Genomic DNA, 68,455 nt, shown 5'->3' with positions numbered 1-68,455 from the left:
GGTAGAGTCTGAAAGGATTACTGCTTTTTGGAATGGATACAGGTGTGAAGTAAGTTGTTGTAATGCCACATGAATGGCTTTGAGTTCTCCATCGAAATGGGTTGTGAAAAATCCAACATGTTGATAAAAAGAAAAATAGTCACAAAATATTCCAGCTCCGGGAAAAATCCAACAGGGACCCATCGGTATAGATGTGAAGCCATTCGTCAGGAGGGAAATGAGTGTTAATTGTTTCCAAGGCAATAGCGCAAAGTTCAGTAGGATTTAGGTCGCGTTTTTTTTTTTGCGTCCAGAACCAAGTCTAGTCTGACATCGAGTTCCAAATGGTTCAGTGGGTTCGCGAAAGACAAGTTCGATGGGAGCATCATTAATGTCATTGTATTGGGAGTTCTCACAAACACATTGAATGAAACCTCTCTGAGTCTTTAGATTACGAATTCCACAATGACTGTAATCAATCCAAAAATTGTTTGGGAGTCTAGTTAATCTATTATATAGGATGGCTGTATTCCTCTGTATTAAATTTTAGTCATTGGTTGTTGGTTACAAAGTAATTGCATGGAAAGCATAGGAGTAGTTTTAATTCCTCCCGTAATCATGCGGAGCACTTGATTTTGGAAGATGTCAAGGGGTTTCATGACTTTGTCCGAGGCTGTGATCAAAACTTCATTGCACTAATTCAGAACCAGCTGAATATAGGTCGTGTAAATTGTATTCAAAGTTCCTCTACTACATCCCCAATCCCCATTTAACTCCCGCTAGTCTTTTGAGAATGGTGAGTCTCTTCCTTACTTTTGAAATGAAATTGCTCAACATGTTTAGCCTAATTCAGTTTACTGTCAAGGATTCATCCAAGATAAGTTGAAGCATCCTTATTTTGTAGGACAATACCATTAGAGACAAGACAGGGGGTAAAGGGTTGCCTATTTAAAGGAAAGAATTTCAAGTAGTCTTCAATAAGTTTATAGTCATGTCATTTTCCTCACACCACGAATCCAGTCTCTCGAGTGTCAAATAGGGAAGTTGCAACCTATTAAATGTTCATATTTTGGCTATTGGATATTGTTAATTGACCCTCAAAACTAAAAAAATTCACCATCGCCAAATTTTAAAACACCGTGGTTGATTTTTAATGAATTTTTAAAAATCCACGCGCAAAAGTGCGCGCTTCTGAAACGTCACGAGCCTACGTCACAGGGCGCGAGTGTGCAGCCTTCCGCCAAAGATCCCTTGTTTTCGCTAGGAACTTTTTGAGCGCGCTAATATTTTTATTTTTTAGAAATTCAATAATCCTTTTGAACACACTATGGAGGCCGGATTCGTTGAAGCACAATCTAAATAATCTTCCTCAAGTAACAACACCAATGAGATATTCGAATATTTTCGAGAGGATGAGAGGTTTAATGTTCCAGAAACGCGAGGCGTTAAATGCAAGGAGAAAGCTTTTTATGTTTCGTCTTCGAAGTCGAGTGCGTGACCTTCGCTTCTCCCCTATCGAAAGAGGGGATGACGTCACTTCCTATGCCATTTGACGTCACAAGAGCTTGAACTTTAAAAATTGATTTAAAAAAAAACTACTTATCGTATCGCAAAATTTTTTTCACCTATGATGTTCATACATGTTACTCTATCATATAAAAATAAAATTGAAAATTCGAAAACTTCCCTATTCAAGATATTTAAATTGGGCTGATCCTTTTTTGATGCACTGCACCAAATAGAAAGGTCATCAGCAACGAGAGCTGTTTTAGTCAACCCATCAGAAGTCAAGATGTCGGGAAGGTCATTAATAAAGATGTTGATTAATGTAGGGCTAATCACTGTACCTTGTGGAAGACCAGTTTCAGTTTGTTTATAAATAACAAGAAGTGGCTTCACCGAAATGAGTGGCACAGAAACGCTAAGAAAGAAAGTTCTTGATCCATGAAAGCATATTGCTGCAAACTCCCAGGGATTGTAATTTGCTAAAAGAACCCAAATATTTGGTACAGACATATTTTTGACATTTTCGTGGGGTGGCCATACCCTCCCTCCGGCAGTATTGTATCCATTCATGTTAGACTTCACACGAATTACAATGAAGTTTTTTTTCAATTTAAGCTACATATGAAGCCATAGGAGCAACGTTTAAACAACATGAAAATTCGAATTTCCAAAAAAAAAATTTCTCGATTCAGCCTAGTACATTATTGCTGGTTCACAATTTCAGACGCAAGTCGGCACTGGTTGGCATTGTTAAAATGTGAAAATTTTTACAGTTTTGACATAAAAGGGTGTGCAACTTGAAAAAATTATTATTTTTTTTATTTTTTTTTTTTGGTTACACCCTAATGTACTAATGTACATCAATGACGAAGATATTCCTAAGAATGTAGCAGATAACCCCATCAATAAGTATTGGAACTTCATCTTTAACTTGAAGGATGAAAAGCTGCACTACCCTAATTTAACGAAACTTGTTAAGGCTGTCCTCACTTTTTCTCATGGCCAAATTTCCGAGGAGAGGCTTAACAAAAGAATTGTGACTAGTGACAAACCAAACACAAGTTTAGACACAATTGGGGGTTTGCCAACTTCCTTCAGAGTTTGGAAGATGTTCGTTCGCAAGGGGGAAAAGTTTGGGAACCGCTGGTATAAATGACAGACCTACTGCTAACAGAAATTATCCCCTGGCTCTCATGGGTAACAATTTCCCCTGTAACTTATGACCTTATGATCCACATTTTGTGCAGCTTAACGCTTGGACTATATAAGGATTTTCATTTAAAAATGAAGACCAGTATTTTTATTCTCATATTTTTTTGAGGTGTGAAACTGAAAATTGATGCATAAAATATGCAAGATATGCTTACTGGCAATCTCAGAGTATTCAATCGTTCCCTCAGAGGCTTTTTATGATCACGACACACTATTGATGTGAAAGAATAAAATGAAACGTCTTCAACTTTGACATTTTTAAAGCGCCTTCTTTGTTTAAAGAGTTTTTTAAACCTGATTTGGTTTGGGTTTGTAAAATACAACTCCCGGAATTTTCTTATTTGGAGCTTCATCCATGTTAATTGTAAAATATTCAAATGTTTACTATGTCATATTAAAATGAGTAGCACAAAGGAGTGACTTGTTTTATTTATTTCAGGTTATCTCAATCTTCAAAAATGCCATTAGCGAAAGATTTACTACATCCCAGCCCTGAAGAGGAAAGGAGGAAATGCAAGCTAAAGCGTTTAGTTCAACATCCTAATTCATTTTTTATGGATGTCAAATGTCCAGGATGTTACAAGATCACAACAGTTTTCAGTCACGCTCAGACCGTAGTCTTATGTGTAGGCTGCTCTACGGTATTATGTCAACCAACAGGCGGAAGGGCCAGATTAACAGAAGGATGTTCGTTTCGGAAAAAGCAACAATAAATGTATAAAAATTCACGAGAAAAATCGTGATCTTATGTTATTTTTTTTTCTATAAATGCCTGCAAATAAAGCAAGTGTAAAGTATTTTGTTATTTCTTACTAATTTCATTTTGTCCAGTTTTTTTTTTTTTTTTTTTTTTTTTTTCAGTTGAATTTCTCATTTTTGCTAAAAATGTATTAGATTTATTATTTACATAGCTGCCAACTTGTACGATTTAGCTGTACATTGTAAGATTTTCAGAAGTTTTGTACGATTGTACCGTCTTATGGCAAATTTGTATGATGTTATGCTTTTGGTATTTCTTCTTTTTTTTTGCATACCAAAGCGCAGATCAAGTAAAGGTAAAGATTTGAAAGTATTATAATACTTTAAATTTTAATACTTTGCTTTATATTGGTCAAAAAAGTGTAGAAATACAGTCATTGCGTCCATTGTAAGATTTTTTAAGTTGGCATGTTAGCAGCTATGTATTTAAAAAAATGCTTCTATGCAATGCTGGTATTGTTTTCATGAAAAGTATGTTTCTGGTTTTATGGATAAAGTTCGAAATTAATATTGTGTATGATTTGCATTTCTGCAAGGCTCTGGTTTAAAGTTTGGGGGGATGGGAGGGGTAATCATAATGAACATTGCAGGTTTCTGCTATGTTTCAGAAAGTATCCACTTTAAAAAAATACTTGCTAAAATAAAATTTATTTAAATGCAGATTTTTACTGTGCTTGTTCAGTAGGACCTTGTTTATCCATCCTCCTTCATTCAAAATTTTACTTTGGTGAAAAATATCCGATCAGATTGGTTCAAGTTTTAACTAATACAATAGAGCCTCTCGGTAAGAGACACTGAAGGGACCGTATAGTTTGTCCCTTCTTCAGAGGTATATGAATTGATGCATGCAATGGTACATCACTCAGTGTAGTTTCAAATCAATGTGCGCTACTCACATTAAAAATAAATAATGAAGGTTTCATTGATACTAAATAACATTAAGAATTGTTCAAACTAAAAAATATCTATATACAGTGAAACACCGTTTATACTTTTATATCAATCGCGCATGTTTTAAAGTGATACCTAAAGAGTCTAATACATATTAATGCATACCTATTCATTTTTCATTTTTTCATAGTCTCTTCAAAAAAGCATAATCTGTGCTTCACTGTTTTAAAAATTTTTAATAAATATTTAGTAGGTGAATTTAAACGTTAAAGGGTTGGGGGGGGGGGGCATCCAACAAAAGTTTTTCTCCACTAAGTTCATAAGACTTTTAAAGCTAAGGAAAAAGACATTCTCATTTTAAGAGGAAATGCTTGATAAATTGACCTAAATTTGAAATTCTCATTTAATAGCTTAACATAATAAAATGTATGAACAGTGGAGCACCGTTGAAACTTTTCACTTTTATATGTTTTTTAAATTGGTCCCTGCAGAGTCAAATACACATTAACGTATATCTATTATATGTTTCTTGTTTATACGCTTTTTTCATACAGTCCCTTAAAAAACGTATCAACGGTGCTTCACTGTATTTAATTAAATATGTATCTTTTTTAGTTTGAAGCTCTTATAATGTGAATAAAGTAAATTTTAAGAAGGGATGAATTAATTTCTGAAACGTTTTTAAATTTTGAAAAATAAGAAAAATCTTTTGCGTGATCAATCTGGAGACATATACTAATGAATAGTGAAGACTCTTGGAAAATATCCGTATAGATTCTGCTATTTAAAAAAAAAGCAAGTCAGAAAACAAAATTGGAAATGTCTCTCATTCATCATAAATTTGAAACATAATCATTTCTCTCAAAATGAGCTATTCAATTCAGAAGCTTCAATAAATTTCCTTCCAAATTGTCATGCAGTATTGCTAGAAGTTAATAAAACCACATGGTAATTTCAGTTTGCGTGGAATGACATACTAGCATTCAAGTTTTCTTCTTTGTAGAAATTATTTTCAAATAATATGTACTAGTAATAGCCTAACATAGAATAAAAACTAATATATCATTTTAAGTCTTTTAATAAATTTAAAAGAATTTTGAGATTCTTTTTTTTTTTCTTTATATATACTGCATACATTACATGGTTCACTTTGAAAAAGTAAATATGCGTTCAAAAATTCTAATAGAACTGTTTATTAAAATAATTGAAAATTAATAATTTAAGGACAAGCAATTCTGTAGCAAGAACGGTAATGACTGGAAGGATGGTAATGATCATGGCAGGTATTTTTGATTCAATCCAAGGTAATAGTCTGAGAACCCACTTTGTGTCCAGATCAAAAGCAAAAAGTAATTTTGTTGGTCCACAGACGAGATTTTATACGTTATTAAAGATCCTCCTCATTACTCTTAGATGTTTTTGTTTAGCAAAAGAGGAACATATTTCAGTAGAGAAACTCGTAGCATCTGTATTAATGCAAAATAAATACATAAATAATGAAGTCATAATCTTCTGCTTTGAAAAAATTTAGCATTTCGACATTAATTTTATTGCATGTTTGCTTTAAGTTATTTTAAACATGTATTCGTCGTTTTCGATCCTGCACATTAAGGTCTGAATTATTTATTATCCTGCGGCACATAGCATTTAAAACCAATAAAATATAGTGTACTTTACAAAATGATGGTTAAACCATTGACCATTAAAAATGACAGCAGTTCACTTCCCAACAGGTACTTATTATATAAGATAATTTTTAAAAAGTAAGTTCAAAAAATTATGCATCTAAAATATTAAAAACAATTCAGTGTACTGAATTTGAAGGTAAAAATGTATATAATTAAAAAAACAAAGCAAATAACTTTATTCTATCCTCAGTCTGTCATTACCATCCAAATCTTTATTCTTTGTGCCGGATGGTAATGATATTTCACTTTATTTTACCTGGCACGAAGTAAACTGTAGCAACCATTCTAAAAAATTTGCACATTTTGATCAAAGGTTCATCTAATGTAAGCAAATAAAATACAAAAAATAGTAGTTTAAAAAACTAAAAACACACGCTTTAGTAGCAAAATGCAGGGCTGTGGAGTCGGAGTCGGACTGATTTTGCGGTAACGGAGTCGTTAGAAAACATTCCGACTCCGGGCTTCTTTTTTACTTTCATTTTCACTCTCCTTGCATTTTTTAAAAACTGATCACCAATTCGATTACACGTATAAAAAGCTACTAATCAGGGGTGATTGTGTTCCGGTATTTTACCGGATTTCCGGTATTTTCATCTTGAATTCCGGTATCTTCATCTTCGAAAATACCGGAACTTCTATATTTTCAGAAAAACCCACTTTTGTAAAATTTAGAGTGATTAATGTAATGCCAAAAGTTCAAATTGAAGACGTTTTGTTTGGTATAAAGCTTAAGCTACGGTCATGGTTTGTAAACTCTATGGTAATTATCGAAGAACAGCTGAGCTGGGGTGGGGGATTGAATAAAGGCTAGATAATAAGAATCCTTGAAAAATTTTAAGAAATGAGAAAAATTAAAAATTTAATTCCCACAATGCACATGGACGTATTAAGTCCAATTAAAACTTCGAGTTTTAGCCCCAACAAATAGTTATGTATATAAATTATTTATATACATAATATAATGTGTACATACACGTAATGTATATATATATATATATGCCCATCAAAACACTTTTTCTTCTTGGGGGAAAAAAAAAGTTCAGGTATTTTTTCATGGCGTCACAATCACCCCTGTACTAATGAGAAAATAACTTACCGAACTTTCTGTAGTCGTCCCTTAGTTTGCTTTCTTTTTAACTTAACAAATAGCAACTGTCAGTTAACGGTTTTGTTGCCTAACATTTTCAAGTAATCACTTTCAAATAAAAGTAGAAATATAGTGTTTTGTTCAATCTCAGTTATAAAATAGTTAAAGGAAAGTAACAATTTAGTAAGTCGAGGCCCGTAGCTCGGGTGGAAACTGTTGAGAGTGTTCGGCAAATTCAAATAAGTTCTGGCGTGAAAGCACAAATCTAAAAGATCCGATGAAATAATCTCCCCCCCCCCCAAGACCATTTCTTTATGCTTAATTCTCCGTAAAAAGTATGGAACAAAATAAGTGTAAGTGATTTCTTGGTTACAACACTGAATAATTGCAGTTAATCTTAAAATCTTCATATTTAGGTTAATTCTAAAGCAGACTATAAAATTTAAATTAAAAATTTAGCAAAGAAGAAATATAGGTATAGTAAAAGCTATTCGTACAAATTTGTATACCGCCGCATTTTGTGTAAAATTTGCTCCTGGCGTATGTGTCTTACTTTCGTTGAAATTTTATTCGTGAAATATAATTTAAAATATGTTCCAGAAAATTTTCAGAATTAAAATATTTATATTTTTTACAAACTCTGAAATTAACTTTGGGTGTCACCTAACAGGTGGGTGTCATCCGGGGCAAACTACCCCCTCTCAAGAACTTAGTTTTAGAAAAAAGCATATTTTCTTTCAAGTTGCAACTTTCAAAATTTGAAAGCACACGATTTTATCAATATGTATTTGTTAAACATCAAAAGGGGGCAAATTATAAGTAATACTTTTAAATTATTGAAAAAAATGGTATTTTTAAGCCGTCTCACTTTTAAACTCGTAACTATTGGAAAATTTGATTTTTAAATTGAATTTCTAACGTTGTATGCATCTTACGTTTACAATAAAATACAAGATGCGAAATTTTCATGAAAAGGAATTAATATTTCAATCTCTGTTCGTGGTTTTCCCCCCTTCCTGAAGAGGGAGAAGGAATTGAAAAAATACAATAAAATATAAATGAAAAAAATGTGGAATCGGAGTCGGCCATTTTCCTTCCGACTCCGAAGCCTCGGCAAAATGAACTAAAAAGTTAAAAATAATCTTTGGATATCAAGTATATAAAGTAATTGACCAAACACTTAATTTTACTGAAATAAAAAAAGCGTGGGAGGCTACCTATTTACATTTTTGCATGGGTAACAAGTGGAAGAGATTTAAGACAACTGATAAGCCCCTAACGCGGGAGAAATTTCAGTTCTTAGGCATTGGCTACTTTAAAGAATTTTAATTATTATGAAAATATTGCTATTTAAACTTAATAGGGAAGTTGCAACCTATTAAATGTTCATATTTTGGATATTGTTAATTGACCCTCAAAACTAAAAAATTCACCATCGCCGAATTTTAAAACACCGTGGTTGATTTTTAATGAATTTTTAAAAATCCACGCGCAAAAGTGCGCGCTTCTGAAACATCACGAGCCTACGTCACAGGGCGCGAATGGGCAGCCTTCCGCCGAAGATCCCTTGTTTTCGCTAGGAACATTTTGAGCGCGCTGATATTTTTATTTTTTAGAAATTCAATAATCCTTTTGAACACACTATGGAGACCGGATTCATTAAAGCACAATCTAAATAATCTTCCTCATGAAACATCAATGAGGATATTCGAATATTTCCGAGAGGATGAGAGGTTTAATGTTCCAGAAACGCCAGGAGTTAAATGCGAGGAGATAGCCTTTTACGTTTCGTCTTCGAAGTCGAATGAGTGACCTTCGCTTCTCCCCTATCGAAAGAGGGGATGACGTCACTTCCTATGCCATTTGACGTCACAAGAGCTTGAACTTTAAAAATTAATTTTAAAAAAACTACTTATCGTATTCGGAACTCCAGCGCTCGAATACGCTACCTTGCGGTGATTTATAAAACTGCGAATGCAACTAAAACTTTGCCACGTTGCGTTCCATGTGTGTCTGTTGACGTAAACACAGGCAGTTTGTTCTGAGTATTTATTAACGCAATCGATGTGTCTTAGTTTGCTTTCAGCTACAGAAATTAATTCGTCCCTTAGTAATATTCTCGAGCTCCTCAAAATAATGTTAGTTTTCATTATTTCCTTAATAATAGGTGAAAGCGAAAATTCTGGATTAACAAACTTGGATAACGTTCTACAAGGTAAAAAATTTTATTGTTTTGTATGAATTTGTAAGAATATGGGAGTTTTTTTAATCTTAAATTAATTAAACTTACCATATTTTACAGCAGCATTTAGTTGGAATGGACAGTATGCGAAATATTTTCTTGAATATATTATCGTAGAACAAAATGAAAAATGTTTAACCTAGAAAGAATTTACTTTATTCCTTTTATTCTCAGCTGAAAGGTTTCGCCAAATTTGTTTAGGGTTATAATTTTGGTATTGTGCGAGCAAAGTAGCCTTGGCGAGATTTCGCGTTTTTAGTTAAACCATTTTTAATTTTTATCATGAGTGGAATAAAATGGTAGTAAGATTACAGTATTCGATAAGTGAAAAGAAATAATGGTCAATCAACTGAAAAGAAAACTACCACCATATATCCGTGGAATTTTGTTGATGATTTGCATAACATGACACAATTAAATCGTAACTCAGAAATTAGAAAAATCGAAACAGAAAATTTTTAAATGAACCGATTCGGGAATTCGAGAGAAATAACTCAGCTACAAATGGAAAAAAAAATAAGCGCTAGCCAAGCAAGGCAAAGAAGTATCATCTTCTTTCGATAATAATTTGTAATGTCATATTGAATTTTCTAGCATTAATTGTTGTTCTTGTCAGGCCACAATTATTATTTAGTTTTATCAAGAATTGATAAATATCGAATTCAACATCATGGAAATAGCTGCTTAGAACTACGAACTACGTAGTTTGCATTAATCTTTGACGTTTAGTAATGCTTCTTGAATTCTCATTTCTTTCTACGTGGGCCAGAATATCCACAAGACTTTGAAAATTAATTTAAAAAGAATAAAGCGAAAAAATCATACGTACGAACAAAAATCACAACACTTTTAGCATTTTCTTCGTTACCATGTGCGTTTGTTTTAGTTTTTAAGTCCGCCATTAGACAGTGACTTCACCCCCTATAGTTCGTTGGAGTAGCGAATTACCTTTCAATATGTTTTTATGTTATTTTGAAATTTTACAAATCAAAACGTATAAATTCGGAACGATGTTTAAGGAGAAATAGATATTGTTTTTTTTTTTCCCAGACGATAACTAAACGGAGGAAAAATGTTAAATTGAGTACTCATTTTCAGTTAACTTGCATTTTCTATAAAATCTTGAGGGCAAAAGCAACAGTAACAAAAGGGATGTAACAACATGATAAAAACACTTTATAAAGAAGTTCAGCTAATGATGTGTTGTTAACTCCAACGAACTATAGGGGGCACTGAAGTCACTGTCTAATGGCGGAATTGAAAACTAAAACAAACGCACATGGTAACGAAGAAAATGCTAAAAGTGTTGTGATTTTTGTTCGTACGTATGATTGTTTCGCTTTATTCTTTTTAAATTAATTTTCAAAGTCTTGTTGATATTCTGACCCACGTAGAAAGAAATGAGAATTCAAGAAGCATTACTAAACGTCAAACATTAATGCAAAGTACGTAGTTCGTAGTTCTAAGCAGCCATTTTCACGATGTTGAATTCGATATTTATCAATTCTTGATAAAACTAAATAATAATTGTGGCCTGACAAGAATAACAATTAATGCTAGAAAATTTAATATGACATTACAAATTATTACCAAAAGAAGATGATACTTCTTTGCTTTGCTTTGGCTAGCGCTTGTTTTCCATTTGTAGCTGAGTTATTTCTCTTGAATTCCCGAATCGGTTAATTTAAAAATTTTCTGTTTCGATTTTTCTAATTTCTGAGTTACGATTTAATTGTGTCATGTTATGCAAATCATCAACAAAATTCTCACGGATATATGGTGGTAGTTTTCTTTTCAGTTGATTGACAATTATTTCTTTTTACTTATCGAATTCTGTAATCTTACTACCATTTTATTCCACTCATGATAAAAATTGAAAATGGTTTAACTAAAAACGCGAAATCTCGCCAAGGCTACTTTGCTCGCACAATGCCAAAATTATAACCCTAAACAAATTTGGCGATACCTTTCAGCTGAGAATAAAAGGAATAAAGTAAATTCTTTCTCGGTTATTCATTTTGTTCTACGATAATATATTCAAGAAAATATTTTGCATACTGTCCATTCCAACTAAATGCTGCTGTAAAATATGGTAAGTTTAATTAATTTAAGATTAAAAAAACTCCCATATTCTTACAAATTCATACAAAACAATAAAATTTTTTACCTTGTAGAACGTTATCCAAGTTTGTTAATCCAGAATTTTCGCTTTCACCTATTATTAAGGAAATAATGAAAACTAACATTATTTTGAGGAGCTCGAGAATACTACTAAGGGACGAATTAATTTCTGTAGCTGAAAGCAAACTAAGACACATCGATTGCGTTAATAAATACTCAGAACAAACTGCCTGTGTTTACGTCAACAGACACACATGGAACGCAACGTGGCAAAGTTTTAGTTGCATTCGCAGTTTTATAAATCACCGCAAGGTAGCGTATTCGAGCGCTGGAGTTCCGAATATGAAGTCCAATATTTTTTCACATCATGCCTATGTCATTCTAAATACAACCCAGTAGTTTTTTCAAAATATTGACGGATCTTCTTTTTGAAATGGGTCAAAAAACGAAGAGACAGAGAAATAACGCGCCACAAAAGTCATCGTACACTCAAATATTTTCGAATAAATTCATAATTAAAGTTATCATATGTTGTTTTTTTATTATTTTTGCATTGTGGTCACCCTTAAAAGACATTTGGCTTTAATTTTTTGTTTATTTATTCCTTAACATTGTGCTTATTTCTTTAAAATGGCTGGTATTCGTAAAAAACAGCTAACAGCATTCGAAATTTGAATTTTCTCCTTACAGTAGCGGTAAAACGGCTTAAAATGACTCTAAATTCGTTAATTTATTCCATTCTATTGTAAAGTGCTTGATAAAATGCTTTAAAGAAAGGAATCGGACCGGAAATGAGGCAAGAAAAGGTCAAATGGCAAAATTGACAAAGCGTGATCGGAGATTTAAAGTTAAAAAATGTATGAAAAATACGCATTTGAGTACTGTAAAAATTTCTACAGAGTTAAACGAAACATTTTACATTTAATTTTCACCTAAAATTGTTCGCCAAGTTCTCTGATTCGCTGGATTAAATGGGACCTCCCTCCCGCAGAAATTTTCTTGATCGTGCGAAAAACAAGAAAGCTTACGCTTTTCGTTGCGAAATCAATGATAAATAAGCGGAAAACGTTTTGGAATGTCTTACTTACACACGAAAATAAATTCAACATTTTTGGTTGAATTGTATAATTGTAAATAAAAGAAAAAATGAGGAATTTAATCTTGAAAACTTAGTTGGATCAGTTAATCAGAACGGTGAAGGTGTTTTTGTTTGAGGGTGCATATCAGCATCAGGACTTGGTAGTTTGGAATTTTTTGATGAAATAATGAATCATGCTGTTCATTTAAATATTTTAAAAAACAAATTTTAAACTCTTAGCCAGAAATTTGGTTATCGGCAGCAACTTTCTTTTTATTAAAATAACTATAAGAAGCACACATGATTTTCAACGTTTGTGTCCAGTGCCTCGAAAATTGTCCTAAAGTTTAGAAAATACCCCCTCAATCTCCAGATTTAAACTTAATCTAACATATTTAGAGATATCTGGTAGGCTAGATTACGAAAAAAATTTTTAAAAGGTGTTGTTGATAATGCATGATATTCTACTAATTAATTACTTAATAAAAAGTTAGATTGTTCAATAATATATATACATTTTTTAAAGTGTACAAAGACTTTTATGATATAAAATTTCCGGCACTTTTTGGTTTTTGATTTTTAAAAAATTGAGTTTTAATATTTTAAAAAATAATTTTATGTAGTTTTGTTGAAAATTGATCGTAGACCTTATAATTAAATACCTGTTCCGAAATATTAATTCTAACCAATGGATGAAAGCCTATTTCATTGAAAGTCGTAAGTGTACGAACACTTTTGGGAGCCACTATACATGTTCTTCATTATAAGAATTGAAAGCTATAGGTTAATTATGAGATGAATTTCTCTTACTTGCTATTGACAAAAGTTAATGTGTAAGAAAATACCGATAAAATATGTTATAAGCCAACATTTGTTTCGAACATAGCACCTGTATACGATTTATTTACATTCCAGTGAGTTTGCGAAACGAGTTTTAATCACAAAATTGTAAATCATCAATGTGAATTTTCAGTGATACTCCGGTTTTACGTTTCTCAAGGAACTGGGTTAAAAAAAGACGTTAAATACGGGAACTACACATACAGCCAAAATCAAAGAGAAAAAAACTGAAGGTAGTAAAGATTCCTCTTTCAAAACGTACAACCTTGTGCAAATTAATTGAAACAAACTCTAAAAATTGAGAAAACTAAGAAGAAATGGTATTTTATTTAAATTTATATAAAATCAAAAGTTTTTAGTGAATAGTATGATGTCCAGAACTTTTTTATTAACATTTGGACACGATTCGGCGTGGAATCCACCTTTTTTTTTTTTTTTTTACAATCATTTATAATGTTTGGGTCCTTGTCTCAAACATGAATTAGAACAGTTATTGGCTTCTCCGTAGTTGAACAGTTTATATTGACGTATCCCCATCGCATGTAATAGCCGATTCTTGCATATATCGCAAGATTTTCGATTGGCTTGATATCAGGAAAGTTTCCAGAACCACTCCAATGTCTCAATTTGTTTCTCAGACAATTTCTTGACCATTTTGGAAGAATGGAAACAGTCTAAATCCTGCTGGAAAAACCCCGTTCCACTTATGTATCGTTTTTCCAACTCAGGTAAGACATTTTTTTCCCAGAATGGTAATATATTGCTTAGAACGCATCCTACCCTAAACAGGCTGCGAAGAACCAACCCCATCGTAAACGAAACAACCCCAAAGCATATTCTTTTGAGAGTTTTAAAAATTGGTTCATGTTCTTTCGCCTGCAAGTGCTGAGTTCTTTGGCCTATGACAGTGAAATTACTTTCGTCGCAAAACAGTATTTTCCTCCAACATTCAGCAGTCCAATTCTTATATTTTAACTCCCACAAGTAACGTTTTTTCTTCATTCGCTGGGTCAGAAGCTGTTTCTTCATCGACCGATAGGAAGGCCGACAGGCTGCAAAAAGGCGCCTCCGAACAGAAGATGAGCTAATATTTATTCCATTATCTTTTGAATCTCTATTAAATGCTGCGCTAGATAAGAGTCTTTCGAGGGTCATTTTTACTCTGCATAAGTTGAATAGAGTCATCTCTTGGTATCAGTTTCGATTTTCTGCAAAAATTCTCTCTCCGCTTTCGAAGTATGAATCCTGTTTTTCTATTTCATTTTATAGTACGGCTCACAGTTGCAATACTAACGTCAACTACGTTTGAAATCTCTCTATAGGTGTCTGGAAAGAGTAACAATCTTTGTACGCTTTCGCGGTGTCACATCCATCACTTACGAGAGTGAAATCTTCAGAAATTCGTGCATATGTGCTGTCAGACCCTCTCTGATTGGTGTAAATTAATGTTAAGAAAAGACATGTTTATTCATCCCACAAATATTTTTACAAATTTTAGTTTGGTGAATAATATTTGGAATGATTTTAAAATTAACGGAATGTGGTTTTGTTTCAATTAATTTACACAAGGGTGTACGATGAGATTCATATTGCTAATACTTACATCTAGAAATAACTCTCTCATTAATCAGAAGATGAAACTCCCCCCCCCCCCTCTCTGCGTTTGACATGAGTCTGAAAAAGTGAAAGAGCCCCCAATTTCCTAACAGCCTGGTTTTTCACTCATGATGGCCCTCGGCAAATTAATTTGGCATTCACTTAATTTGCACAAGGGTGTATAATATCTATATTTTGAACATTATTATCATAATAATGTTCAAAATACAGATATTATGATCAAAAATGGAATGCATAATAATATTACGCATTCCATTTTTGATCATTTAACACATTTAATTGCGAGTCCGGGCGTTTAGGTTAAAAACAATTCGTAAGAGTGGATTGCTATTTAGTCTTTGAGCTCTAAGTAAATGCAACATCTTCCAGAATTGAAATACTTTGCAAGTTTTTTCCTGGTCTTTATGAGCAAGAACATAGTCTCACTACTTACAAGCTCTTCAATGCAACATTGAAAGGAAGATCCGATTGTGCTTCCGGTTCTTTTTCATCTTTATTGGTGAACAAAAAGTCCATAATATTGCCTACGGATGGAGCAGTAGCAGTTCTGTTTTATAGATTTAACTTTCAGCAACGTGGACTATCGTTAAAATAGTGCAAATGAGACCAGTGGTTGGAAGTAGCGCGCTACAAGTAGCGACGCTACTGTAGTAGCTACATTTTTCAGTAGTTTGTAGTGTAGCGCACTACTTTTAAAAAAGAGTAGTGTAGTGAGTAGTTCGCTACAAAAAAATAGTAGTTTGTAGCGATTTCTGAAAACTACTTTTTAATAAAGATTTTTTTTTTCTTTTTTTTTAAGAAACAATTCGGTTTAAACGAATTTGACTCGCGCAAATCTTACGCTAGTACATCAACGGATGCAATGAGAAATAAGACTTATAAAAATACGAGATGCCCTCTGGCATATCATTTTGACGCCATACGTTCTATCTGTTTGACGCCATTAGTTCGTTTGCAATTGTAATTTTCATATTTCGCCATAATTTGTATTGAATAGAGCTTGACTTAAAAAGAAAAGTATGTATGAATTAGCAATAAACGCCAATTTAGTAACTCCTTTGTTTTTTCTGACTGTCGGGAATGTCCCGTGGATGAACGTTTTAAACTTCAAAGAGATCCAACACTGTAAAAATATTTATTTTCGCGAAAATGAAGATATCGATGATTTTGCAAATTGAAAATTTCGTTAATTTTATATGAACAAACCTAAAGTTGAAAAGAAAAATATATATAATATATACATTTCGTGAAGCTTAAATTATCAAGCTACTGTAAATGTTATAGATGAGAATGATATTGAATCGCCCTTGCCAGCTTACAATGAATACGAGAATTACAGTGTTATATAAGAGAAGAATAACGGACATTTGGGGGGGGGGGGAAATAAATAATAAATAATTCTTAGTAATATTCCATGTTCAAATGAGCTAATTTGTCAATCTAAACCTTTTTTCGTTCAATCCTCTTACCGTGTGTGTTTGCATTAGGGTGTCCGCCAAGAATCGAAAATTGATTTTTCAAGTCGCACACCCTTTTATATTTTCCCGCTTACATCAAAACAATTTTAAAAAAATTTCATATAATTTAAACAACTGCAACCAGTGCCAAATTAAAAAAAAAAAAATATTTAGAGACTCGAAATTTCTGTTGATAAAACGTTTCCCCCTATACCCCGCATGCACCACAAAAACATTTATTCAAATTAGAAAACATTAAGGTATCCCCTACACTTGGCCTAAAATTATAACTTTCTTCAAAAAATTGTTTTTTTATCGATACATATTTTTTTAAAATTTATGGTAAATTTTACGAAATTACCAAGCTGAAAAATATCAACAGTAAAGTAGGTAATTAGAGTTAAATAGAAATTTTTGCTCTCCTGCAATATTGAAGTCTTCCACACAGTACTCAAAGATATGGATTTTTTCAAGGTTAAGTTGAATTTTTCATTTTAAATGTATTATTTTTTTATTACTCATTTGAAAATGTTGATCTTAAAATGAGCTCGCTAATAATTTTTGAACTTGATTTTTTATTTAAATTCATGTGTAAATTTTTAAAAGATATATATATATATATATATATATATATATATATATATATATATATATATATATATATATATATATATATATATATAGGGAAAAAATCAATTATTTGAAGAAAATTATAATTTTTAGGCCAAGTGAGGGGTATCCAAATGATTTTTAATTTGAATAAATATTTTTTGTGGTACATGTGGGGAGTAGGGTTTAGGGGCAACGTTTAATCAACAGGAATTTCGAATTTTTAAAAAGTTTTTTTTTTTTTTTTGAGGGGGGGGGAGCTAGCTTACAAGTGCTGGTTTACACTTTCAGACGCAAGTCGGCACGAGTTGCCGTTATTCAACAAATTATATGAAACATTTTTTCAAATTGTTTTGACATAACTGGAAAAATATAAGAGGGCATGACTTGAAAAATCGACTCATTTTTTGTGGGACACACTAAACCCACTTATTTTATTTTATTTCATTTTTTTTAATTTTTGTTTATTTACTTATTGTTTTGAAAAGTAGCGAAGTAGCGACTACATTTCAAAAGTAGTTTGTAGTTGCTACTTTTTTAAAAAAGTAGTTGTAGCTGTAGTTGTAGTTCGCTGCCAAAAAAATGTAGTTTTTCCAACCACTGAATGAGACTTGCTTCTTGCAGAACATTTCTTTCTTTTCCTTCCCAGGGAAAACGTAAGATGAGAGAAATCCATATTAACAAACAAACAATTCAGGTCATATTAACATTATTAGTACTAGGGAAAACTGGGATTTGGTGGAGGAAAAAAAAAAAAAAAAACGTGAAATGCAGGGGAAACTTGGATACGGAGACGGGACTTATCGGTATTTTAAACCGTAATCCAATACAAAAGTTTTTCGCCAATTCGTAAAAGCAAATCAGAACTGTTTTCCATAAATCATTTTCACCTTTGCCTCAGTGACGAAACTAATTTTCCAACATCTCTTTTACTTCATGATTATGTATGAAGTAGTGTTTTTTTCCACTCGTAGCGTGTACAAGTGAAATACCAAAAATATTGTTCATTATCAATTAAACTGAAGATAAAAATCATTTTTGCTGTAAATTCGTGCTTTCATAAATCAATTTCCTTTAACGACATTGAAAAAACCCTTTCCACCCACAGAACTACAACCATGATAAAGAATCATATGCTAACTTCAAAAGTGATCATCTCACATTTCATATGTTGCAATACGTTTCGTTTCCGATTATTGCCACATGAAAGGAAGAATTAATTCATGACTTGAATGGTTAAACTACTTCATTTGAACCATTCTCTATAAATCTCGATATGAGCGTTAGAACAAAAGTGGATCGGGGGTATGTAACCTGGCTATTAGTATTTGTATTTTAGCTAGATATTTTATTATTTTTTAGTTAATCATTTCATTTTCTGTTTGATATACAGTAACTGCCACTTATAAAATCACTGGATTATCAAGATTTTTGAAAAACAGCCGATAATATGTTAAAAACCACAGTAGACATAAATTCAGGGCTCATTTTCGTCCTACTTTAGTGGGAAATGTCCTATTTTTTAGCGAAAAATTCTTACTTTTCCTAATTTTTAGTTTGATTTTGCTTTAGAATTTAGCTTGAAATTGTTTCAGAAGACTTCGAAATTGATGTGATTTCAAGAAATTTGCATTCAGAAAAGGAAAAGTAGTTTATTGTAAATGCTTCATATTTAACATTGAATTTATTTCACGAAGTTATCCATGCTTGCAATTTTTCTGAATCAGCTTTGGTTTTTAAAAAGTGTAGTAAAAAATCCATCAATATAAATACAAACTTTTGAAAAAAAAAAAAAAAACTTGATTATATATTAGGGTGAATCGAATAAAACGAAATTTTGAATCTTAACTTGGAAAACCTGCCAAAAGCAGCGCACGTGTAAGTAAAACACACCTGTAAAATACACTACTGGCCATTAAAATTGTTATACCAGGAAGAAATGCAGATAACCAAATGATACTTACTGGACACGTATATTATATTAGAAACAACAAATGATTAAATTTTCAAGCAATTTGGGTGAATAGATCCCGAGAAATTAGTACCGAGAACTACCACCTCTGGCAGCAATAACAGCGCTTATACGCCTGGGCATCGAGTCATACATAGATTGGATGGCATGTACTGGTACAGACACCCATGCAGCTTCAACACGATGCCACGGTTCATCGACCGTAGTGGCTGGCGTTAGCTGACGAATCAGTTGTTCAGCAACGATGGACCAGACGTTTTCTATTGGTGAGAGATCTGGAGAACGTGCTGGCCAGGGCATCAGTCGAACATTTTCCGTAACAAGGAAAGTCTGCATAATACCGGCCACATGCGGTCGTGCATTATCCTGCTGAAACATGAAGTTTCGCAGGGCTCGAATAAAGGGTAGTGCCACTATTCGTAGCACATCAGAAATGTAACAACGACTGTTCATAGTGCCGTCAATGTGAACAGGAGGTGACCGAGATGTGTATCCAATGGCACCCCATACCATCACGCCAGAGGATGGGCCAGTATGACGATGGCGAATGCACGCTGCCAGTGTGCGTTCACCACGATGTCGCCAAACACGGATGCGACCATCATGGTGTTGTAAGCAGAACCTAGATTCATCAGAAAAAATTACGTCTCGCCATTGGTACATCCAAGTTCGTCGCTAATCACACCATCGAAGGCGCTCCTGTCTGTGATGCAGCGTCAATGGTAGCCGCAGCCATTCTCTCCAGGCTGACAGTCCATGCTGCTGTAAACGTCGTTGAACTGTTTGTGCAGATACTTGTTGTCTTGAAAATGACCCCATTTCTCGACTCAGGGCTCGATACGTGGCTGTACGATCCATTAAGGTCATGCGGATAACATGCCTGTCCTCTCGGCTGCAAGTGATTACTGGCAGTTGAGAACCAGCCCGGCGATTTGTATTACCATCCTGAACCCATCGAATCCATATTCTGCTGACTTTCATTGGATCTCAACCGACGGCGAGCAGCAATACTGCGATAGAATACACCGCAATCCCTGTAGGCTACAATTCGACCTCTATCAAAGGCAGAAACGTGATGGTACGCATTTTTTCTTCTTGCACGACGCATCACAGCAATTTTCCACCACGCAACAACGTTCAAGTTGAATTTGCACGTGGAAAATTGGCTGCACAAATGCCTTATTTCAACACATTGTAGGTGTCGCTGCGAGTGCCTGCGCTGTCTGAATGCGCTGAAAAGCTAATCGTTTGCATATCACATCATCTACTCCCTGTCGTTTAAATTTCCTGTCTGCACTATATCACCTTCTTGGTGTAGCAATTTTAATGGCCAGTAGTGTATTATCAATTTTGAACAACTCTTTGAGGGTCCTACCAAGGCTTGAATTTCTCCAAAAATAGAAAAAGAGGCCAATTTTCCAAAATTTTTATGAAAATACTAGTGTTTAAAATTTTTGTTATAATACGGATAAAATGCTTCCTTTGAACACTCTTTTCATGTATCTTCACAATTATTTACAGTCTTTGCACCATTAAGTTCGCACATAAGCCGTTAAGTTTCGCGAAATTAACCAAAAACTGACTTTTTTAAGCTTTTTTGCACATTGCAATATTTCTTCTTTTAAAGTCCAGTTTTCTTTTTTTACAACGCCTATAGAGAATGCAGTTTTAAACGGAAATGAAGTTAAACTTTATTACATTAACAGCCCAGCATCCACTAAAAACAGGTGACTGCATTTCGAGTTCCATTCTACCTTTTCCATCTGCCGAGTCACATGTATTAAGTATAAATTTATTATTCATTTTACATAAGAAGTAAACTATCAAAATGATTTAGTTGTACTAACTAAAAAAACAATAACGAACGCAAACTTGGCGTTGGTGTTTTCAATGTATTGTTGAAGACTTTCGTTAGATATGCCAGCTAAAATAGGAGAAGGGGTGGCAGTTATTGCACATTCTTGCCGGTTGATAACATCAGAGTAGTCTGATGCATCAAAGTTAATCCTTGAATTATAGAATTCTCTTATTTCTTCATGAACAGAAGCCACTTGTCTGGCCTTCAAAATCTTCGCAAAGTCAATTCTCTGATGTACTTCGTTCATCAGTGATCACTGCTAAGGAAATATTTTCCGGGTGGCAAAAATAGGCATTTCGTTGAATGACAGGATCAATATTTTTTTCAGATTTTCACTTACGTAACGAGATGCTGTAATCACACTGATGAGGAACAGAAATGTTTTGTTTCAATTCCAGACGAAGAAAAATTTGCAACGGCTATACTCCTGCCAACATAGCCATCAACATTTTTTGGTTTTGATGTCACTTCAAAAGTGGAACAAATGAGGTTTTCTCTGCCAACGCTATCAAGAGTGTGCTACCAGTACGGCATTTCTGACAGATGTGCGATGTTGCTTCAGAAACATTACAGGATTTTGGTACTGTGTCAAATAATGATCGCTCTAAAGTCGTTGATAGGAATGAAATTCGAAGACAGCGAGAAAAGTGTCACAGGTGTCACAGACGAAGTACGTGCTTCTGTTCAAAACCTGCAAACTAGAAATAAAATACGTGAAATACACCGCCAACTCAGTCATTTCCAGCCGAGAACTGCAGTTTCGTGCTTATTAGCACTCATCAGTCCGGCATAGGAAAGTGACTGAGCTGGAGATGGAAAACTACTTAAGGAAGCCAAGAGTGCGAAACAAACTGGTAGCTAATATAGAAATAGCAGACCAGACGAGTGACCGAAGCAATGGTTCAGTTCAACAAGAAGATTGAACGCGAGGCAAGGTCATAGGCGGATTTAGGACTGAGTTCCTGGGGGGGGGGGGGCAGGATTTTTTTTGGAGCAACTTTTTTGATTGCCCCTCTCCCACGTTTTTATCTGTTTTCAGTGATGCATAAGGCCATTCTTTACTTCTTTATATGTTGTTTTCATTACTGTGTGTAATCATGCTGTCCTTTTTGAATTGACCTTAAAAGAGAGGGGGCTGGTATTAAGAGAGTGATGCAGGGCTCCCTTTTAAGGAAGATATAGAATATCTCCAATTTTAGGGGGCCCAGGGGTTACTCCCGCGGAGGAAATTATATAAAATGGATATAAAATTCTGCATTTTGAAGTCTTATAAGGGTTAATAGGAAATAATAGGCAAATAATTTTTTTTTTTAAGTTTTACGCTTTAAAAGTGCTTTGTGACGCAAGTTAATACTTTAAAAGAAATCGTGCACAGATTTAAAGAATAGGTATCAAGAGAGTAACTTACTACCCATTTGAACAATTCTTAATTTATACACTAGATAGGAAATAAAATTGAAGCACACTTTGCTTAGGAGTTTCAAAGACTTGTCTAATTATTTTCAAGGTTTGGTTGGTTAGATTGGGTTTTTGGCTCAAGAGCCCTGGTAGGCTATAATGCGCCAATTCTTTTCAGAGATTTTAGAACCTATTAATAATTTGCACTTTCAGGTCTTTGAAATTGAGTAGTAGATTATACAGTTGTACAGTATTGTTCAAACTTTGTAAGAAATGGCTATTTTAAGTTTAAAAGAAAAAACGAACTTTAATTTCTCATTACAACTTTTTTTAAATTATAAGTAGTGCAGAAAACAAAAAGGAATAGGGGTAGTGTATCATTTTCTTCCCGGGCTAAACAGATTAACAATATGCAGTAAAAGTAAGATAAAAGCAATCAATGCAAAAGAATTTCCAAAATTCTGCATTCGGGATTAAATAAATAGCAAGATATGAAGCATGTGAGTCACAAAAATCTATTTCAAATAATATGTTACAAACGCAAGAACCATGATTTTTACTATTTTGATGCAGGATGTAGCAAGGAGCTGAATTTGACACATTTTGGCATTCCTCCCCCTACAATTTGGAAGAAATTTTAAAACTTAAGGTTTGTAGCCACACGTTTCCAAATATTCAAGGTTTTCAAGTACTTGAAAATGAAATTAGTTTTTCAAGCACTTTCCATTTTTTCAAGGAATGAATCACAATTTTTTGGGAGTTAGGGGCTCACTTCAAAGCAGGGGCCCTAAGCTATAGATTGTTTATCTTATAGGCAAATCGGACCCTGCATATAGTTCACTCTTACCTGCAGATTTTTGTTTGATTTTTTTCTATTTTAACGAAAATTCGTCAGTTTTTACAGTTAAAGGATTTTTATGATTTTATCAATCTGTGTAAGGTTCTTATCGGTTTTTATCAAATTTCAGCAAATTTTTCCAAAGCTTTTGATGACTGAATTACTCAGATTTCAATAATGACAATAACTGTTTCATTTAGACTTAGATGATTATGACTTACCTTAATTTTTAAACAGCATTTAGAAAGTAAGGAAAATAGTACTTTCCCTCTAAGTTAAAAGATTCAATTAATCAGAACGTTCAGATAACTGAAATTTATTCAGTTTGCGATAGTATTTACTTTTTTTTCTAAAAAAAAAACAAGAAGTTCTGTCTAGAACTATACGAGCCTACTTTCCCGTATACCCATACTACTTTCTAGTACCTGATCAATATTCTCAAAAATAGCTAAAGTCGCAAATTGTTTCAAACATATTTTTTTAATATTTTAATCTAATTTCTAGGCATAAAATATTCCTCACTCATCTAAAAAATTAGATGCATAAAAAATAAAAAATAAATAAAATTAAATTTAAAAAAAAGAACAAATAAAATAGCAGCACCTTTCAAACAAAGCAGCTAATACACTTTTTTCCATTAAAAAAATCTTTAACAGCTTTCAAAACGATAAAATAATAATTAAAATTAATAAGCTCATTAAAATAAATACATCATATCAAAAAAAAAAAAAAAAAAAAAAAATCGTTTCTTTTTCCCCTGTTGCCAAAAATATTTTTTTAAATGAATTAATGCACTTACCAAAATAAATAAAAACAATAAAATGTCAACTTAAAGAAATACTTTTCATTGTCAAAAAAAAAAAAAAAAAAATAATAATCGTCTGCGCATATCTTTATGTAGAAACATAAATGACTTTGAGTTTATTCCCCGAAAACTAAATACCTAAATTAAAACTTTAGCGTGAAAATAAATAAAAAAAACTCATATTAACAATAATTATTTCGCAGTTAAAACCATAGCTGCAGAGTCGGATTCAATCTCATTTTGATATAAAGGAGTCGGAGTCGAATATCCGAGAATCGGACTCAGTCATTTGTCCTGCATGTATAAATTTTTGCCAAAGCTACGAAGTCAGGGTCGAAGTCGGGGAGTCAGAGTCCGATTAATTGTCGGGCACGGGAGTCAGAGTCAGGTGCCCCTAAATTCTTGGAGTCAGAGTCTGGAGTTTGGCATCAAGAGCTATTTCCAACAAAATTTGTTTGAAGTAAATCCGCCTTCAAGTACGGAATCTACATTGACTTTCAGTTTCCCCGTAGGCGCTAATGTTAAGGGATTTGAACTGTTCAAAATTGAACAGAAAATTGTTCAAATCAAAAATATATTTTATATACAAGTTTTTTATCAAAAGCTTTTTCCTACAAAGTTTGTTTGAAGCAAATTCGCCTCATAGTTCAGAATTGCTCTCAATTTCCCCGTAGGCGCTAATGTTAAGTTTTTTTAAACTGTTCAAAATTGAACAAAAAATATTTCAAATCAAAAAGTGAAATATGGGAATGAGGTGTCCTCGCCGAGATTTAATTTCATGAAAAAAAGGTTTGTTTGAATCGGACTATTCATTCAAAACAAAAGTTATCAGGGGGGGACAGACAGACAGACAGACGGACCGACAGACATTTTTCCCCATCTCAATACCCTACTTTCCAATTTTTAATTTTTCGATATTTATTTAATTATTTTATTTATTTTTGACTTTTTTTTGTTTTTCGCGATATTTTTAAGATGCATTAAGCCTTCCTTTTTTCATGCTTTTTTCTTCTTTTTCTGACTTTTACTGGGAAAATAGGCTAAGAAAAGACAAGCCGAAAATTTTCCAAGTGCATGAAATACAGTTCTAACTATTAGTTCCATATATACAAATTGTTTTCTTTAAAAAATAAAGAAAACACAGTTATAATAACATTTCATCAGGTAATAATGCGATCTTACAAAAATCGTGCAAAACTTACAAGCCAGAAATATATCTCCCTCACTTTTTCCTTTATTCAGACGTTTTCCTTACAATGTATGATTCTGGAAAATCAGAAATTGAGTTTTGAACTGCTAGGGATTGAGATTCCTACTTTTTCCCATTAAAAATTAGCGCATTGTTTACAGTGATTTTACTTTCTGTTTGTTCAATGGTTGGACAGTTTTTCCAGTTTTTTGTTTCATTGTTATAACATGATGTACGCATATTGTTGAGTACGGTGTTAACTGTTACATTTGATAGTAATTTTCTGTACAAAAACCTTTTAGCTATGTACTTCTTTTGCAATAGCAGACATTTCAAACCAGCCAATTTCATTTGAACGTGGGAATCCAGAAGGTTCTTCAAAATCTTTTGTCTGTAACAACCCAAAACATCTAGTTTTTGAAATCACGCAAATTGAAAATAAACATTCTGAAAAGAGAGAAAACAAATCGTAACAAGTAGATCGTTCTGTTAGTGCAAATAGGAGAGGGGGAGGGAGGGTCCCAAACGTCAATTATAAGTGTTGCAGCTGAATGCATAGCTCGTTTAGCTTATATTTTCATTCATATACTTGTCCAAATGGTTTTCAGTTCAAAATAGAGAATTTAGACCAATTTTCAGTACCCCAGTGACAGCTGTAGTAACTATTTAATGTTCGGATTTTCTTTTTCTTTTCTCCCTTCAGAAATGGACATTTGCTATTCTCTTCATTTTTATTGAACTATTCAAAAAAGAAAAAATCATGATTTTTTTTTTGTTATAAGATTTTGGAAGATAAGTTGTTACCATATAAACTCCTCCCAAACTGGGGAGCACTACCCCCTTTGCCCCCCCTATAAATCCACCCATGCTCTTCTAAACTATTCAAAAACGAAAAAAAAAAATGATTTTTTTTAAATTTTTGGAAGATGTGTTGTTACTACATAATGTCCTCTCAAAACTGGGGAGGCGTTGCCCCCCTCTGCCCCCTATAAATCCGCCCATGGGCAAGGTATAATCAGTAAATTACCGCCCATTAGCCAGGGCTAAAGCAGAAATACGTGAAATACACCGCCAACTCAGTCATTTCCAGCCGAGGACTGCAGTTTCGTGTACATTTTTCGATAGCCGTAAAGACAAAACTATGACAAAAAGAAATGGTTGGAGACAGATACCATAGAAGAACCATAAGCCAGGAATCCATGGTTGAAAAATCCAATTCTCTTTATTTGGGTCATGTAACACCAACTTCTGGAACGGGAAAATATGTCGCGACAGCAATGTGATTTTTGAACTGAAAATTTGTTTAAGCTTTAAGGATATTTTAGCTTTTGGCCGTGATGGCACGGCCACGAAAACCAGGAAAAAAAAAAAAAAAAAAAACGGTGCAATTGCGGCCATAGAAAATAAAATTGGACATCCTGTCCCATGGTTAATCTGCGAACTGCATACGAGCAGCCTTTGCGTTACCTGTTCACATTACTTGATGGTGAAACTGCTGGTCCATGTGAATTTTTGCAGCACCAATAGGTAAATTGCTAGACAGGTGCGAAAATTTACCACTGATCCAGTTCGTAGCAATTACGCTCCTTGTCGTAAGTGCTGGGCTGTTAATATAATAAAGTATAATTTCATTTCCATTTAAAACTGCATTCTGCACAGTCATTGCAAAAAAAAGGACTTTAAATAAAAAAAATATATTGCAATGGGCAAAAAGGCTTGAAAAAAGTCAGTTTTTGGAAATTTCACGAAATTTTACGAACTTGTGTGCGAACCTAATACTGCAAAGAATGAAATAATTTTGAAGATATATGAAAAGCGTGTTAAATGGAAACATTTTAATGGTATTAGAACAAAAATTTTGAACCTTATTATTTTCATAAAAATTTTTGAAAATTGACCTTTTTCCCTATTTTTGGAGAAATTCAAGCCTTGGTAGGACCTTTAAGGAGTTGTTCAAACTTGATAATATTTTACATGTGTATTGTTCTTACACATGCACAGCTTTTGGTGGGTATTCCAAATTAAGATTCGAAATTTCATTTTTTTCGATCCACCCTATTATATATGTTATTCTTTTTTTTTTTTTTTTGCTGGTATATCATGTTGTTATCATATTTGAATTTCAATTTGAAATATAGTTGAAAAAACTGAATACCCCCCCCCCCTTCTTTTTTGTTTCTTTTACATTTCCTAAAACTCAACAGAAATACATATAAATTTCAGTATGGAAGAATGAAGTTTAGTTTAATTAGAGAAATAAAACTTTTTTTTTTAATAAAAAAGTTTTAATTACGAATTTCATATTAGTTTTGACCTAAAATATTTTGTTGCATACAAAGTACTGAACGCAATTAGTTCAAACTTTTTGTATTCTTTAAATAGCTAGGTTTTTAAATATAGTAGCACTTAAAGCACAATAAAATGCTTTAAAATGGTTATCATGAAACCCCCTTGTATAGTGCCCCTTGCCTGAAATCAAAAAGCTTCTCTTTCCTCAATCAACTTTGATTTTGAAACTGGCCCTTTGCAATCCACATATAAATAATAGCCAATGATCGAGTAACCCGCGAGTTTCAACGATGAAACTCGTGCCACAGCATGACAATTTATATTTATTTGTTTATTTATTTTTGCAGACAATAAATCTCTCACCATATTGGTGTTTTTTTTTCAGGTTCACTTTACTTTCAAAAATGCCATTACCTAAAGATTTTTTACATCCCAGTTCTGACGAAGAAAGGAGGAAATGCAAGTTGAAGCGTTTAGTTCAGCATCCTAACTCATTTTTTATGGATGTCAAATGTTCAAAATGTTTTAAGATTGCAATTGTCTTCAGTCACGCTCAGACCGTCGTACGTTGTACGCACTGTTCCGCTGAGTTATGCCAACCAACAGGCGGAAGAGCTAGATTGAGAGACGGATGTTCATTTCGGAAAAAGAAACAATAAACACTGAAAAACTCACCAGAAAAACTGTGGCCAAAATGATTTATAAATACCTTCACATAAAGATAGTGTACCGTTGGTATTTCTTATTATTAATTTCGTCTGCATACTTTTCTGATAAACTGAATTTTGTATCTGCAACTTACATTGAAAAGTTTGACGGTTGTAATGTATTACGTTTCAAAGAACAGTTGAAATAAATTTTTGATGTTGAAAAATTTTTTGCATCAATATTCAGATTTTACATGCAATATACTAGACAGTCCGGTTATCACATCCAGAGACTGTACGTTACTAAACAATTAAATAACGTAACTGACAACCCACCGAATCCTGAATTAAACACTAATTTAACTATAATATGTGCAATAACTCTTTAAAACTAAACCTACTCAGTTACGTTAGGTAGCAGTTTATAGGAGGCCCCGACTTCAAAAGGTTATTAAAAATTAAGAGATCGTATATAATTATAGTTAGGTATTTAAAATTATTCATCGTATAGTAATTTAAATCAGTGTTTATTTTATAATTCGGTGTTTAGTTTAGTTGGTTTTTGTACTGGAATTGTAAAATAAATTTTATTTCTATGTTTGGGTAGGAAATAGAATGTAAGTGTAATCAGTTATTTTTTGCTTTTCAGTTACTGGGTATTTTTTGAAGGCGTTTTTTTTTTATAAAAAAATAATTTTTAAAAAAAGATAAAATGAAAAATTTGCAGATACTGCCCTTTACCTACACACGATGACTCATCAGCGACAATTTTCACTTCAAGATTACTTATGTTATGCTTTTAAATACCATGAACGTTAAAATTTAATTGAAATAGGGATTCTTTTGAGCTATAAGTCAGTTACTTGCAGTTAGAAAAATAAAGTAGTAAAATGATTAACTGAATAATTAAGATCTCAAAATGTAGTACATACCCCTCCAAAAACGTTACTACATCATATTGTAATTACAATCAACTTTTAAAAAAAATCTTAAAATTAAAAATAAAATATGCTTAAGTTAGCATAGCGAACTCTGGCATGAAAAGTGAGATAACAAAAAATTTGGGGGGGGGGGATGTACTATTTAATTTAAAATCTAAATTTAATGTTCTTTCTTGTCGTAAAACTCGCACAAAGATAGCTTATACTGTGTGTTCCGGTTTAACATTCAGAACCTCTATTTCGCAACCGTTAGTCCCAGATGTATAATACTTCCAACTGCAACAATGTTCAACATCAGATGCAGAGTAAAGATATTGAAAGTTATGAGCGAAAATAAAAATCAGTCAAAATATACAAAATTTAACTTTTTATACGGGCTCTAGGTCCCCTAACTTATATCCTCACATATACAATAATAGCGAATTCACTGGTTGAGTAACGCTCCTGACTTCATCAACAATGAAACCCGTGCATCGGTATGATAATTTGATAATATTTTCTGGAAATGTTTGACAGGTAGGGAAATGCTTTATTTTGACAAGGCTGAACTGGATCTGGTAACTTAACTGTTTTGCTGGTAAGACCGTAATTTTAGCAAAATAAAGAAACGAAAAAATGGTCAACAATCAACGCTATCTACAGGAGTTTTGGGTTAACCCACTGCTGGGACTTGTTGAGTCTCTTACCTTTGGGGAGGGGGGGGTGCAGAATTCTCAACTTGCCGACTCTAATCTCTAATGGTGAAACTTGCCGAATTCACACACACACATAATTAAATAAATATACATACACATGAATACAGTGGTGGATTTAAACTTGAAACAAAAATTAAGAAGTTGTGAAGTGGAGGTGTCTATCAATATGAGAGCTCTCAACTATATCCTGACTAGCAGTACCCGGACGGCGATGCCCGTGCTAAAAATTTAAAGGAAGTACGTTAAATAAAATAAATTATCCCCCCCCTCCGATGTAAAATGATCATTTTTCTTTAACTAAAATGCGTACACACCTTTTCAATAAATAAATAAATAAATAAATAAATAAAAAATAAAATAAAATAAAAAAAATAAATAAAAGTTTAATAGTAAATAAATAAAAGAATGTTAAATAAATGAATAAATAAAAGTTTCTTTGGAAGTTAAAACTATTCATCAAAACATTAAATTAGATTTACAGTTGCTTTAAAACTCTTTAGCGAGTGAAGCAGATTCTTCTGCAATTTAAAATATCTTGCCAAATAAACAAAAAATACGTCAAATAGTATGTTTCAAATGTAAAATAATTAAGCAACTTTAATGTTTATCGCCAAACTCGCCCAGCAACCACGCTACCGTAACCCAGGTGTTAGTGTGCGAAGCAAACTCCGGCCGATAGCGATTTAATCTTTCTAACGAAAACGTTTAAACGGAAATTCCACAGTAAAAATTAAGATGTAATTAAAAAAACACGGTCCATCTAAAACAAAAAAGAATCCCGTACCCTCTGATGAAAAAGGATTTATCTACAGAAAAGCAAAAGCTATGGTTTGAGAAAAGGGGAAAAAACCCCCTCTAGAATAAAAAAGATCACCTCCCCCCCATTCAGATGTCAAATAATCAATAATCATATTCTTCAATTAAAATGCGTAAACACCCTTTGAAAACCTAAATACAATCATTTGCAATTTCAAATATTACGCTAAATAAACAAAAGATACATCAAAATTACATTAAAAGTAGCTTTCAAATGAACTCGCAAAATAGTTCCGTAACTCTATAATAGGGTTGTTTCTTTCAGTCAAAAGTACTACTATTAGTCAATGAAATTGATAGAATAAGCAAAAATAAATAAACAAATAAATAAATAAATAAATAAATAAATAATAAAAAAATATAAAAAAATTAAATAAATAAATAAATTTAAAAAAAAACATGGACCCAGAAAATACTTTCATTTTCCCAACAGTTATTTTTTAATTATTTTTTTTAAAAGGTCCGATTTTTCAAACAAAGCGTGGTCTTGCTGACGTCACAAATGATACACTTTGGCGAATCTTTCTACCGCATTTCCACGTGATGATAATCAAGTAGCAAATTAAGTATTGCGCTCTACGCGTGCTATCAACCATATCGTTGCTAATACACGTGAGTAAAGATGGTTGTTCAATATTTTGCTTTGTGAATGGCAACACTGAATGGCATTTCATCATTTGTGATGTCATCGGCAGAAGCGCAAACAATGAAAGTGCACCGATTTAAGTAATTTTTTTAAAAATATTAAACTTAAACAAATTATTTAAAAAATGGTCAGATCCTATGATTTTAAACAAATTCTTTCAGAAAAAAATATTTTTAAAATTTTGGAAACGACCCCATTCATCGCCAAATTCGCCAAGCGACTTTTAAATTGAAAAGAAAATTAATCAACACACGCACAATGAATTTAACCATAGCCCCACTGAATACGTAATACTGAAGCGACAGCGCCATGTAGTGGGGCCATGATTTAACCTAAAGTAATAATAGTAAAACATTCATAAAAAATGAAAACTTCCCCCAAAATGTTTAAAAAAAAAGTAATTGAAAATTGTCTGGAAAACGGACCTTGTGTTATAGTTAAAAATGGACCTAGTGTTAAAGCTTTTTCTCGAAAGAAAAACCTTGAAAATTGGCTCAATTGGAATAGCTTATATTTCCTGTTCTAATTAATCGAGAGAAATGGAACAAACATCATCTTGAAATACACCGCCAGATCAGTCATTCCAGCAGAGTAACTTCCTGAAAACATCATCTTGTTTGGAAAGGAAAACCCTTTCCAACGATATATAATGTTAGGGGATGGGGGGATTTTTTACCCCCTAATTAGGAAAAAATTAGCTTAAATAGTTAACTAGAAAAAAAAATAAATAATTCGAAATTTAGAATTTTGGGTTCGAGGTGCACTCTCCCGGGATACGTTCGAATTTCGTGCCAAGTTTCAGGGCTGTAGGTGTTATGGGGTCTTTTGGCTATCGGGTACAAACAAACAAAAAAATAAACACCGTCTCCTTTATACATTTAGATGAACTAAAGTAATCTTAAGTGAAATGAGAAAGCGTGTTATTTATCAGAACAAATTGAGCGCGTCAACTTTCTTGATTGAAACTAGTTCACACATACCGAGTTTTTAGTTGAAACAATGCAACGCAGTGAATTAAACCGTCCGGCTTGGTTACGAACTTGTATGAATTCATGGACATTTTCAGAGCACCCCTAAAATACAATGATTAAGCAGTGCCTTGGCCGAGTGGTGTAAAGTGCTAGTTCTGACAGCTGCCTGCGCGTAGTAAAGGCTGTCGAGGGCTCGATTCTCACTGGTGCTATGGAGTTTATTTCCTTTTCTTTCTGATGTCTATTCAATTCTGACGTGTGCTATCAGCGCCGTGTTGTACTCACTGTAGAGCACGATAAAATGTCTGTGAAGGAAAAAAAAAAAAGAAAAAAAAAATTGAATTTTTGGCATCTTGAATTCAAATTATGTTTTTCGCAATCACAAGCGTGTGTGTTTGTGTAGGCGCATGTGTGTGGGTGCGTAAGTGTATGTATGCATGTGTGTGAGTGAGTGTTGTGTACGTGCGTGTGCGTGTAGGTGTTCGTGTGTGTGTCTGTGTAGGCGTTCGTGTGTGTGTGTAGGCGTTCGTGTGTGTGTGTGTGTAGGCGTTCGTGTGTGTGTGTGTGTAGGCGTTCGTGTGTGGGGGACATGGGCGCCACCGCCCAGCAAAAGTGGATTTCGGGGGACAGTGCTGAGGACCAGCCGCGCCGCCGCCGGTGGACGATGGTGCTGCAGGCCTGGTCCAAGCTGAAAAAGGAACCGGAACATCAAGAACTGTCAAGTGAGAACAATAAGCAATCGTGATTGCTCAAAAAAAAAAAAAAAAAAAAAAAAAAAAACATCGACGACGAAGAAGGAACTTGTGCCATGAGCTCATTTAGAATTTCAGCATGAGGCGTGAATGCTTATCGGCATTCACTTTTTTCGGCCATGTCATAGTGTCCTAGTTTTCTTACTATTGTAGGTCCTCAACAATCCATTGCGGTACTTTGTTCCCCTGGGAATTTCATTAGAAGGAGGCCTCGGTGACTTCACGGTTAACTTAGTGTTCTTGAGGTGGTAGGTTTGACTCCTGCCCTCACTCCAGAAGGCAGATTTTTTTCTTTGTGCTGTACATTATTCCCTGTGTTGTCTGTATCTAATGAAGTCTAGTGTTCGTGCTCGCCTGTATGCATTACTGGAGATCTAGGTTCGATTCCCAACAGGGCCCTGAGTGTGGTTTCCTTTTTTTGCAATGTAAATCTTTCCTGTGCTGTCTTTTCTGTTGAAAAATAAAAATTAGGAAAATATTGTTGACTGTCGTATATAAAAACGGATGCGAGGCGATTAGGGCGCAGTCCCCTTTAAATTGAGACGACGAATACTGAATGAAATCTGAAATTTGTATGTAATCTGCTTTACATATATAAAAGGGCTCTCTGGAGGCTCTGTTGTAGAAACTTCGTCTTTTAAGCCGAAGGTCGTGGGTTCGATTCCCACCAATGCATTGATTGTTATTTCCTTCTCTTGTAAATCATTCCTGTGTGTGTCCGGATACAAAGCGCTTTATATGCAGTCCTCTGTCTGTGTGAAGCTGTCCAGCTTCGAAATAAATGAATAAAAAAAGGAACATACTACATAGAATAATATATATCATATGTAAGTGGGAGAAACACTGAGATTGCAGTCCTGATTAAATAAATCTGAGCAGTAAGTTTCTTGAAGAAAGAAGAACTGCACGAAAGGCCGGTCTTCAGGGTTGAAATTTTCGGCAGTGCAGAGCTAAAATCAAGTGAAGAAGAAGACATGAAACGAAATGAGAATGCTATCCTTCGGAAGACAAGCTTTGGGTACCTATCATTTGTCTTTTTTGCCAGCTAAGTATCTAGTAGGATTTTTGAAGAAATCGCAATGCTAGTGCTATTTGGGAATATAATCCTTTTATTAACTGAATCTTCATTTTAAATTTTAAAACATGGGTTGTACTCCATCTACGTACAGGATTTTCCTCGTATGTTGCAATGTGGCTTTGTTGGTAAGGTATCTTTTATTATTTAATTCATTTGAAATTTTCATATTTCGTGTTAGGGCTCTAATAAATGAGTATACTTATTTTTTGAGAACAAGTTTGTAATGAAATTTAGAAACAGCAACATAATTTTTTTTTAAATTGTGGTCAAAGAAAAAAAGGGTCATGTTTCTTTATTTGACTTTAATGATCAAATTTTAGGTAAATCTTAAGGTACTTTGGCCAATGTCCCAGTCTGAGGTAGTTTATGTAGAGGACCCCTCCCCCCTTTCTCAGCTTAACATGTAACAATTTTCGGGAGCTGAAATTTTCCATTATTTTTTCAACTTCGAAATTACATTAAACTTATTGCTTGCTTGAACAGAACATTATCTGCTATTAGTCATGCATTTTTATTGAATTTTAAAATGCACGAGAGCTATATATTTATTAGCTGTATTACAAGTTTTCTCTTTTAAGTAAAGAACTTTCAGTCGGTGACTGAATGAGAAATCCTTTCTGATGCTAGTAGCATTTTCGTGTAAAAATTCAGCAAAGAAAGGGAGATATTTTGCAAAGTGCTACTTTTATGTTTCCTTTTCACTGTTTTACTTTTTAATTAAGTCATATTTGGCCGACTACAAGAGCACTTATTTTTTTTATTTGCATTGTATTTTGCAGAAAATTATCATAGTTTACTCCATATGTTAGGCACACATTGCCACAGAAATGACGTTTTTTAAAAGCAAGCATTGAATGTTATGTTGACAATTTTAGTTAGGTACTGAAACAGTTTCCGCTAAAAATAAAAAATCCTTTCGATCTTTGAAAAATGAAACTTTCAACTTTTGAAGTTTTAGGAGCGGAAATTTCATATTTTTCTATTCATAATTATCTAGGTAGGAGGGGAAAGGGAGAAGAAACCTTTGAGATTCTTAAAACCTTAATATGTATCGTATGCATTGTTGTTGTGAAACAAATTTGAAGCAGTCTGTTTTTGCCTGATTTTAAGAGCTTTGAAAAATACTTATTCATTTGCCTTAATTTTAATTGAAGTTTACTTTTTGATGTGTCACTCGTTGATTCGTGCGTGTGTGGATTACGAGAAATATTCGGTCTTTCTCCGATATCTTTAGATTGTAAATCTTGATATTCACAGATTACTGTCGACATTCGCATATCAATTTGAAATCTAAATTTTATCCGAACACGTTTCCCAGATTTCGGACTTTCACAGAAACAATATATGTTGACTTAAAATGGGGGACTTTCACTGATTCAGCTGAAATATTGGGTTTTTAGCTGATATCTTTGCATGTGAAGGTTAAAGTTTTCAATCTCGCAATCCCAAATCCCGCGGGATCCCGCACGATTTTATCGGGATTAATCCCGCGGCATTTCCAGTCCCGCAAAGATTTTCCATGAAAAAATATCCCAATTTTTGCCGTCCATAAAACAAATATTTTTACAAGTATCTGATGTTTTAATCACCTTTCTGTACATCTGCAATAAAAACTTTGTCTCGTATGGTGAACGGTAGATTTATCATTCAAGAAAAACATGAAAATAGATCGTATTTCTCTGAGAATGAATTGGTATTCTCATTCGAGGTTTTAGTGTTCATACGTTCAACAATTGCGAAAACGCGTAAAAACTGAGACTTTTCGAAAACCATCACTAAATATTCAAACTCAGAAAATTGGGCTTTAGAAGAAATTGAAAAAGTGCATTTCAGAGTGAAAAATCCTTTGGAGTAGCCTGAATGCAATGTTGGAACGCTTTTATGAACCTAAGGAATGCTCTCGAAACCTTCAACTTACTAAAAGTGCACAATATTTTTTTCGAAGAAAGTAAGGGGAAAACCTGGCATTTTTTATTTATGCTCTCTAACCTGTAGAAAGTACCTGCTCATGTCTTTGTCACCGAGAAGCTAATAATATAAGTGTGGGTGGTAGGGGAGACCGGGGCAAGATGACTATGCTAACAATTTTAGTTGCTTATTAATTTATTTTTAAGGATAATAAAATTTCCTTTGCATGAGCTGTTAGAATGGTCCTTTGTAGTACTAAATATAGTACCATTTAATTTTTCAAATGAAATAAATGAAGGATATTTTTATTTTTTCATGACCTTAGCGAATCGTCATCTTGCCCCAGTACTGGGGCAAGATGACTTTGGTCTCGGGGCAAGATGACAACACTGAAAAAGGTTGAACACAATTTATTTTTTGAATATATTACATAGTTTAACAATTTTTTTTGCTGTGTTTTTACATCTTACAAAGTATCAAATTGAGCGTAAGGAATTGCAAAGTAATGTTGAAGTGTTTAATTGTGCCGCTAACAATAGTCACAAATAAAAATGCCAATTTTCATAATTGGAACATTATTGTGGCCACCTCTCTTGGCATTGCACCACTTGAACCATTCTTCTGTTGGAGGGTCACAATATTCTTCTTTACAAGCCGGACTTTTAAAGAAGCATTGTCACCTTGCCCCGTGTTTCGGCCCGTCATCTTGCCCCGGACTACCTGTTTGAAAGCATTCGTCTTCGTTGTCATAAAGAAAGGCAATTAATTAACGTTTATTCATTGTAATAGGCAGTATATAAACTAAGTTACTCATAAATACTAAAGAGAAACAATCTATCATTCCTGTATCTTTAGCAGAGCTTATTTACACAAACATGAAAGTTATAGCGTAGCAGCGGTAAACAACCCGAGTAGCATCAACTCATCGGCCGATCATCGGCCGTTCATCGAAATCCGATCAAACTTTGATCGGCCGATCATCGGATTCCGATGAGTTTTCATCGGAAATTGCTCCAATATGTCTCATCGGCAATAGTAGAATCCGATCATCGGAATCCGATGAATTTTGCTCCCTATACCGATGAGATTTGGAGCAATATACGAGCAGTGCTGTTCCGAGGCGATGAATTTTGGATGAAAATACGATGAGATTTGGAGCAATATACGAGCAGTGCTGTTCCGAGGCGATGAATTTTGGATGAAAATACGATGTGATTTGGAGCAATATACGAGCAGTGCTGTTCCGAGGCGATGAGTTTTGGATGAAAATACGATGAGATTTGGAGCAATATACGAGCAGTGCTGTCCGAGGCGATGAATTTAGGATGAAAATACGATGAGAAGTAGTAACAACCGCGATATAGGGACAAGCAGGAGGAAAAAAAATAACATCGAATGAAGGTCCGCCACCTTCATTCGATGACTTGACCCTTCCGCCATCTTGAAACCTTTCAGGAGGGGTATTTTCAGATGACGTCATTTGGGACAATTATTTAATATATTTTAATTTTTTTTAATAACTTGTTTATTTAATTTCTAGTTTAACAACTCTTGATGAACGTGATTCATGAGTTCAATCTTAGTTGCTCTAGCCAGGAATCGAACCCTAGACCTCTGGAATACGAGATTTATATGCTAACCACTAGACATGTTATGCTCTCTCCAAGGAGGAAAATAATGTATTAAATGGAAAATCATTTGTGGCGCCATCTATCGGGTGGCAAGGTCATGACAGATTTCTGAACGGAAAATGGGAATTTTATTCAGTAAATATACTTGAGGCGCCAGTTAGTGAAGAGTCGGAGTCGATCATTTTGCCCGCAAACCGAGTCGGAGTAATTTTGGGAGTCAAATTGAACGGAGTGGAATTGCTTTGGAGATAGAGAGAAATTATTCAAGAGCCGGAGTCTCATTTTGTTCGCAATTCCAGTGAGGTGATTGGCGTTGGAATCGTGGAGTTAAAGTTGAACTGATTTTGCAGCAAATCGGAGTAAACCCTTCCAAAATCCAGGAGTCGGATTCGGAGTCAAAGTCTCAGTCATTTTTCCTCCGATTCTCAACCCTGAATGTTGATCCGTATAGCCTCTTACGTTTGATCAATAGTCGGATATTCGAATAATAAAACTTATCCTATTTTAACAGTTGGGAGATTTCCAAAAATTTTAGATTGGGAAAATTTTTATCGAAAATTTAAACGACCTACTTTTTTTAAGATGAAATGTAACTCGGCAAATTTTCATCGGAAAATTTGATCGTTACGATCTCTTTTTCCGATGAAATGTAGCTCGGCAAATTTTCATCGGAAAATTTGATCGTTACGATCTCTTTTTCCGATGAAATGTAGCTCAGCAAATTTTCATCGGAAAATTTGATCGTTACGATCTCTTTTTCCGATGAAATGTAGCTTGGCAAATTTTCATCGGAAAATTTGATCGTTACGATCTCTTTTTCCGATGAAATGCAGCTCGGCAAATTCTCATCGGAAAACTTGATCGTAAGGATATAGTTTTCCGATGAAAAACAGCTCATCGAAAACCGTTCTCGGATTCTGATCGCAACGATATCAGCGTGCAATACGCGATGAGTTTAGGAGGAGTCGATGATCGGCCGAGCAAAATCCGATGAGTTGATGCTACCTGGGAATCAGAGCTTCAGAACTAACACAAATATGACATTTTCAGCGTCTTTAAACTATTGCTGAACGAACAGCCGATTGGAGAGCCAGTAGTATCCAGCTTATGCTGTTTCCTAGTAGAAAACGGAAAAATTAAGACATTCGTCATCTTGCCCGGCTCGTCATCTTGCCCCGGTCTCCCCTACCTTAAAAATTATGTTGTTTGAATTAGCTGAGCAATCTTCAATATTTAGCACGATTCTAAAAGAGGTGACAGAAACTTGGATGAAACACTAGATGACTTGCGTGGCAGTGAAGTACGTCAAGCTGCTCAAGTTTTCGATTGTCTCTTTAATGTGAGGCGTAAGATTAATGAAATTATTCAAAAACTTTTACTAAGAGTGCGATCCAATCAACGCTCACCCCCTGCTGTAACGAATCAAATGCTCTAATGTAATGACCAACGTTAATGAAGCAACAAGGCAAGTTACACAAATCAGAGTTGTCGTTTTCGTCGAAATTTGAAGTTCATGAGCAAAAATTCCTACTATGACATTCCCATAAGGAAAGAAAAATCTATCTTAGAAGGTGGTGAAGTTAGATCTTTTGCTAAACGTCCACAATTATTTAAGCTCGGTAAAACCAACTGCAGTGGAGCCACATCATGCGTTTTCATTAAGCCCATTATGTTTTTCGCAAAAATCTTTTCCGATCCCATACGGCCGATGCTTTGTTAAGACGCATTACTTTTTTAAAGTCGCTAATTGAGATGCGATTTTGTAGTACTCTACAATTAGTGTACCGAATTCGAGATAACGACTAATTCATGTAACAAAAGCAGTACTTCCTAAAATGCACAGATTTTTCTATTATCTTATCTTTTAGGAAGAATAAAAATCAATACCGCGGGATCCCGTGGGATTGCTTTTTTCATAATCCCGAAATCCCGCGGGACTGAGATTGGCGCGGGATTGGAAACCTTAGCGAATGTTGATATTCAGACTAAAGTTGAAATTAACCGGACTTCGGGTTTTACCGTAACTTTGGTAACGACCAGTGGCAGATTGTCAGGTTTGGGGCTCCCGTCGCAATGCATTTTTTGGGGGGTCCTCTTTGTCTACCACAGAATTACGTAAAAAATATATCGTGCATTTTTGAATTCTTTTCGGAGAACCTGTGGTCGTAAGGTTCCCTTTGCAGTTGCAACACTTTTGCGACATGGTAAATCCACCACTGGTAACGACCGCGGGTGCCAAAGTTTATTCCATTCATGAAGGTTTTTATTTTTCAGTATAAAAAGTGTTGCATCGAAGTGAAGTATCTGAATTTCAGAAATAATTCTTAAATGCATGGGGATACTAAGCATGTTTAATTTTCATGCACGCGTACAATTCTTCAAACACGCACGCATTTTACAGCTCCATTTTATGTGATAGCTCCATTTTATGATGTTTCAGGTGTAAAAATAATGCTCATTACTTGCACACTTGATTAACTTTCCAACAAAAATAAAAGGTATGATGAAGTTTATCTGATCCAGAATGCTGCGAATAACTTCGGAGATTCTTATCTTAATTCTGTAAATTCTAATTTCTACATTCCCTCAAATATTCTAAGTTTTCAAATATCTACTGACCGTTTTTTCAGGCGTTTTTCTTATGCTATTAAGCGAATGACAACTTTAAGAGGTAAAATCTCTTTAGTATAATTCGTTTTGTTCTAAGAGGAATAAAATCCATGTAATGGTACTGACAGTTTACGTAACAATTTACTGCTCTTTCAAGCCACAAAACTCGCAAGAAGACAGCTTGCATAACTGATAAAAACAATAAAATATTGACACATCATTAAAATTTCCTAATTTAGAAGAAAAAGTTTTGAACTTAAAATGCATTATTAATTCAGACTACAAAAACTCGGCAGTAAACGTCACATTATAAATTTCTGGCGCATTCGGTAATATGCGAGACTAAATCACTTAAATCTACCATTTGCTTAAAGCCTTGATTTTCTCCAATTCTGTTTTTTAAGGTGTGTCACTTTCCTTGCCGGGGTGCGATAAGTAAGTAGTAAGCAAGAAATAATTTCAGTGGTCAAGAAGTTATTCTGATTCATCTTCGTACCATGAATTTATAATGAAATTTTTTATAGTTGAAATTTTAACCCTAACTCCAGTGGATAGCGTCAATTGTTGTTCGCTTCTTCGTTCGCCTAAAATTAGTCTTACCAGCAAAACAGGTAAGTTACCGAATCCGATGAGCCTTGTCGAAATAAAGCATTTACTTGCGTGTAGAACCCTACAAAAAAATCAAATTATCATGCTATGCCGCGAGTTTTATTGTTGATGACGTCAGAGCGTTACTCGATCAGCGAATTCGCTATTATATATATATGAGGATGGCTTGTATGGTAAATGTTCAGCAAAAATGTTTAGTTACGTTAATTTTTCAAATCTTTTTGCAGTTTGTTGGGTTATCTGTTTTCGTCTTGGGGTTGAAGATGAAATTTGCTCTGACGGTCTTGATGCTCATCAATATTCCATTCATTATGAAAGCCGTCAACGCAGTAGTAGCCACTGGATTTTTCATTGCCTTGACAGGATCAACTGGAATATGCGGAGCTTGCTATGAATCGCTACTTCTATTAATTATAGTAAGTTTGTCCCTAGAAAGTATTCTAAAATTGTGTTAATTCATATTATGAATATGTCTTTCAAGTAAAATATGGCAGCAGCTACCAAAGTAGTACATTCCATTCACTAAAGGTTTTAAAATTTTCAGTATAAAAAGCGTTACATCGAAGTGAAATCTCTGAATTTCAAATGAAATTATTTAAGTACATGCGGATACTAAGTGCGCTTTTGCCTATCTTCCACGCTCTCATTCCTCAAAGACAGTAAGTATCAATGTCGGGACCAAGAAGAGCTTAATGACTTAAGCACATGAATTTATAAAAATAAATTTTAAAAAATGTATTTTAAAGTCTTAATTGGAGTTAATATTTAATTTGTTCTACTTTAAAAATATTTTTCGACTTTTACATCTTTGCTTTTGATTCCCCTCCTTTCATAATGGAGTGGTTTCCTTTAGTCAAAAGTACTACTTTTAGTCATTGAAATGGATAGAATGAGCAAAGAAATTACATGGACCCAGAAAATACTTTCAATTTCCCAACAGTTTTTTTTAATTATCTTTTTGAAATGTCCGATTTTTCAAACAAGGCTTGGTCTTTACGACGTCACAAACGATGCAGTTTGGCGCATCTTTCTACTACGTTTCCACGTTACGATAATCAAGCAACGAATTAAAATTGCGCTCTACACTTGCTATCAACCATATCGTTGCCAATACAAGTGAGTAAAGGTGCGAATTAAATATTTTGTTCTGTGAATGGCAACATTGAATGGCATTTCATTTGTGACGTCACACGACAGTAGTGCACATAGACTAATAAGAGTAGACCGAGCTTTCTCATTCTTGCTGATAAAGAAAATTGGTTCATAGATGTATCATGTGACTAGTGGAAGGGCTTGGCGAAGACTTTGGCAGCATAGTTGCTAGATGGCAGCATTATCTAGTTTGGCACTCGACATGTATTTTAAGACAATGTGTTTTCATTAAAAAAAACTTCCAGGTGCAGAGATTGAACTGTTTTTCTTTTAGTTATGCATTATTTTGACATTAGTAACAGTTTTTGATCAGTTTTCGGTAACTTTTATTTCATTTGGAGCTGTCAGCGTTGGCGTGAACGAAATGGCGTGAACGTTTTGCGTTAACGCAAAAATGTACTAATCGGTATCTTAAATTGAAACTGTAGGTAAAAATCTTACCGTTTGCTGATTCTTCTTGGTCGCTTGCATCTTTTATTGCTTAGAGAGTTATTGAAATTGACTAAAGAAAATGCACAAGACTATCTAAACGAAAAACTCACTATATTAACAAAATATTTACAACTTAGAATAACAAATTTACAAATCGGACTCCATAAAAGATCATTTTTCCGTGTTCCATCAATTCTATTTATTTTATTTCGCGCTGGCGTTGATCGTCTGCTACGATTAACGCCCGCTGTTGCTAGGATATCCACCAGTCACATGGTTTGGTTTACGAGCAGCAAAAGGGTTGCCATAGCTCGGTCTACTCTTATTATTAGTCTATGGTAGTGCACAGCCTTCTATATATCAGGACTACGCGCTGTATTGCGCAATCGATGTCACGTGACCTCAAGCAGGCTTTGAGCGGGGAAATCCCTTTAGTTCAGTGTTGTGGACTTCAAGTAGCTGCTCGTTGCGGATGCAATAGTGTATTTCATCTCACAACTTTAGTATCAAATAGCAAAGTAATATTTATTCCAAATGTGTGAATACGTTATCAACTGTCTTTATGGAGACTTGAAATGTTTTCTTTTTTGTTCTTTGTATTTGACTGTGCTAAATCGTTACGTTTCGTCAAGTTTACATTATAAGCCGTTGGGATACTTTGGTGGTGAAAATTTAACGTATCAAATGTTTAACATCTCCAAATATGTTTGAAGCTACTATTGTTGGATTAAAAAATATTAAGAAGGTAAGTGTGGTTACCAATGGTTATTTTTAAGCAGAATTGATAATAAAAATAAATACAGTAAAATCCCTCCTAACGGATACCCCTCCTATGTGGACAGTATTTAATTCCTCGATTCTAAGGTAAAATTAAAAGGTATTATTAAACCTCTGTGATGCGGACACCCCTCTCTATTGCGAACAAAAAATTTTGTCTTGTTAGTGTCCGTAAGGAGTTTTACTGTACTTGTGAAATAATATTTTAGGGATTTTTTACTTGTAAGGGACGAATTTTTATGTATGTTTTTTCATGCTACATATTTTTATCACTTTCGATTTTAATGACGAAGCTTTTTTGCCCTCAATTTGTGTAATGATTATTTTTTGTAACTATTGTTTCAAGGAACTTTTTAACATGAATTGGCTGAAGAGTGCTGTTTAATATATGCATTAGATCGCGGTTCATTAAACAGAGCAACTGTTAACTTTTAAAGCAGTTTCTATCAGGGCTGTGGAGTCGGAGTCGAAGAGTCGGAGTCGGACTGATTTTGGCGTAAAAGAGTCGGAGTCGGAGTCGTTAGAAAACATGCCGACTCCGACTCCAGGCTTCTTTTTTTCTTTCATTTTCACTGACTCTCCTTGCATTTTTTAAAAACTGACTACCAATTGAAATGTTAGGCAATAAAACATGTATAAAAAGCTACTAATGGGAAAATAACTGCCATTATGGCAATCAGCTAGCTTGAACTTTCTGTAGCCGTCCCTCAGTTTGCTTGCTTTTTTAATTAACTTATAGCAACTGTCAGCAAACGGTTTTGTTGCCTAACATTTTCAAGTAATCACTTTCAAATAAAAATAGAAATATAGTGTTTTGGGTTCGATCTCAGTTATAAAATAATAAAAGGAACGTAACAATTTAGTAAATAGAGGCCCGTAGCTCAGGTGGAAACTTTTGAGGGTGATCGGCAAATTCAACTAAGCTCTGGCGCGAAAGCACGAATCCAAAAGATGCGATGAAATAATCTGTTTTTTTTTTTCTTTATTATGACAATTTCTCACTTCTTTCACTCGCTTGGTTCTCACTAAAAAGTATGGAATAAATAAGTGTAAATAATTTCTTGATTACAACACTCAATAATTGCAGTTAATCTTAAAATCTTCATATTAAGGTTAATTCTAAAGCAGCCAATAAAATTTAAATTAAAAATTTAGCGACGAAGAAATATAGATATAGTAAAAGCTATTCGTACAAATTTGTATACCGCCGCATTTTGTGTAAAATTAGCTCCTGACGTATATGTGCCCTATTTTTGCTGAAATTTTATTGATAAAATATAATTTAAAATATATTCGGGAAAATTTTCAGAATTAAAGTAATTATATTTTTTATAAACTCTGAAATTAACTTTTGGTGTCACCTACCAGATGAGTATCACACGGACCAAACCACTCCCTCTCATGAACTTGGACTTTGAAAAAAAGCTTTTTTTTTCTCTCAAGTTACAGCTTTCAAAAATTGAAAGCACAAGATTTGATCAATATATTTTTGTTAAACATTAAAGGGGGGGGGGGGCAAATTACAGCTAATCCTTTTCAATTTTTTAAAGGGATTTTTAAGTCATCTCACATTTAAACTCGTAACTATTGGAAAATTTGATTTTTGAATTGAATTTATAACGTTGTATGCGTCTTGGGTTTACAATTAAAAACAAAATGCGAAATTTTCTTAAAAAAGAAATGATATTTCAATCTCTGTTTAAGTTTTCCCCCCTTCCTCTGAAGGTTGAGAGGGAAATGAAAAAATACAATTAAAATTTTTTTTTAATCCGGAGTCGGAGTTGGAGTCTGAGTCGGGCGTTTCAAAATCCAGGAGTCGGGGTCGGAGTCGGTCATTTTCCTTCCGACTCCGCAGCCCTGGTTTCTATTTCTGTAAGGTACTGTACTCTATTATTGAAAGGTACACATTTTTATTTGTTTTTTTCATGTAATACACGTTTATTACTTTCGATTTTAATGACGAAGCTTTTTACCTTCACTTTGGTAAATGATTATTTTTTGTAACTAAAATTTCAAGGAGCTTTTTAATATGAATTCTCTGAAGAGTGCAGTTTAATAGATACATGAAATCGTGACTTTTGAAAAACACCAACTTTTTCTTTTAAAACCAGCTTCTATTTGTATAAATGTATTTTAAAATGTTGTGGAATTTGTTTTGTTTTTTTGATGAATTCATAGCTAATGAAAATGAATTAAAGCTTTTAACAACTATTAGCGAGCCATGCATTAGAAATGTGGTACATGACCACTACAAGCTTAGCTCTCACACCATTTTCTTGATTTTGAGAAGTATTATGCAAACGATTTATAACATACTGTTAAATAACTTCTCCAAAAAAAAAAAAAAAACTCACAGATAACTCATGATAAATCTAATTATATTTTTTACTCTGAAATATATGCATCAGTATTGTCCTTTTATACCAATTGTTTAGTTTGTTTCAATTGTTCAGATGTTTTGTAATTATTATTGGGTATTGGAGTTTTTTTCAAAAATATGTATGCTGTTTCTTTTGTAACAGTTAGAAATATGGCTAAATATTAGTTTATTTTATTCCATCTTATTTTTTTTCATTTGTCTGTATTTTTATCAAAGGAAATCTATACTACTGTAAATCATTCGTGTGAAAAATGCAGAATAATTATTAGTTTATGAATAAGAAATATGCACTTCCCGTTTATTTTCCCCGTCTGTCTTAATCATTTTACAATTTACAGTAAGCAAAATTTATTTCGTACTTTCTTTTGCATTATGATTTGAAGTTGAAGTGTATTTTCTTTTTACCCATTAAAATTTTCATTTTTATTCATTATCTATATATTTATTGCGAATATAATATTTAATGTGTCATGCATGAATTTTAATTTAGTTTACTATTTAAGAACTATTTGTGTCGATATTGAAACTCGAACGATATAAATTTTTAATTTAAAGATGTATCGGAGTATTTCATGTAAAAATTAACTGTTTTTTTTAATGGATTACAAAAAAATCTAAATTTTTATTCACGGTAGAGCTATTTGAGATGTAAACAAACCGCCTTCACGGGCGGCCATGTTGAATGAGCGCGCAGTGAGTAGTGTAAACAATGAAAGCGCACAGATTTAAGTAATTTTTTAAAAACATTAAAATTAAATAAATTATTTAAAAAGCGGTCAGATCTTATATTTTTAAGCATGCGCTTTCAGAAAAAAATACTTTTGAAATTTTGGAAACGACCCCATTCCAAACACTTCAGCAATATATTAGTATTTTTTCGAAATTTATTTCGTATTTATTTATTTCCTGTCTAGTGACGTCATAGATTAATTTTGTAGAACAATGCTGCAACAATAAATTATAATATTGTTTGTTGTATGTTACCGTAAAAGATCGACATTGGAAGATGTTGACATTCACCAGAATTATTTGGTTCTTCCCCGATGTCTTTGGAACGTGAAAGTTGATATTTACCGGATAATGTCGACACTGATCATATTAATTTCACAGTTACGGATATACATTTCTTTTTTTTAATTTTTATTACCGTTTTGTTTAAAAGAGTTACTTCATAGAATAAATTTTAATATATTTTATGAAAGGCGTTATTGTCCTTTTTTATATAAAATGCTGAATTTTACATAAACGAAACGGTTCCATTTGTTTGAAAAAAAGGAATAAACTATCGTCATTAAACTGAAATGAATTATTCAACTTGCTTGGTCAGTTTTTCTTTCGGCAAGATGAATCCATTCCCCGCACCTTTTTAAAATCTCGGGTACGGGTCTGGATTGTACCACTTGAGGGCTAAGGTGCGGGGGGGGGGGGGGGTGAACAGTAACAGCAAGCTGTCTCGCAGTTCTATGAGAGCACTTAACCGTTTTCTATATTATGAACTTCATGGTTTTGACTGCTAAAAACTTAATCAATAGTTATGTGCGAACCAGGGGCGGCAAATAGGGGGAGCGAGAGGGGGCGGTTGCACCCCCAAATTTTTCACTGAGAATAATAAAAAAAATGGCTAAATTCAATTTAGATAACTTAGAAAATTATGTGCTTGCATTTTAAGAACAGAAAAAACAGATGGAGAATAATTGTTTGCCTTAACTAAAGAAGTAATCTCTTCATATGGGTTAAATATTTCAAAATTGTGTACTCTATGTTATGATGGTGCATCTTCTATGACATGCCCGTACAGTGTTAAGACTGCGCAATTTTTACGCGTAAACTCCATGTCATTTTACATAAATTTTTATGCTCAGATTGTAACTTAATGCTTAGCTAATAAGTGTTCATCGATTCCTTATACTAGAAGCATATTTTAGCTACTCGATGCTTTCTTAGAAACTCTTTGTAAAGATATGCTCTTTATGGAAAACATCCCACATCAAAAAATATTTTCACAACAACAAATATATCTTGAGGCTCTTTATTTGACAATTTCTGAGTGACACACGATGGTATTCAAGAGTTAAATCTATAAAAGCCCCCTGGAAGAATTTCTGGAAAGCGACTTTTTCAATGATAGAAAATCTGATGTCATTTTAATATGTATGACTTTGTTTGAATTTTTGTTTACTTTATTTATACTACGGAGCGTTTTTTGAACAATGTTACACTTTATCACAAAAATTTCAATCCGTTAACCTTAATTCTTGGATTGAGATTTGAAACTCTTAGTAATTTTCACACTAATGCATTCTTGAGCCCTTGAACAAAGTGTAAAACTTTGTGACAGAACTTTCCAAACAGTTTTTACACTGTATGCCGATGTAGAAGAGGTGGCAAAACCACATGAAGTTTTAGTCAAAATATTAAATCACTATTTTGAATAAAATGATCAATTCAGTTTCTCAAGAAATTGAGCCAGGACTTGATGAGATACATTTATCATTGGTCTGTTCAATATTATGTAGATCGGTTATAGAAAGCGAAAAAGAAAATATTACACTTATAAGTAAAATTTATAGCATGAGGGAAGAGGAATTGTTTTGTGAATTGCGAATATACTTTTTAATGATGCTAAATAAATACTAGCCCAGTTTAAAAAGTTTTCTTGGTTACTTTAAAGAGTGGAGTTTGCAGGAAATGTGTTTTTTAATATAACTTTCTTGCTTCCATTGTTTTTTGACTATTTCAATCAGGTCAGTCATTTTATAGTAGATAACTTTTGTGTCTCAATTTCAATATTGCCTTATTGTTCTTAACATTAAAACCATTTTATTATCACTTCCTGTTAACCAATATACCGTACTGTGGAAATTCATGTTCAAAAAACTTGACCCCCCAAACGAAATGCTGAAATGCCGCCCCTGGTGCGAACGACATGGAATCCAATCAGACCTCTACTTGGTAAGTTGCACGGTCCAGTAAAAAAGAAATAAATAGAAGTTTAAACGCTCAAGGAAAATTTGAACGGCACTATCTCTTTACGCTTGAAGATCAGAGTTAGATAGGGCCTGTCTATTTAGTACGTTGAGAAAGATCTCTGAATTAAGTTTTGGTCTTCATAGAAGAAATAGGAAGTCGGCGACTTAGCAGTTCAAGATCGATACTGCAATCCATTGGTACAGTTCCTTTCTTAGAATATTTAGATTCGAATGTTAGTTTTTTAAATTTCCATTTTATGAAAAAATGCTTGCACAGAAATGTATTGAATATAAGGAAATTTTGTACATACTCGATATACAGTTGGCTCTCTGTTTAACGACTTTCAAGGGACCACAAAAAATCGTCCTTAGGTAGATAGCGTCTTTAAATAGAATGCTTTTAACACTGTAGTAGACCATCTGGGACCGTGAAAAGCCGTCGTTAAGTAGAGAAAGTCGTTAAATAGAGCGTCGTTAAACAGTCAACTGTATATGTATATAGTACGCAAGAACGCTTGTTTTTCTCAAATTTAAATTCGTCATTGGAAAACATTACTTTATTCTTTTCTTACAGCATTTATTTGGCCTCGGTGCTATAGTAGTTATGGAATTTTCGCTTGGTGTGACACTAATGATTGTCAAGAAAACGGTAAGTACTTCCTGAAAATTTAAATACTTTTGAGCAAAAATACCCTAAGTTGACAATACTAGAACAATGTTTTGAAGTACCAAGATAAATTAAATTGACAATGTCAGTAAGGTGACGGCACTAGTAACAGACAAGGATCCAGTAACGGAATCAAAATTTAGATTTAAATAATAAGAATTTTAGGCGGGTTAAACTGATGTTGCTGTGGCCAATGAATACGGTGCAGTCATCTAGTGTCATCAGAGTGAATTGCATGAGTCAGTAGGTATTTAAAAGGCAGTAGTAGAAGGTTATGAATAACTACTTCGAGGTTAGCTGGTGTTTCATGCTGCAGCTAGCTGTTTACGTTAAGAAGGTGAGTGTTTTAAACCATCATTTTGCATTGTAAAATGTCGATATGATTGCATGCTGGAGGTATTTTTAATGTTTGAACTATGCTCTTTTCGGTTTCCACATCGTTTTTCTTGTTCAATCACTTCTAACGTGAGTTTTATCTATGTCTGTTACTCATCCCCAGAAAACTCGTTTTTCTAGTAAGACACCCATGTCTGTTATTGGCCCTTGAAGCCTTTTTCATTTTTTCCTTTTTTGCTCTGTAAGAGGTTATCCATTAATTTGATTGTGCCTACAGGTGTAATATTGAAAATCGAACAACGTGACTAGTTTAAGACAGGGTGTCTGTTACTGGTCCCAAAAGGGTGTCTGTTACTCATGCGGTTATTTTTGGGACCTAAAAATAGTGAATACACCTTTTTTCAATTCAGAATGCACCCCCCCTCCGCCAGGAAATTCTGTTACAGTGAAGAACAGATGCAAATAGCCTTATTTGATGTAAATAGTAATGGTATAAGTGTTGCCGCTTCAACAAGGAAAAATAGTCGGAGTTACTAAGTGAAAGGTTATTATCCTAGCATAAGCAGGATGGGTCCAGACCCAGTGCTTTCAAAGGACGAGCAGAAAATACTCGTACTCTGGATAGCCTCATCATCTAAAGCAGGGTTTCTGATATTAATAGAATTTTTAGACAGTGTGCAGCTGCTCTTAGAGGAATTGGTGAGAAATAATTCTTTGACTGATTGAAGACCTGGCAAATCATAGTACAATGGTTTTCCTTAACGGAACCCTTCAGTCGCTTATAGGATCAGTGAAAACCTCACATTGCCCCGTTCAAAAGTAACCACAGAAAGCCTAGGGAACTGGTTCAAGACCATTTACGACTATTTAAAAGTCGACAATCACCTTGGCACTTTAGAAAATACGAATCGAATTATTAATAGCGACGAAGCTGCATTTTTTCTGAACCCAACGGGATCCCGAGTGCTTGTAATTAAAAGTGAAAAAAGTGTACCAAGTTGCGAACAATGATGAAAAAGAATGTGTCACAGTTTTATTCACCGCAAACGCTGCTTAGCATCTTCTACCACCAATAGTGATCCATAAATACTCAAGAATCGCAAATAGCATTAAGTTCAGAATGTCCCAGGTTTGGGGGATTACAAAAGTCCTATTCAGGGTGGATGACAAGCAAGACGTAGTCTGAATTTTTGGCCAATGTATTTCAGTAATGGCTAAAAACTTAAAGGCGGAATTCAGTTGAGCAGTCACGAATTGCTTATTGTTTTCATTTGACCTTTGAATGACGTTGCTATGATTTTATTTTCCCCCCTCATTCCTCTGCAGCACCACCGTCGCCCGGCCCCTCCCGATGCTGCTCCTCTAGCGAACACAGTGTCCAGGTTTAGTCCATATCCTACACACGCATACATGCACTAACGCATGCCTACACACTGTCGTATACATACACACACGCGAACACCACACACGCGCACATACGTACATACATACACACGCCACGCACACACCTGCAGAAAGACTCGCAAGTCTACATACACACACACGCTTGTGATTGTGGAAAACATAACTTAAATTTAAAATTCCAAAAATTCATTTTTTTTGAAGAAAGTTTTCAAGTTGGGTAGGTACTTAATTATTTTTCTTTTGAATTTAAAGGCTTTTGTACTAGAAATAAAGAACGTTTGCAAATTTTTAATAGAAAAATGAAATTTTGTCGATTACTCATCCTGTTTGTTACTCATCCTTTTAGCTTGTCTGTTATTGGGTATCATCAAATTTTTCGGTGTCTGTTACTGGGGTTCGGAGCTTTCTTAGAAATTCAGAAAATAAAAATAGAATCGACTAATTCAGAGGATCCAGAAGCAGCCAAACGTTAGATGAGATGCTGTTGCATGGGAGAAAAATAGTTTTAAAAATATAAATACATTTAAAGGGTCAGAAAATTGATTTAACCTGAGAGCGATGTCTTAAGCATGTTTGTTACTGGTGCCCTTACCCTATTTGACGTTCCTCGAAATTTTTCTATGTTCCCAAAGCCTTGCGAAATATCTTAACCCTCTACTGTACACCGTGACTCTGAGGTCACACATATTTCCCTATATGAGCGTTATTCCTTTGACCAGTATCATTTGAACAGTGGAATGTGACTGCTTTACGTTTAGGTTGTTGATACTAACACAAGTTAACATTTCAGTCAGTCACCTACCTATTTTGAAAATATTAAAATCTTGGAAGAGAATCAATCTCACATGCGTTAAATATTTTATTCTTTAACATTCTGTGCATAGTATAACATTTTTCTTACAGGAAAGAATAATTTAGGTAATATAAGTTTCAGTTATGAAAGACTAGTGGTATCATAAATTTGGAAACTTTGCAATATTGCGTGTAACGGTTGTATCTACTCGAACTATTGAATTTTCTAAGTGATTCTACTGTTCCTCGCATATTACTGCTTAAGATCCAGCTAAAGTGAGTGTATCAATGAATTTTAGCATAATTTACTGAACTCTTATACTCGAATTTTAGTTACAAAATAATTTAACCATGCTCAAGCAACTGTAAATTGAAATCATGCAACTCCGCACATTTTGTTAATAAATTCTTTATTACTTGTCACGGTTTTGACGTCCAAAATGATATTGGTGTGTTTTGATTATCACTAGCCCCGATGTATTAGCTTCAGCTTTGATCGTCATAAGATTGACACACTGAATGACAGGGAAATAGGAACGGAAGTGTACTGCATTCACGGAAGAGATTGGTTAGACGTCACCTAATGACGTATTTCTTTATTTACGTCGATCACGTGTTTGGCTTGGACAAGAACTAATTGGAGCCAAGCAGACGGCGAATGCGAATACTATTGAGTTTTTTTTTCAATAAAAAAATCCCCCAAACTGGCTTAATGGCGAGTTTTCTGGAAACCTGTTTGTTTACTTTCGATCAATCTTTTCCATGAACTCGGCATAGCATGAGAATAACGTTAAAAAGTTTTTAGTATTCGAGATGATTCCACCGTGTAAAATTAATTTGCAGCGTTAATAATTGCTTCATTTTTGGAGTTAATGCTAAAATGAATAATTAAATTCAGTAGGCGCCGCTTAATGTGATCACGGTTAATGTTATCGTTCGTTTAATGTAATCACGAAGTCCTGAATTACTTGAAAATTAACATGTGTTAAAGTGGGATATTGCAATCAGTGTCTTCGTTTATTGTTATCTCTTTATCATGAAGTTTCAATTTTTCCCACTTTTTTGTCCATTTAATCAAAAGGGATAGAAAAGCAAACCCTGACAAGTAGCTTCCGCAAAAACGAGTTCCCTTAAGAATTTAAAGCAGAAGTAAAGTAGAATCCCCCCCCCCCCCCCACACACGCTCAGTTACACTGAAGACTTCACTATAAACGGTCCGACATTTTAGCCATGGAGAAAAAGCGCAATGATTTCTTCGGTGTTTTCCCATTAGGTCCAGGAAAATTGACATTTTAAAACTCTGACAATTTAACCGTGATGAGTCAAAGAAATGCAGATCAAATAAAAATTTCTTAGTCATTATTTTGTAAGTTACAAAAAAATCGCGACGAGATTGAAAACAAAGTGAAGCTAAATGAAAGCTTATTAAACATCGAGCGAAACCGTGCTGAAAAAGATGAAGGTGAACCTGCTTTGAAACTGTGGTTTACAAATATCAGGGAGAAGGATGCTCGTAAACGGTCCGTTAATGCAGCAAAACGCAGATCTTGCTTTTAAAGTGGGCAAAAAAGATTTTGTAGAATCGAATGGATGGTTTACTGTTTAATCAATTTAAAACAGAGCTATTTCATTCTGTCAATTTATAATTTAAAACTGCGTTTAGGTGAAATATTGTAATTTTAATTTATTTAAAAAAAATGCTTGAAATAATTGAAAAAAAAAATCATTTTCTGTCTCCTGAATTCTTTTCGGTTATTGTTATCAAACTACATCTGTCCCGAAGTGATTACATTAAGTGGCGCAAGCGGTATAATTTTGTGATAGTAACAATTTCGCACAGAGAAAATGATAATTTCTTGTTTATTTTCAGATTGAAAATGCCATTGACAGCGTGACTTGCAACACAGTAAGTTCGAGTTTTTGGAACCGTATTTGCACAATACAAAATAAAATGCTCTTCACTGAACTGAAAACTTTTTTTTTGTCTGATTTTGTTTTTTCAAAATTTTGATTGTTTAAAAAACTGATTTTGCTTTTTTTCAAAATTGTTTTGTAGGTTTGCGAATCTACTCTTAACGCTCTTGTGCTCGATTATGCTTTGCCTTCAGCAGGTCTTATGATGACCATAATTGTGGTGGAGGTAAGACACTTCTTTCCAAATACAAATATAATCTTTTTTAAATTTTTAGAGAGACGTATGATTTGTGCTTAAGTATTAATGATATAGTCATTTAGATTAGCTTTGAGCCATGTGGTCAACTTTATTAATTTTTTTCTATAATTGACTTTTAAAAGATTAAAGTTCTAGCAGGGTTAGTGCCACATTCTGCTGGCGTGGTTATAACATTTGTAGTTTTTATTTTCTCCATGTTTCCCCTTTTATACAGTAGAATTCCAAATATTCGAACTCCGATTATCCAAATCGCATATTAGACGAATCACTTTCAGATTTTTAAGAAAAAAAAAGACGTTATCGTTCTGTGATTCCTAAACGAGTAATGAATCCTTTTATGCCCGCTGTTGTAATTTCTTTCGCGAAGCTAGAGTGGGCCATTATTTTGGCGAGTCATCGTCTCACTGGGCAGTTCTATTCCTTCTAATGTAAAGCACTTGTAAGGGCTCCGTTAATCGGTGCATGGGAAACAGTGCTTTATATCGAACTAGAGGCCCGTCTCGAACTTGTTCGGGTTGAAAAATTACCTCTTTTAAATAAATACTAGACAGATTATTTTGTGTTTTAAAATATCGCTGTATGCAATACTTAAGTTTTCGTGAGGTTTTAAAAGAAATTGATTCATTTTATTTCCTAATCAAGAGATCTTCTCTTCCCCGGGGACAATATAATCTTCTTAAATGTAACGTCGTACTGTGCGTAAATGTACGTTTGAACTTCAGTTTTGATGACTGTGATGGCATAAGAAATTTTCACTGGAAATTGCAATTAATTATACGGAATGGAAATGCGCAAGGAACCATGGGAATTCGAGGAATATAATCTGACTGATCTGCTTCTGGTCCAGTAAGAATAATACTTTAAATCATATTAGTCCATATTGATTTTACTTGGAGGTTCATTTTATACATAGAACAAATTCAATTTTCGTAACGAAGTCATTGGAATACCGCCTTTAGTTTTAATAGAATAAATATGAGTTTTTAAAAGTGGTTTTTAAGATAGAGATCGTACGGAGTTCTTAAAAGGAGAATTTAAACAGGCTTGAAGTATATCTGCAAGTGTTCATCTAGGGATCCACTGGAATAGTTTGATTTAAAGTCACCGGCAAATGTGACGGTGAAACCTTTCAAAATGTTGTCTTAACCTTTTGGTTCTTTTAGGTTTTTATCCACAGCTTCTATATTCAGTGACTCGTCGAACATTTGTCCTGCATTATTGGGCTGGCCTCTTGAAGACGCTTTGCAAATAGACAAATTTTTTTCTTCTGAAACATATGGAGTCTTTTTGAAGAGAAACATTCAAAGTAGTTTAAATCTAGAGTGGTCACCAAGTAAAATTGCTGCAATTTAGTAAAAAAAAAAAAAATCTTACACACTCATCCTCAGTCTGCTTGTTGATCTTGGCCACTGGTAAATTTATGAAACATTTTTGTTTCATGCTGTAGGCCGATAAACATTACTTTGCGTTCTTCTATCATACGTGAGTCACTGATAGGTTACTAATTTGGTTACGTGATTAGGAACGTACTTATTCAGTAAGTTGCAATCATGTATCAATCTTGTTACAGAATCGTTTTCATTGATTCTCTGCGGCGCTGACAAACAAAACTCCCCCGGTGACTCTTCGCTTCATATAACCATGGTCTTTCGAGTGTTTTTTTCTGTATGTTTTAAACTATCTTTGCAATGTGTCGTCACAGATATTTTTTAAATGTTTGTCATGAAGTACAAATGTCGAAAAGTTAGTAAAATTGTAACAAAAAAATCTGAGTTTAGAATCGGAGTTGTAAAGTTGTATGCATCAAGTAAGGTTAGCTTCAAAGGGTATTTTCCCCTAAAAGTCCGAGGAACCGCGTAAATTTTAAAAAAGAATACTTTAATTCAAAAAATCCGACTGCAAGTAGGATGAATATGAGATATTCCATTAAGAGGCGAATTTTTCTCATTCCCGGGATGTCGTTTAACCTCTTGTACTCGTTTTCACAGGAAAAGTTTGCTTTTTTCACTTTTATTTTGCAATTTCTTTCGGATGGGATATTTGTAAGCTATTGTTTAGTTTTATACGCTTAGATACGGTCATCATGAAGAACAGTTCTCCAAATCATTTTTATTTCTTTTTTCCTCTTTGGTAATTTCTTTCGTATTGAATGTTCTTTGTTCATTAATGCTTTAACTCTTAACTGTAAATGAGCAGAAACTATGTGCCATTACTCTTTGAGTTAAAAGCTCTCTAAACTAAATGCAACTTACGTAAATTTATTAGCAGATTTTTTTTATTTTGATTTTCGTACATATAGTACCTGAAGTAAAGTATGCAAAATTGCAACTTTTAGAAGTACGGATTCACATTCAGATAAAGATTTTGATGGTTGTTAAGCTGACAACGTTATTCCTTTTCTATTTCTCAGCATATCGCTTGAAGATGACTTTTTACCAGATATAAATATACAATCACAGTTTGTTTTCACTTATATGAGAAAAAACAGTACGAAAGTACTGGTAGCAACGATAACTTATTCGTTTAAAAAACTCGTAGAAAGATATATATGCATAATTTATAGCCTATTTCACTCAATAAAATTGCACCTTTCATGTAGTGAAGGATTTTTTTAATTAGGTTCAGTGTTTTCTGAGATTACCCGGAAAGCATAAACATACAAAATAAACCCACTCTGTTTTTAATATTAGTATACATTTAAAAAAAAACTTAAAGGATAGCCCGAAAAGCATGCAAAATTACCAAGTTTAGAAGCACGAATTATTGTCTATCTACACTACTTGAATTCAAATACTAATTTACTCGAAGCAAATCTCGGTTATAATTAGCTTAAAAAAATTTTGACGTATCAACATTCTGAGACTCTTAATGGTTAGAATACTATATACTTTATCCTCTGCAGTCTCAAATACATTAAAGGTTTAGGCGGTTCTTACGCCGCCATCGTGAATTTCTTTGCTTTCACGTTTTTCCATCTCTCAGCATTCAATTCAAGGCGAACCTTCGTTTCGTCTGTCGCTGCAGGTGTGGGACAATCAGTGATTGTTTTTACGATTATAAGAATAAAACGGTACGAAACATAAACTGGTGGCGAAGACAAACTATTGGTTAAAAAATAGTATAAGTACATATATGCATAATTTATAGCCTTTGGCACTCAGTAAGAATGCACCTTTCATATAGTGAAAGAATTTTTCAAATATTTGCAATGGTTCCAGAGATTACCTCGAACATATAAACACACAAAAATCCGTCCTCTCTTTATAATAGTATAGGTTTTAAGATTTAACATTTCGAAATTGCGGGGAAAAGGTTAACTACTACAACCTAAATTTTTAATTCACAATATTTTCTAGTAGCTTTGAATTTTTATTGAATACCTCATAGTAAAACCGCATTATGTAATGAAGTTAAAATGTAACATTCATTTTATCTTTACGAGTATCTTTATGAATGCCACTTAGTTCAATTAGCATGCGGTTTAGTACAAATAAGTATTTAAGATTTTTAAGAGGAAAATTTTAAAGCTTTTAAAATTTATCAAGCAGTGTTAAACGCAACAAGTCGAGGTTTTGGTTAAAACTTCCTTAGTTTTTTTTTTCTTTAAGTTGATAAAAATTCGATACTAGTAAGTCAAAATATAAATACTTCAAAAAAATTAAGTTCTTCAAGTTATTATCTAATTTCAGTTTTATAATCGTATGGGGAAATGCCTCGATCAAATTGAGTTTCATGCAAATATATTTTCTTCATCTGTAAGTTGATAAAACTGCGATACTAGTAAGTAAAAATATACTTCAAAAATAACTTCAAATATATGCTAAAAATACTTCAAAAAAAAAAAAAATCTTAAAATTATTTGCTAATTTTGGTTTTATAAGAAAAATGCCTCGATCACATTAAGTTTCATGCAAATATATTTTCTTTGAACTAAATTGTTCTGCGAACCATCTAAAATTTAAATCTTTAAATATAGTGTACCATGCACTTCCTACGTTTAAGGAAATCTTCATACTTTATAGGACCACACCAAGAAATTAAATTAGTTTTAAGTGTAATTTTGGTTTTACCGTTATTATATATGTTGGTATTCTCATGCAATTTTTGTCCGTATTGTTTAGGCGTTGATGATATACAGTTCCATTCGACTGTACTTTCACATTAGAGATAAGCCGAAAGTTTCACCCGCCACTGGAGGCACTTCCGTCGTCATACAAAATGTGCAAATGCAAAACGGTAAGTTTAAAACATTGGTTTACAAAATTTTAATTGCAATGTAATGCTGTTCAATGAAAATTTTCAAAAAACTAATCTTTCTTGCCACCAAATCATGGCCAACAAAAATTTTCCACCATTCACAGAATTTGTTTATGTTGGCAATTACCTTTAGTTTTTCTCACTTTAAAAATACTGAATTTGTGGACATGTGCAGATATTGATACTCTCTGCAGTTCATTCGGGGAATTGCAGTAAAATTGCATGTATGCAATAAAATTGCTTTTCAGCTTTTGAGAAGGATTTTTCATTTCGTTATTATATCAGCAATCTTCTGCAGTTAAAGGGTACAATGAAAGAGCTCGTTTTGCGATAAAAAGGTCTGTAAAAAAATGCGCTCTAAAATTCTCACTCATTACTTTATATCTGCTCTTCATTAATCTTTACCCCCGCACAATACTGTAGAATTGATACAGTAGATTCTTAGTAGTTGATACGGTAGATTCCTTTACAGTTGATACGGTAGATTCCTTTACAGTTTATATGGTAAATTGATTCAAGGTTTAAACTGTAGATTCATTGATAGTCTATGCGGTAGCTTCTCAACTGTTTGTATGGTAGATTCCTAACTGTTGACACCATAGGTGCTTAGGATTAGAAGTTTTGCGCCTTAGATTTTGACGGTATAGCAATAATTTCACTGGTTATTTAAATCAGTATGTATCAATATATTCGCAAATTGAAATGATTTAAAGGCGCAATAAGAATTGGAGCACCTATTATGCTAATAATGTAATAAGCATCATGCAGTACAAAATGAAAGTCAAAAGTAACTATACTGTGCTTTTGCCTGACCACTGGTTTCTAGCTATATACAGAAATATAACCCAGTACTGACTATGTATAAAAAGATAACTCGGTACTACATTTTGACATTAGTTTCTTATTTCATTTAAAATCTTTGCAGTTAAGGGAAAGACTGAAAATCTTTGAGGAAAAATTTGAGGGATAATGCTGTTATTTTTGCAAAATGTGAGGATTCCATAACTGCAATTTGTCAGCTTCAGAGAAGTTGCACGGTTTTTTGAAGATCCTTTGTCAAAAAAAAAAAAAAAAAAAAAAAAAAAAAAAAAAATCAACGGTTCTCTTGTAGTTCCTGAAGTTCCAGTCATTAATGGGAGGGAGCTGTTGCTCGTGTCGCATGTAGTCTAGTGGTTAGGGCCGATGTCTTTCATGCAAAAGACCAGAGTTTGATCCCCTGCATGGGTCATAGGAAGGACTGTTTATTCTCTTGTACTATGTGGAAATCTTATGGTGTCACGCTAAACATTAGTTGTTAGAGATTGTCCTCTCTAGCAAATATGTCAGAATTTCAGAACTGAAGTCCATGAAATATAGTTTCCTATACCTTAATGACAGTAAAAAATACGCAATTTAAAGCGATAATGATCATGTTGTCAAATTTTTGACTCAATGTTAAGATACTAAATTATTTCTTTGTAATTGAATCTGTTTCTATTTTCTTCACAATGAATATTTTTTGCACCAAGAAATATCCTTTTCTATTCCAGTTGCTGGTCCTCAACAGACTTACCAGCCACCCCTTCAACAGATACATGATCCTTATGTGCAATTCATGGCATACCCAAAGCAGCCAATGTCAATAGAGCAGCCGCCAGTAGAACACATGGTGAATCCTCCAGATTATGCTAGTTTGTCTCAGCAGCAACCACAGCAGCCCCAACAGCAACAAATTCAACAACAATCACAACCTCCTCAGTACAATGAACTTCCATCATCAACTCGTACACAGCCATCCGAAGTTGTACAAAACTCGTAAGATGGTTCATGAGAAACGCTTTTGAAGAGTGATAAATAATGAACACTTTTTTAATACTGAGCAAGGTTTCAGTTACATCGGTTTCAGTGAACTCAAGCAAGGCTTAAAGCACTCTAAAACTGCCATTTGTTTTCTTCTGGAGGGTCTGCAGTTCTTCCTCTATTTTAGACTTTTCTCAGCCTCTTTTTACATTGTGGATTTTAAGTCTTACTCCAAGAGGAAGAATAGCTTTATAATGCTGTGCACTGAAATGTTGAGATTTGATATTGTCTATCGCTCTTCGATGAACAAGGAATCTAGTTCAGATTTAGATGCATAATCATGTTATAGCGTGTGTGCTGGAAACCATGCTATTTATTTTCTTTTATCAAGTAATTTTGTAGTTTTTGTGTAGAATAAAAATTAAATCATTTCTTTCTCAATTTTTTCACTTTAGAGAGAAAACATATTTATGGTCAAAAAACAAGAGTTCACTATAACTAAAATGATTTTTTAAGTGATGTAAAAGACTTAGTATTTTGCATGTCAACCAAAATAAACCTTAAAAATATTTTTATTTTCTTAACCGAAACAGGCTAACTTGACATTGTTTATGGAATTGTGTCTTAATTGTTTGTACGATTGGTAGGGTCTAGTGGGGTAAAGTGGTCATAAAATCGTAGGTTTTCAACTTTGGTAGATAATAAATACAACAAATTGTTTAAATACTTCAACTTTTTTTGTTGTTATTTTACATTGCATTATTAAAGAACACAGTACATTGAAGTTTAGGAAAAAAAATATTGATTTAATTAGTTTTATAACACTTTCTTTTCCCTTTGTATTTATGACCACTTTACCCCATGGGATGGGGGAAAGTGGTCATAGCATGGGGTAAAATGGTCATAGTTAAAAATAAATGCAAAACCATATTAAATAACCCTAATTGTATATTTCAGTTTTTTTTATGGTTACTAGTACATGCACTGATATATGTGTGTATACATGAGTATATACGTGTCGTGTAAACATGAGTAAACACGTTCATATATGAGTAGATACATGTATACATCAGATACATGCATGCACGTGGCTGCTCAAGTATATACGTGTATACACGAGTATATAAGCAAGTATACGTAATTACCTACAAGAGTGTATACATGTCTACACGAGTATATATGTTTCATGTTTATATACGTGTCAGGTGTATATGTACACACGTATAAACGAACGTCATATGCATGAATGCACTTGTATCTCGAATATACACGTGCATACCTGAGTATATATGTGTATACTAGACGTATATACGCATATATGTACAAGTGCACATGTGGATACATACATAAGTGTACATAAATGTATGCACGGGTATACACGAGTTAATTCGTGGATGCATCCAATGCGTGTTTGTACGTGTCTACTCACGTATATACATACATGTATGTATGGAAACACAAGTATGTACGTATGTTTTCGTGTAAACACAATTATATACCTGAAAAGACGTATATACGTACATTTACGTGTATACACCAGTATATATATATGTAAACACGAGTATATACGCTTATATACATGTATGCCTACAGAGTGAATCCAAGCTCTAGAGCAAAAATCTAAGGGGTGTGAGAGGGCAGGATAAGAAGCAAAGAATAATGAGCTTATGGTCGTTGACGCACTACATGCACACAAAGCCAGAAACTGATGGATGCAAAACAGGTCACAAATTTTTTACACAAAGATGATTTTACTCAAAATTTTTGTTTTTAAGAAATATTTAGAGCACTTGTTAAAAGTTACGACCCGTAGTAGTTCTAATACACGCATCGCAACAAAGGCGCAGCGACGGATGAAAGTTTTTCAAAAGTCTCGATATTAAAACAAAGAGTGCTTCTGATTGCGACACATGTATTACAGCTGCAGGCCGAAAATATCTTCAATCGCTTTAAAACTTTCTTACGACGTAAAATGTTGTGTAAAATTGTCTTAGTGTAACGAATTTGTGACCTGTTTTGCATCCATCAGTCTTTGGCTTTGCATGCATGTAGTGCGTCAGCATTGTGTTTGTGACCATAGGTTCCTTATGATTCTTGCTTCTTATCCTCCCCTCTAACACCGTTTTAAAAAATTTCCCAAGAGTTTAAACTCACCCTGTATATTTTTGTGTCATATGCTTGTATGTAAGTGTTTACTTGAGTACGTACTTGTATATACGTGTCTACCTAAGTATATAAGTGTTCGTATATATACGAGTAAAAACAAGTATATACGTGTATAGTCGAATGTATATCTGCATAGATAAAAAATACCCATATCGCAGATACCCATATACGTATTGATTGGTGCATTTATGTGAATACGTTTATGTACGCGCCTACACGAGTATATGCGTATGCATACGTATATACTCGTATATTTATCCCAATTTACTATAAAAACAATACATATTAAGTGAAATTAATATTTAATTTATATCTGCCCTATACTTAAAGATTCAGTGACATTAGAAGAACAATATTCGTTAAGCCTAATATTATGACCACTTTACCCCATCTTACTGCAATTGTTCTAAAAAGTTATCTAAAATATATTCAGCTAACTGCTAATAAGTAAGCGATCTTAAGACATGTAGGAAGCTTCCTATGCCGTCAATCTGTTCATAATTCTAACAAACAAATTTTCCCAAAAAAGTTAAAAGAGTTGTTTAGATTTTTAAAATTTTCATATTTACACAAAATATTTTTTTTACCAAATATAGTTTTACCAGTTTTGAAATTTTGCATTCAAAATGTAGTTTCTAACTCCCCGACCCTAAAATAAAATTTTCACATTCATTCGAACATTTATTTCCAAGCTATAGTCATTTATTTGACGTACGACCACTTTACCCCACCGGACCCTACTGTATTTGATTTCAAAGAAGTAACTTTTTATATAATTTCTTTCATCGGTGCTAGTTGCGTTAATAGTACGACGCTTTGCCTCATGCTCGCTTCGCCCCTCTTCCCCTGTTAACTCCATTCAGAAGAGATAAAATGGGGGGAGTGAAAACTTTCATTCATTAAACCAAGGTCCCGAGTCACGTGATAGATTTTAAAGCAAAGTATTGGAAGAAATCAGGTTTCTTTCCCTTGTTTCACGCAATACGTGCCAACCATTCCTCGAGTCACGCGACTTGGAGTCTTTGAGTCAGCTTTTGCTGAGCCAATGATAGGATTTGTTCCCTCCATTTTAATTCCTGCTCTAAGATTAACTCAGTTTAACCCAATGAAAATAACGACGGCAATGCAACGCAGTAAAACGCTTATAAAAGGAGTTGAAATGTGTTATACTTTGGTAATGAGAGAATTTTGAATTTTTGAAAGGTAGGAGATACAGGCTGGTGATCGCGCACTCGAGATATAGCCGCTTCTACACGGTATTGAAGAGTAGTGTGAAAGAGTGTTTTATTGCATACGCATGCTTAATATATATATAGTAGAATCCTCATTAATAGGCCGACCGTTTATCCGGATGTATGCTTTAACCGGCAGTATTTACTTGTAAAAATAAAAAAAATGATAAATTTAAAAATTTGTGTTTACGTTAAACTTGAGAAATGAGTTTCTAGAGCATTAAATAATATAATCCTCTTCAATTGAAAAAAAAATTGGGTAGCTGACATTTTCTCATGACGATGACTTCAACATCGATGACAATGACTTTCGTCATCACTTGCGAACAACTACACTGGAAATGGCATTGTGATATGCGAAGAAATAGGCATTATCCTCTTCCATTAATGCGATGCATTTGTAAAAAAAAATGCCGAAATTATGCATTTTAGTCGTCGAATTACTCATCAGAAAAACAAATGAGTTTTTAAAACATTCTCCCCTAATGGCACGTAAAAAGCTTTTGAAATAAACCGATTCATTTAGGAAAAGCTTTTTTTAATAATTATTTTGAGCTGTTTAAGGTCATTTAATACTATTTAATGTTAAATGAAATTTTTAAAAATGGTCTTATTAATTCTATTTTTTTTAAATTTTACACTTCAACCGGAATTTAGCTTAACCGAATTGTCCTCGACCCCATTTGAGCCGCTCAATTAGGGCTTTAATATGTTACAAATTTATCATTAGAACCGAAATCATTCTTTCTCTGCAATCAAACAAAACATTTTGGAAAAAATTCAAGATTATGTATTTAAATGTTTGAATGCAATGTGTGCTTAATTGTAGATTTTATTTCTCTTTGAGGCTATCCATAAATAATCTCCCTTTTTTTCCCAACATTTTTGACCCCTTCCCACTTTGTCATAAAGTGTCACACTTAAGTTTATCCCCCTCATTGTCACATGTCACGCTATTTTCCATTATCTAAAAATGTGTAACGTCACCCTTCTTAACCCATCCTCCGCTCTTGTCACAACTTCACTCCACCCCCGAGTGTGACATAATTTTTAACAACCACTTTGGTGCATGTAAATCCGTTAACACAAAGAGAATAATTACCCAAATGGTACTCAAGTGAATAATCCGCCGAAAACATGTTTAGCGTTTCAATCCTTTCGAATTATTAATAAATGTGTTTTAGATGTCTGTCAATAATGGACAATATTTAGCGTGGCTTTCAAAACATTTTAATGTCTCTTTAGAAACCCCAAGGCAAAAGTTGGGTTAAATTTAAAAACTCTTGGAAGAATAGTAAGTTGATTGTTTTCATTAGAATTCCGTTTCAGTTTTCAAAGGTGAATAATTTGCAATTATTTCAAACCATTCACCTTTTTACTTTTAAGTTCAAATTAGTTGCGGTGTTTACGTTTAGTTTCAATCTTTTTTTTTCTACGTTTTGTATTTTTACCGAGATGCCGGTATTGATTTATCGATAATTCTCGGTTGATTAACTTAGTATATTGGTAGTTTTTTATGATAAAAAAAATGGTTTACTTAATATTTTTAAAATTAGTAGCATTATCGACTTTGAAACCATAAGTGGTTGAAAATCAGTCTTCAATTTCACAGTACGTCATTTCTATCCTCAATTTTGTAACAAATGATTTTATGCATTTTCCTGTTACGAGAAGATGTGTTTATTTTAGCATACAATTAACGGCAAATCGAATGTTTACTTGAATAACAGCAAATAAAAGAAATATTATTTAAATAACAAGCAAAGAAAGTGTACAACTTGTATTCTATTCAATTTTTTTTATCCAATCAACCAGATATTGATCCGTGATATCTCTAAAACAATTTTTTTCATGGTAATAGGAAAAGAGTGCGATGCTGAACTAATTATTCAGAAAGCCAACGTTGGCCCTTAAGTGGTTAGATGGGAAACAAGTAACCCCAATTACTTTCTGTGCGCTCCAGAAAATTTAGAAAATGTCACTGATTTTTGTGATGTCTGTGTGTTCTGAATTTTTAAAAATAAACACTAAAATGCATTTTTATTACTGTTTTTTTTTTTTTTTCAATCTGGTTCTGAGATGTTTATATACATGCTGTCCTGTTTTTCCTCGCCTCCCCTCAAACTTCTGAGGGAATACTACAGTTCGAACGAAAAAAAAAACTTATTTTTCAGTTATGGTATTCAATGTTTACATACATAACTACACTATGCAGTTTACAATTTGTTTCAAAAATTGCTTTTTTTTACCTTTCAACAAAACTTTTTTTTTTTGTTTAATGTGTTTTGATTTTTTTAAACCGAAATTGATGATTGAAGCGACGTTAATTTATTAAATTCATTCTTACTAGTTACACATACAGAGTGTTCCGTTTTAACCTGCAAGACCTTTATTTCCGCAACCGTTAGTCCTACGGTTGCGGAAATAAAGGAAAATGTATCCTTCCAATTGCAAAAATGTTCAAAATCAGGTGCAGAGTTAAGATATTGAAAGTTTGAAGTGAAAATAAAAAGTCAAAAAATACAAAATTTATCTATTTATACGGGCCTCAGGTCCCCTAACTTATATTTAGAGAAATAATCTCCATTAAAAACTTACTGACACAAAAAAAACTTGACATGTGTGCGACCAAAGCTCAAGGCGATATTCCATTTCAAAGTTTTAAGGGACCATACAGAAGATGAGATTGGAACTTATAGCCCTTTCAGAAGAATGACAGGTCGTCAAGGTATTTATGTTCTTCATTGCTATTCAAAAATAAATGCAAATGTTATGTCGTGATGCGCAAAAACACGCTACAAAACCTCGAATAATGCGAGAAACCACGCTCTACGCACCGCTATTTTTCGCCCCCCCCCCCCCCCAAAAAAAAAGGTGTTAGTGACGGCGAGTGAAAAGTGGACTGAGTGACAAAACGTTACGTTTCATGGCTCTGTGAATATTGGTCGTACTAGTTTCACACTTTTAGGGTTGGAATTATTTTTCAATGAAGATTATTTCCCAGAATATGAGTTAGGGGACCTGGGGCCCGTATAAAATGTTAAAGTTTGCAAATTTGACTTATTTTTATTTTCACTTCAAACTTTCAATATCTTAACTGTGCATCTGATTTTGAACATTTTTTCAATTGGAAGTATACATCTAGGACTAAGGGTTGCGAAAATAAAGGTCTTGCAAGTTAAAACGGAACACCCTGTACACTACATTCGAACAAATCCAATGCGAGAATACTTTTCTTACTATTTAAACAATAGCACAGCGCTCCAAGATCGCTTTATAATTTTCATAAACAATAGTTAAACTGAGTTAGAATTGTCTACTGATCATGGGGAGAATATGAAAATTTTCATGCGTAGTTATCAGAATGTATTTTCATTAAAAATATTTAAAATATGAAATGCAAAATTTTTAAGTAAAATGTTTAAATTTTTTTAAAAAATCATGAAATTGAAGAAAATTAATCACCGGTCAAAAAGAAATAATCAAGCTGTTAATTAATTCTGAGAAGTAGACATTACACATTTAAAAAGAAAAAAAAATGGCGATTGAGAAATTATTACATAAAAATCATTTTTATTATAATAAATTGGCTGACGAAAAATCGGTAATCGGCCATTTTGCTTAGCAGTGCATCTCTAATTGCAAATACAGATCCCACATGGGAGTATCACAACATAGAACGTGGAACTGAGAAGGTACTTGCAAAGAATCGTTGGAACTTGCAGGGACGCCCCGAACTTAAATATTTGGGAGTGCGAAATTTCTCAATTTAACGAATGGGACTCCAAATTTTGCCAAATGATTGTTTTTTGTCCAATGCAACTCCAAGTCATGCTGAATGATGTTTCCGCCGAATCGTCAGAAAAATTCGCCGAATAAGGAAATTTTTGAGAGGTCACCGTGACTTCTCATTAGGGCGTTCCTGCGTACTTGAGATGAATAAGATCAATTTTTGAATTCCTATAGGCAAAGATAAAATTTTTTTCTTTTATTTCTATGCTAAGCTTGTGTGAAAATTTTGAGAGGAAATCTCGAAGGGAGAGGGGGGGGGGGGTTGCTTAATTTTTGATGCATTATTTTTCATTTAGCTGCTACCATGCGCTCCAAAACTACGAGACTCCGAACAACTTTAAAGATATTAGTTATTGTAGCGTGCCTGCTTGGTTTTTTCGTGCAAATTTCAAAATATATGATGCTATATTGGACATATCCTACCGTCATCGACATACAAGAATCTATGCCTCTGGAGACGGAACTTCCTGGCATTTCATTCTGCAATACTAATGCGTAAGTACTTTGATGTTATATTTCTGCTTGTCATACAGGTTGGTCGTAAAATTTTTTGCCAGAAATTTCTTCGCTTTCGGTCCGAAGAATGTACTGTACAAAAAAAAAAAAAATATTGTCGCCCCAAAGCAACAGTAGAATATCCAGTAGCGTCACTGCCGGGGAGCGAACGGGCGGTTGGCCCCGGGTGACACCCTTCTGGGAGGTAACACCCAAAATGGCTTTAAGAGTTTATTTAAAACATTAATACTTCAATTTTAAAAATTTTCGCCCAAAATATCTTAAATTTTATTTTATCTATCGAATTTCAACGAAAATGGAGCACAATATAGGAGGAGGGGTGGTTGCATATGCGTATAAGGCAAATTTTACATGAAGTGCGTTCGTAGTTTATATTTATCTTTTAATGTGCAGTCTTTATAGGATATAAACAAAAATTTGTCTGAAAATTGTATGAACATTGTGTTTACACCAAGTATGGAAAGTTTTTTTCCTGTGGGGAGGGGAGTGACACCCGTGGTAGTAGGAAGGACATTGGGATGTCTTTCTCTTTTTCCTGGGATTAGATGTATTATTGTCGCTCTGAAGCGACGATATGCTTGTTTCAACCTGTTTTGAAGACGGTTTACAATACAAATTTTTACCTCTGTAAATTTCAACGTGAGTACACGTGGTAACTCGAATACTGTCTACGCGGTGGTGAAATTCTCGCCAACTTTTGGTCTGTTCCGCGAAATGTGTGATCTTGATCTGTTCATAGTAATTCAATGTCTGGTCTTTTCGACTCTATGTCCTTGGACCATCAGAAGGAAAAAACTGGGGGATAAATACTCGTGAGTCTAGTGACAACCAAAATATTGAACAGTTTGTGGCAAGAATTGAAATAACATCCTGAGATTTTTCGAGTTACTAG

General features: G+C 33.8%; 1 protein-coding gene across 2 annotated transcripts; it reads left to right on the top strand.

Moving 5' to 3' along the window:
- Positions 1–34,046: 34,046 nt before the first annotated feature.
- LOC129221183 (uncharacterized) lies at positions 34,047–60,258 on the top strand. Of its 2 annotated transcripts, XM_054855634.1 has the most exons (7): positions 34,047–34,106; positions 40,967–41,155; positions 49,024–49,098; positions 53,519–53,554; positions 53,705–53,788; positions 57,943–58,057; positions 59,608–60,258. In XM_054855634.1, the coding sequence occupies exons 1-7, from the start codon at positions 34,047–34,049 to the stop codon at positions 59,874–59,876; spliced, it is 828 nt and encodes a 275-aa protein (XP_054711609.1). In that variant the 3' UTR covers positions 59,877–60,258. The 2 variants fall into 2 exon arrangements, with proteins under 2 accessions (XP_054711609.1, XP_054711610.1); XM_054855635.1 differs by lacking the exons at positions 34,047–34,106; positions 40,967–41,155 and adding an exon at positions 42,779–43,068.
- The last annotated feature ends 8,197 nt before the right edge of the window (positions 60,259–68,455 follow it).

This window comes from Uloborus diversus, chromosome 4 (genome assembly GCF_026930045.1).
Source record: "Uloborus diversus isolate 005 chromosome 4, Udiv.v.3.1, whole genome shotgun sequence".
In the NCBI taxonomy this organism is placed as follows: Eukaryota; Metazoa; Arthropoda; class Arachnida; order Araneae; family Uloboridae; genus Uloborus; species Uloborus diversus.
The sequence above is the reverse complement of the archived record's forward strand: the minus strand, read 5'-3'. Positions and strand labels throughout refer to the sequence as shown.

Bases quoted from the DNA above. Each gene is read 5' to 3' on its own strand.
- LOC129221183 (XM_054855634.1), top strand. From the start codon at position 34,047: ATGGGTTGTACTCCATCTACGTACAGGATTTTCCTCGTATGTTGCAAT. The intron at 41,156-49,023 runs GTAAGTTTGTCC...CTTTTCTTACAG, and splicing joins CGCTACTTCTATTAATTATA to CATTTATTTGGCCTCGGTGC. The intron at 53,789-57,942 runs GTAAGACACTTC...CGTATTGTTTAG, and splicing joins TGACCATAATTGTGGTGGAG to GCGTTGATGATATACAGTTC.